The 71,476-nt window shown below is 45.5% G+C and overlaps 1 protein-coding gene and 1 long non-coding RNA gene across 2 annotated transcripts; both read left to right on the plus strand.

Annotated features, from left to right (window-relative positions):
• The first annotated feature begins 11,093 nt into the window (after positions 1-11,093).
• LOC115350337 lies at positions 11,094-17,667 on the plus strand. Its single transcript, XR_003926396.2, has 3 exons — positions 11,094-11,244; positions 13,112-13,208; positions 13,545-17,667. It is a non-coding gene; the product is annotated as an uncharacterized LOC115350337 (long non-coding RNA).
• A 2,861-nt stretch (positions 17,668-20,528) lies between these two features.
• On the plus strand, positions 20,529-59,214 carry PKDCC (protein kinase domain containing, cytoplasmic). Its single transcript, XM_030035539.2, has 7 exons — positions 20,529-21,436; positions 36,841-36,963; positions 40,059-40,330; positions 43,958-44,037; positions 44,904-45,011; positions 54,993-55,166; positions 58,071-59,214. The coding sequence occupies exons 1-7, from the start codon at positions 20,765-20,767 to the stop codon at positions 58,154-58,156; spliced, it is 1,515 nt and encodes a 504-aa protein (XP_029891399.1). The 5' UTR covers positions 20,529-20,764; the 3' UTR covers positions 58,157-59,214.
• Positions 59,215-71,476: the final 12,262 nt, after the last annotated feature.

Below are 71,476 nucleotides of genomic sequence, written 5' to 3' on the forward strand. Positions count from 1 at the left end.
TCATGGAAACTTGTTTCTCCAGCTATGTTCAGACGGCTTTCTTGAGCTGTCAGCCCTAAAATGGGAAAGTGAGACAATTCAGCTTAGCTGCATGTGTTGTCTAACACTGTTTGACAATTTCAGAAACTAACAGTACAAATGACTTGGGTTTCCAAAACCCAATAGTGGGCCACTCACCAAATGTATTCTCCCTCACTCGGACTATGAGAAAGGGGAATTTATATGGCTGCTTTTAATATTTTCTTCAGGGGTGTAAACCTGTAGAAACTGGATTAGTATGTTGACTCCCTCAATTAACTTTAATCTAATATCCTGCCTATTTAAATTAGTGTAAACATCAGTGTATAGGGTTAAGGGAAAGAGTTGAACTGAAAAAGATTTATTTAAGGATTAGTGTAGTAGCTAAATTAGAATTAAATCCAGGAAGTAAACATCCCAGCAATGCAAGTTGTGGGAAACAAGAGACCGCAGCAAAGATCAGCGGTTTGAAACAATAATGTGCCACCACGGGAAGAGAAAGGAAGAAGGGGAGAAACAAGTAAATCAAGCATTACTGTACAAATAAGACTTTAAGCCTATTACTGCCACACAGGTTGTGGGGAAACTCCCAACTCAATGCAGTGGAAAGAAACTTTTATCCCTTTCATCATTCTCCTTGATTTGCTCGATTGAATCCCGTTGCAGATTGAAATACCAGCAGCAATTAGAATAAAAGGATAAATTTGTAGAAGAATCCCCGAAGGTACAGAAATTATCAAATTTGCTGGCATCAGATTTGCTACAACATCTCGTGAGGGTTTGTTAGAGCCTTTGGATGAGAAAACAAGCAAAAAAAGCGGCTTCACTCACTGTTAGGCAGCACTAGGAACCAAATTTGTCCGGGACGTGAATGCATGAATGTTTTCTCAGACTTAGCAGAGATTTTACCTCTGTTCTGTCCAGCAATACCACGGCAGTTCATACCAGCTGTGGCTGGGCCCCTGCTCCCAGTGCCACCCGTGAGCCAGAATGCAGCCGGCCAGGACTTACTTGCTCAGCAGTACTGCGCTGGCGCAGAAACCCTGGTGCGGAGCCCAGCTCCGCGTGCGCCTTGCCCTGTCCCCGGGCGCGCCGACAGCTTCAGCACAACTGCAGGCTGGCTCCCCGGGTCTGAGAACCCGCCACTCCACTTCTGTCTGTCTCCTGTACGAATAGGAAGGGTGAAAACCTGAGCACGCTCCTCCTAAATGAAGCATCTCGGACTCCAGGAGTCTTCTGTGTGCCGAAAGGAGATGACTATGCTCTCAGACTGCGGAAAGCTGCCTTTCAGATTTCAAACAAAAGTACTAAGCCTGGCTCTCGGTATTCACTTAGTATTACCCTGGATAGAAACATGCCATCTACTGAATTAGCACCTTCAGACCTGAACTTTTGTTGGCAATTTGCCTTCCAGATATCAATTTGAACAAATCCTACTGAATCGGTGACAAAAATCTGTCAAAAATTCAGCCTGGGGTAAAATGGCTGAAGGCTGCTCCGGCTGACTAATTTATAAATTAGATAAGGGCTTGTTCATTCAATAAATACAGTTTTAACTGGTTTTCTTCCCATATATCCAACAGCCTTGGCAAACATCCGATGTCCTCTTTTACTGTCAATCCTTATCGGCAGAAAAATTAGCCCCTCGCTGCTGTGCTGCCAAAGAGAGCGCGGGGCCCTGCCTTAAACGAGGCTTTGCCCACCCGGAGCCGGTGTCCAGTGAAAGGCCCGTGAGAAGCCGGACGAGGAGGAAGGCCCGGAGCTGCGGGCACCCGGCCGGCGGGGCAGAGCCGGGAGCACGCGTGGGGTAACCTCTTCCAGCAGAACACACAGATTGCTTCCCAGCCATGCATATAGCTCATTTTTTCAATCGTTTTGGCAGTTTCTTTGCGCTTTATGCCCCCCAAAGACTGAAATGACCCAGCCAGCTTATTCCAAAATGTCTGAATTTCAGCTCCTACGAGCTATTGTCTTGTAAAGGCAGGCAGCTTAGTATTTCATCTTTCTGACTAAAGCAGCTTTTAACAAGCTCATTCTTGGCAGAAGGTTTTGGGCTTAACCACGACTGAAATAACGTCGTGTGTCTTAACAGTGTGCTTTGCATGAACTGCCACCCCGCTTGGCAGGACTTGCAAAGAAACAGTGGTCTGGGGGTGACTTGGACCCTTGTAATGTGTCCTCTGAGGGGTCAGCGGGAAGAGTGCAGTGTCACTCCATGCGACATCTCCTTGCTGGACAGGGGAGATAGTTTACAGGGCTGTTACTTCAGAGGACAAAAAAGTCAATCCACAAATTTGTTACGCTTGTTCTAATCCTCTTCTCTGCCTGCACACTGAGCACCCAGTCAGGCAAACCTTCCGCAGTCTGTTCTGGGTGGATGTGGATGGCAAATACGAATGCAACAACTCACTGTTTCTTATTCGCCTAAAAAAATGCACAGCCGCATCAGCAGTATTAAACATGCAGCAACAAGATCTCTGGGTAAAAGCTCAACCAAAGAATTTGCTAATAAACCTCCCCTGTCCCTGTAATTCAAGCTTTCCCCCTGCCTGACACCTGTTCCAGCCGAGCTGCTTGGCTTTAGAGCTTCATGATATTTTTAATAACGTTGCTTGTCTGGGCGCTCAGCCGAGGGGTGCTGCTGTGGCCCTGGGGCACCCCGCCGCAGTTGGGGTGATGGAAGGGCTGTGTTGGGGGCAGAGGGTTCAGCACCCGCCCTCGGGGCTGGGAAACCCTCCCGCACCCCCTGCTCTGCAAAGGCCGCGCTGCCCCAGCCTGGTGCTCTGAGACGCTGGCTGCCCTCGCATCCCGCCATGCACGCGACAGAAGGCAGTCAGGCATATGTCTGTCCCTAATCGCCATCTGCTTTAAGGCTTTGTTGCTTTTTTTCTCGGTGCATGGTACCTCACCTTGGGAGTAGCGCCCCTGGGCCAGCAATCGATATCTTCTTCAAGCTAAGCAGATTCGTATTTCTCTGACAACATAGGAGAACTTGGGTCTTTTATGAGAGTCCTTTTATCAGATGCTGGGGAAAAGAGGTCTTACTATAACCATGAAGTGGGCCCGGTCTGTGTAGAAAGGGCAAAATCTGTCCATAGATCAACTTAGTGAAGTACCACAGCATACAAATAATTTATCTCTGCTTAATTCTATTACCTTGGACTCCTAAAGAGTTACGATAGGCCGCTTAGTTTCAAATGGGGTATAAAGAGAGAGTAGAGAGTACTATTTCAAGGCTAAGTCCCATATACCTGTCTCTGAAAATCAGATCTGAAGAGGTCTCAGCTGGAGTCTTAACCCTGAGATGTCCACTGGGCACATTGGGCCAGTCTGGACCCATTTGTTGGTGTCCTGATGGGCCCCTCAAGAACACACATATTGGGAGTTTATATTACTTAGACTAACACAGTTTCCTGCCCCTACCAGTGTCTGCCGTCTCACCAGCTTTACAGTAGCCTGGCAAGGGGAGTTTTGCTTTACAGCAACAGAAACCTTAAGCTAAGCTGGCAGCACCGACCCTGGTTGGTATTTGCTGGTATTGGTTCTCCGCATGGCCGCAGCCAACACTTGTGCTGGCCGGAGGGAGATGGTTTAGCAGCAGAGAGGTGGGATGGCTAGGGCAGGAGAAGGCAGTGCTGTCTCTGTGGCTGGGCTCGCCTGTGCTTATTTACAGTGCCTGTGAAAGTATGGCCTTGATGCAGGACCCACGCAACTCAGGGGGCTTTTTCCATTGACATCAACAGATTTTCAGAGCAGGTCTTTGGACAGGATCAGTAGGTGAAAAGCCAATTTACTTGTGATGTCTTACTGCCCATTGCATCAATCCTGCATATAAAAAAACCGATCACATCTGAGTGGTGGTTTCCTCCCCTTGTTTAAATAAATTCAACTGCTCGGCTTCTGATTTCCCCACCCGAGCTCCACATCGGCTGGCTCTGCTTGTGAAAAAGTCAGCAAGCACATTTCAGCGAGCGTGGGGTATTAACGTAGGAAGCCAACGCTGGGTCGGTTCTCCTTATTCCTCTTACTGGCTATAGAGTTTCACAGCCTGGGATATTAGTAAATATTTATGTTTAATTACTTTCACTTAAGAAAAACAACCACAGCCAAGAAAACTACAGAGCAATTTAATGGGTTTTAACTTGCCACACTAAACCGCCTTCTTAAACATAATGAATTACATGAAGTCATCCAGTTTCAGACTCTCTTAAAGAGGTAATTTGATTCAAATAAGGTTGCATATTACTAGCTTCAGTGTCTGAAAACATTTATAGTGCCAGTAACTGTTCCATTGCCCTGGGTTATTCTGCAGCCTGAAAGACAATAACAGGCTAAGCTTAGAAAAGTGTGCTGTGGTTTGGTGCAACTGATAGATGAAATTGCTAGGTTCATCGCCTCAAGCGAGAAGTGCTGGGTGAGTGTGTTGGAGTCTCCTTTTATGTAAGTCAGTCTGGGTTAAAACAAAAACAGGAAAGTAAATAAGGCATCAACTGCTCAGCAGCATTGTTTTTGAATCCTTTCCACAAGAAAACAGCCTACAAAAGAACTTTGTGGGCTTCTTCCCTCTGGGTCCTAGCTACAGTGCTGCCTTTCTTACATACGGTGATTAGGTTCAGGAATATCATGTCCTTCGGTCCATTGTTGCAATATAATATAAAGACACTTCTGTTCTCTGGCACCGCTGTAGAGCTCATATTCAGGGAGAAAATAAGGGGAACGTTGGGATACCTGCACAACTCTTTTTTCCCTGGCAGGTAACTAACAGAAGGAACTAAAGAAAAATACCTGTACTCTTCCATCCAGAGATCCCCAACTGCTGAACTGTGTGTATGACTAGGAACATCTATCAGGATATTTTTTTCCTCATGAGACAAACTGTTATCATTGGTTTGAGTTTGGTAATTAAGAGCCAGAAAGTCTTGCCACATAGGCTGTAAAACTTTGTGATGCTTTCAATGTCCTTTAAATGGCTGTCCTTTAAAGTAATTGCATACTCTAAAGCTCCTTATGGGGCTTAAGGGCTTTATTTGCCTAGGACAATTGCACACCTTGTGAAAAAAAAAGCTATAATCCAAATCCCGAGCTTGGTTCTGTCAATTTTCCAGATGTTGATTGCTAAACTTGTGAAGGCTGTTAGATGTTGATTGCCGAGTATGCAGCCTGCATGTATGTCTACTAACATGTTAGAAGATGCATAGGGAGAGCCCCTATGTTTCTGCAAAGTTTGATACACAACTCGCATTTCGCAGCTTCGGTCATCTATTATGAGGACATGTAATGAATGCAAAACTGAGGAAAGATTACTATATTAGAAAGTGCAGCAAGTGTCATAAATAGTCCACGCATTAACACAATGCCATCATACTTTAACTGTACACCATGACTAGCTATGAAGATAATACTTTGCCAACTTTTGAATAGGACTGGGAGCACAGACAGCGTTCAGTGGAACTAGCTTTGATTTCAGAGCTTATGGGATCCCAGTGAAATTACAGTACAAGGTTATTTGACACTATGTCTTCCAGTCATCTCCTGGTTCAGATACCTTTTCCTATCGATTAAATTCTTACCTGAGAACACATTCATTCCCTTCGATTCATACTCCAGCCTTGAAAGAATTCCATGCATTTCAAGTTGACTGATGGAAGAGTGAACCACTGATCAGTATTTGTACAGGTAACAATATCAGTTTTGGAATAATTTAAAATCTTTGAAGATCGCTTCACAGAATGGCAAAGAGTTTCTTTTCAATAACAGACTTGTGGGACAGGGACTGACTCCTTCCTGGAGTCACACAGCATCTGGCTGAATGGAACCATAAGCTTGCAGGCTCTGCAGACTACGTGACTGTATTAATTTGGTCCGATTGCAAGCTCCTCACTTCCATTCACATCCAGCTAGCTCTGACTGCTAATTAATTATGTGCTTTAAAGTTTTACTCTCATAATACAAAAGTCACCCCTGGGAGAACATTGCTGAACATGCTTGATGAATGTATGATCTCTTCTTCAAAATAAGCCACGTATAAAGTTGCTTAGGTGTTCTTACAGAAGACTTCTGATAGGATTAAAAGAGAACATACAGCAATGGAAAAAAAATATTCTTCGTTAGAAGGGATTACATTTAAACCTTTCAAGACAACTGATTTTTTTTTTCCTTTTAACTCAGACTTGAGTCAGCTGTTGAATGAAGCTCAGAGATTATTTCTTGTCAGGACCTATCAAAAAAACCTGAGATCACTAAGGCATTTGGGCCTGTTGAGCATGAAATTTTCATTGCTCTCTATGTTGCATTTTTACTATGTCTGAAAAACTGTATTCACTTCTAAGGGTACTTAGCCATCTTCTAGGAGAACTAATTTCATTTAAGATCATGGTCAGTAATCAGCCTGGAAATGAAACCATTAATTTTAATGCAGTAAGTGCACATACACATTAAATTTTATTGCTTTGTCTGAATTTAAAAGGACAAAAGTAGGGCAATTTCAGGGTAGTGTAAAGTTGCAGGTGCCTGTACTTTACTGTTCACCTCTTAAGAAAGAAGAGCTCAGTGTTTCAAACTTAGTCCCACATGTCACTGAAATAAACTGGAAAGGTTTCAGGAAGATTTGGATCAAGCTTTTGGACTATAGCTTTTATGCATGAGGATCTTCTCACCTAAAGATACATCATCTGTAAAGTGCACAACAGACTTGACAGCGTACTACCATTACAATCAGTAATGACACAGATTTCACGAGTCCTGAAACTTGCTACCCGAGCTTGATAAATGTAAAGATCTATTGTGCCAACCATAAATGCATTAAAGAAAGCTTAATAATAAGAGCGTAACCAAAGCCAAGAATATTTCCATTTTTTCAAAGGCTTCCAAACATTTTATATGCCATAAGATCATATGCAGAGTCAAAGCATTGCATTTCAAGTTAAAGTCAGACATTCAACTGTAACTCTGAATGTATGGGTTGGATTCAAACACAATATTTTCACATTACTTGAGTTTAGACTTTCTTTGTGTTTTTATGTTCCTGTTCAAAAGAAAGGAAATCCCTGATACCAAGACAAGTAATCTGTGTTCTGAGCCAATAAATCCTTGGGGAATTTGAAGCAGGTAGATTGTAAGAGGCCCGTTTAGGAGTCTGAAAAGCAATGGGTGACATTAGATGGATCTTAATGAGAGTTGCAGGTGCTCAGCTTTTAGGACGAGGTCATTTCCCGTGTGTTGGCACAATGACAAAGATGGAAGATTGAATGGTTCTTCTAATTCACAACTCAGTAAAATATACTCCTTAACTGGAAACGGCTGAAAAGATACCTTTGGAATGCTCTCAGTGACCTAACACGTCCTAAACACTGCAGCCAAGTCTCAGCATTGTTAAAATAATAGATGCAAATAAGAACCTGCTAGCCAGTAATCAACAACAGCTCCTTTCCCAACCCTTATCTTTTGGTTACATGTTTAATAGAGATGTTCTGTGGCTTTGTTGCCATCCTGACTTCAGGGAAAAAAAAAAAAAGAACAAACCAAAAGCCAGCAGTGCAAATGCATGCCTTTGTATTTAATTTTAACAAGAAAAATTGTGCAGGTGGAGACTGGAGAGGCTGAGATGTCTGTCTCAGCCTTCTGAGAAAGCACAGCTTTGGCAACATGTCCAGCTGTGGGCCAGGCCTAAAACACCATCTAAAAGCACCTAAACTTCCTTGTTTGTCTCTTGACCTCTGTTTGTAGTGTCACAGCTAAATGATTCAATACAAATTCCCTTGAATAAACATGCAAATAAGACCAAGTATTTATATTTCAAATGGATTGTCATTAAGGTTTCAAGCTGTCAATAGGACCAGCACAGGAAAATGTTATTATTAGACCTGAAAATCTTCGAGGGAATGTGTGAGAAGAAAGGCTAATATCAGGGGACCAGTAATCTGTTCCTGCCGGCTTTTAATTCCACTTCGCAAACATGAATGATTTTGAGTGTTGAATGAAGAAGCAAGCTACGGAACCTGCACCGTGCATTTAAACTACAGCTGGCTGGAATACTATATGCCTGAAGGCAACATTTTTAAGTTCAAAGGTAAACATTTGGTGTTTTATAGAGAAAATTAGTTGTACAGCATATTTGATTTAGTATACCGCTACCTAGTCCAACTTGTAATTGAAATGTATTAAAAAAAATAACCCTGCTTCCACTGACAGTATGCAGTTTCCTAGAGAGCCGCATGCTTGCTAGTAAACATCAGTCCTCTGGGCCAGGTCTAGAAGACAGAGGTCAGAACTTCTATAACTTAACATTTTTCAAGGCACCCTAAAGACTTCCTCTTACCTCCCCATGTAAATTGTTTACAGCCTGCTCCAAAAAGGAGCTCCCCTGCAGGACCTTGACCATGCCTGTAAACTGATAAAAAAACCTCTCCCTGGAAACTTCCCCTGGTGAACCTTGCCATAATATTTTATTGTCTTCAATCCTAAGTGTATACACAGGGATCCTTTCTGGTAAAAACGCAGGCAATAAATAACACTGAGCAAGGAGAGGTCTATACATTGAATCTTATTAAGGAGTGATGGTGGCATTTTGTAGTTGTTCTTGCTGTTGGATTAAAGGGGAAAAGGGAGCTTCCTAATGCTGCTCCAAATGCCAGCACGCACTGACCTGCAAAGCTGTCACATAGCATTTGCATGCGATTTTGGACATTTTAGTATGCCCTGCTTAGATTTTATTTCTTGTAATTGTGGGGCTTTTTTTGTTTAAGTAAACTTTTTAAAAGTGAGGAAAACCTATGCTGCACAATGAGGTATTGAGAACCATGTGTTCCATGGTACAGAAAGATATGTTATGATTCTTATCTTTGTGAGACTGTGAAAAAATAGTTCTTTGTCCTCAAACTCATTAAAAAGTTATTTAATAAAGAACTTGAAACCATTATCAATATTTACAAAAGAAATGCTTGAGAGCTGAGTTATGTGTTTTGAAATTCACAGAAGGCTCAGTGCATTGAAGCAACAATATACGTGATAGGAAGTATAGCTGACATTTTCCAAATATAAAAACCAGATGATGGAAGGTTTAATTTCTATGAATTGGAGCAGTAGCTGAGAGCCTACTAATCTCTCAGGAATATTTTCAGCCCATTGGGGTGCTCAAAGAATATAAAATTCTCAGCATTTCTGGAAAAGCAGTTGAGATCAGTGTGATTTTGCTAGATTGAAAGGTGGCTCCAGTCTCTCACCTAGATTTGAGGACTAAAACAATTTTTAAGGTTTTTTGGTTTTGTTTTTTTTTTTCTGAATAACACCATATTGGTTTTTTTTTTAATTCTCAGGATAAACAGAGCCAAATTATCAAGGAATATTTTATGAATAATAAAGGACTATACACAATTATACAGTTTTTCTACTTGCAAAACAGTGCTGCTGACTTTATTGGCTGGTATCTATTACGCTTTAGAGAAAGGTGGGAATAAAAAGCCCCCTGCAAAGTGTAACCACATTTGACTGAGGAGATATCCATCCTCAAAATGCTGTGAGAAAAACACTTCCATAGAGAGATGTAGTCATTACCTGCTTCTCTAAGCACCTGGAAGCTTCAGAACCTGAAAAATCCTCAGAAATCCTTTCGACCCTTGACCCAGGGGTGCCCAAAGCCAGTTGGCAGGTCATTCTCCGCCAGCCAAGGCTGCGGGGTGCTCCCCTTCCCACAGGGCATGTGCCGAGCCGTGCAGGTGTGAGCACCCGGGGAGGGCCTGACTCTGCAGCCATCCTCGGGGCTCAGCCGGCCTCGCAGAGCACCGCTGGGCATCTCCCCTGGGTCTGTGAGTCAGTGCCTTTACTTTCCTAAAGCCAACGTCAGCAGAGTGGCCTTTAAATCCACCTTTTGTGTTGTTAGAGTTGAACGTGCCCTTAACTGCTGGAAATGTGTGTGCTGTGCGTCTCTGTTTCTTCCATTCATCATTTAACCAGGGACTGACTCTCAATTCTTTTATGCAGCAGCTGATAAAAAACACCCCAGTACAGAATAATTTCCGTAATAGTTTTTAACACACGGCCCATCATGAGTAGTCATGGTGGAAGGAATCCCATCATGTACTCTCCTGCTAGAGTACTCCAGTAAGAGGTGAGGGACAAGGAATGAGCTCTGGTCAGGCAGTACAGGGATTCAGGTATGTAGGTCTCCTGGATTGCAGGACAATCCTAACCACCAGGTTACACGATGAGGTAGCAGTACGGAGCCTCAGTCTCTGCTTTTTCATGGGAGCTAGGGGTGTTTCAGGGTCCGAATCCCAAGTGCAGAGGCATCACCTTTCAGCCTTAAGCCAGGCACCTAACTCTATATTGCACTCCGTACTTGCTGATGAGCTTAAGCGGCTCTTTTCTCAGCCTGACGGTTGTCCTGAGTCCCATTTGCAGTTAGTTCTCCCTCTTTGGATGCCCAGGCTCTTCTGGTGCATAACATGAACATAAAAATCCTATGTTGGCACCATAACGTTGGCTGTTGTAAAGCTGACATGCCTATTGTACATCTATAGCCCCAGGAACCTTGGTCTAGTCTTATTCATACCAATATCACTCAAAATAAGAGGTCAGTGCTGAAGCAGGTTAGGATCGGAATCAGGACCAAAAATACTAAGCACCATGTTAGGCAGTAATAACTACAGCCTAGGGTGTGAGCCCTGCACAAGCGCAGCGATGCCCTATTGCCAATGTACCTACTATTACTGCAGGCATATTTACGTCTGAAAAATTCTCATCCAGGGTCCAACCACACATACAAATACTCAATGAGCAAAAGTAGTTATGTGAGATGTTCTTACACATAACATGTGAAAATCTTGAACTGCTTCTGAGTGCAGATCCTGAAGTGCTTTTAAACACTTGTGGGTTTGGTTTTTTTATGTGATGCAGTTGGGTTTTTATACGTGATACAGTGTTGATGCTGTGCTTTTTCACCATGAGTGTACTTCACTGCTTGTACTGTCAGTGCTATATATTTCCTATACCATAGCAACAGTTGATTTAAAAATATTCAGGCAAAAGACAAAAAAAATCATGATTTATTTTTCATTTTTAATTACACTCCAAGGACTTTAAATCTATGCTTTAGCAGGCTTGAAAATGGTCTAACTGGAATGACGAGATGGCAACAGGACCACAGAATAGATTCAGTGACCAGTACCATGGCCAAAGGTGTGAGCCTGACCACCGAGTGCATTAGTTTTCCCAGAAGTTTCCAACTTGGTGAGTATTCAATCGATATGCTAAGGCTGAGCTTTAAGCACTAGTTGGATGAGGTCTAATCCATACATCTGGAAACAGCCTGTGTATCACAGAGAATACGTGCAGAGGGGGCTGCTCTTATATTTGTGTCCCATGTGTTTGCTTTTATTTGATTTTGTATTTGGGTGGGAAAGGGAAAGAGGAAATTCTCTGACATTTTCACATGCCTTTTTTTTTAAGTGACTCTGAGAAACAATTCAAACATCTTGTCTATTCAAATGAGAGGCTGTAAAGTGACCTGACATCTTTCTTGGACTCAGTCTTGGGTTCTCTCATAGGAAGAACAGCATTCCCATCTCTAAGAACCACTACTGCAATTATCCTGCCAGCACCCTTGGAGGTAGATACCAAAGGCACAGGGATAAATTACAGATCCAGGTCTTCCTCTTTGCCATGGCTGTGAACTGGTAGATAGCAAGTAATCGTCTTCTGAGTACAAAACACTCTGCTCCTGATCTTTTCCATTGCTCTATGCTGCTGGAGCAACTAAGATTCAGACAACCTCCTTCTGTACCTCTCCAGTCTGGCCCTTGTATTTCTGTCCTGATTTTAATCCAAAATTGTTTAAGCCCTCTAAAAAAACTACTACTGCTGCAAAGGATTTTATGGCCTGGCAAAATATCCACATCAGTATCTTCTACAATTGCATATGAAAGCTCACAGTTCCTAAAGCTGTTCAAGACTATAGGGACAGAGGAATTAAAATAAAAACATTGGTGGTGATTAGTTACATCTGGATTAACAAAATGCCAGCCTTTGCTAATTGTTCTGGGAGTCAGGAGGAAAGGAATCAGCATTGTCCTGCTGGAAGTGGCTCAGTCACTGCAGCCCTCAAAAGCCTGGAGGAGGAGGAGAAGAAGAAGGAGAAGGAGAAGGAGAAGGAGAAGGAGGAGAAGGAGGAGGGGCAGGGCAGGGCAGGGCAGGGCAGGGCAGAGTAGAGCAGAGAAACTGCCATTTTCTCTGCTGGCAGGAGGAAGAAGCAGAAGGGATGCCCGGAGGGGCTTGCTGCATAGAGGGAAAAGGGGGTGTGCTGGAAGAAGCAGGCTCAGTGGTGAAGATGGGAAAGAGAGGAAGACCACAAGCGAAGCCTGGAGAGATGATTACTAAACACAGCGGAGGCAGCAGTACCTCCCACCGCACCTGGGCAGGGCAGCGAGGCACGCAGAGGGCAGCCACTTCCAGGGAGATGCCAGGGCTCTGCCTTGGCAGTTTGAAGTCAAATACTTGTTTTAGGCTTTCTTGCTTTAATGCTGCAGCTGCCCAGAGCCACGGGTTGCCTCAGACTCCGGCCTACCCTGTTTCCTCAGAACAAGCTCCCAAAGCTTTTCTTTGGATGGTGCTTACGGAGAAAAGTGATGGTGCTGATGGTAAAACGTACCAATTTTAAACCATCAATCCCAAATCATTCAGTGACCTTCACGTTTGCATGACTGCGCACTATGCTCATGTAGTATCATACTTATTGCAAATGTTACCTTGATGTTGCCTGAACATTTTGCTTCCCATAATAACTCTGTGAACCACAGCCAGAGAGAATTGCACCTCAGGCTCAGCAGCAAACACAGCACGCACCCCTGGCCTGCAAAATCACTCCTTTCCAACCTGATCCTTGGCAGAACCCCTGGTTACACGTGCTGAGCAGTTAGATCAGTGCTGCTCAAGCTGTTCCTTCACTTCTGAGCAGGTCCTTATTTGATGTCAATTCATAAAACTCCACAAATAAAGCCTATTCACACCTGGAGCCCATCCCGCTGCATTAAAGTATTAGGTTATTGTTTATTAGGCAGAATGCATATTATGTGCATGTGTGTATGGTTTTTCATTTCAGATTATGAAGAGAAAAAAAAAAAAGAAGTAAAAGTAAGAATCCAAGAGTGCCCACAAGCCTCGAAGAGCTTGGATTGAACTACAAACGCAGGGACAAGGTGAGGTGGATATGATTCACTGAGAGGGACGAGCCCTGGGTTGTCTCCTGGGTGCTGCATGATCGGAGGTAAGTGCATGTGGACTTCCCACCTGGGGTGTGACTCCTTCCAGTTCCCTTTGGGAACAGAGCCCTGTGTGGTCAGCACTGACACCCCACCTACTACTCTGGGGTCCCGATGCTGGGAACATGGGGGATTTCTAATGTAATATAAATCATCAGATGAAAGAGGGGATTTAAAAACAATTTCTTTTGTGGGTGGTACTTCAAAATACTTTACAAGTCATATCAAGAGGATTTTTAAAAACCTTTCTTTATGAGTTACTTTCTTTTCCAGGATAGTATCCTTGGAAATGACCCACTGGTTAAAAAGAAGACAATAATAAATCCCTGCGAAAAACAGCCATTTGAATTGCCATGAACGTCATTACTTTCAAAAGCCAGAGCAGCCTGCACTGTGTTTGGGTGGCACTGTGGAGAAGACAGAACAGTTGGAACAGAGGACTGGCAGCAATGAGATTACACAAAGATAGCACTGAACGTCATCCAGACTGCTGGTAAGTACATTTGTCCGTGTACCAGGCCCAAATAAAGAGCTTGCAATGTGAATTCAGGCCTGCGCAAGGTCATGATGCTACAGTTCACATCAACATGGTCCAGCAAGACACAGCCACACCGTAAGAGTGAAATAGTGGGAAGAAAAAGCCACAGAGTAAATAACTCACCTAAACAACTCACCCAGAAGCTCAGTGGCATAAGTTCAGGCAGCTGCCTGTGTCTTTACCCCGTTACGCACTAGATGATGTGACTGCTATTTTCATATAGGTATTTGCACCCCAGCTGTGCTGGCAGGTTTTGTTTTTCCAGGTGCCAGGCAGCACCCAGGAGCTTACATTCTTAGACTAAGCAGACTTGAGGCTTGCTGCCGTGTCACGCTCGTCAGACCAAACACGTAATTTTTGAAATGCCTGTGAGAGGTGACCTAGAGCATTTGGCATGTCCTCAGGGAAGGATCAGCCATGGGAACTCACATCAGCTTTTTTAAACAATTACTGGAGGAGCTCACAGGGATATTATTCACAGGCTGGTAGAGGGGCCTGCCACGTGGGAGCTCACTCTTTCCTCCTGGCATAATGAACTTGGGGAGCTGGGCAGCAACTGGGAGGAGTGAAAAAGTACTTGAGATGCTTGGAAACATCTGCCTGTCCTCAGCTTACCTACCCTCACCTTTGTAGAGATGTGGGAGGGACAGGTCCACGTGCCAGGAGGAGCGGGAGCGCTGCTGTGGGTTTTGAAGGCAATTTCCAAGCTGCCCTCATACTTCTGTGCATGGTCCTGCCATTTTATTAAATTCTTCTGAAGTTGCTCCTGACCTAAGCTAAGTACTTTTCTATTGACATCAACTTTTGCCACTTCACTACTCACCCCCAGGTTATTAATAAAGCATTAAACAATATTGGTCTGAGTCCTGCTCTCTAGGGCACCTCATTATTAATCTCTTTCCCTGCTAGAATTGGCCATTTATTCCATACCCATTTATAACCAGATTTTAATCCATGACAGGACTTTACCTCTCACTTTGTGGTTACCAAGTTTCCTTAACAGTTTCTTGTATGGGTGTTTATCAAAAGGCTTTTGAATGTCCAAATAAATTATATCCTCTGGTTGTTCTTTACCCACTATTTTATTAACTCTCAAAAGTGTAAAAGGTCTGACTGGCAAGATTTATTCTTATAGCGGCTATGTTACTTTTTTCCTTCTCTTGAGACTTGATATTTCCCTGCAGATTGTAAAATATTTAGAGCAGTGACCCTCTGAATCTTGTGGCTTGAAGCAGCACCAGATATGTTGTCAATGTTTAATTAAAACCAAAAGCAAATGTAATATACTGCTGACTTTCTCAACTACTTCCTTGTAATGACGTTAAGCTAATAATGCAAAATTTCCATGAGCTTGCTTGTCTGTGTAAATATTTACAGGGTCTTTATCGCTGCAGTACCAGATTTCCACATGCATTAATGGAGTTATCCTTGTAACACCTCTCTGATACGGGGAAGCTTTAATCCCAACTGCCTGAAGAATCAGGGCACACTGACATCTGGCACATAAAAACCCAAACTGCTGTGCTTTGAGAATACGGGTTAGGAGATAAAACATCTTCTCCCACTTACAGATGCTGTATTCACAAAAAATACAAGAATCATCACAATTCACAAATGTAATCAAAAAGGCACTGTGCCCCAGTGTCTCTTCCCAAGCTCTCTAAACCCCAAAGTTCATTATTCCCTTTGGAAAAATGCAGAGCACCGCAGGTAGAGTCCAAGCTTTTCCTTTTTTTGCAGACCGTCTGTGCTTGCAGGTTTTTGCTGGCTCTGCTAGTGACCATTTATTTTGGACTGACACCACACATCCAGTGTTTCATTATGCATTTTTGCTCCAGCCAGAACTAATACAATTGGCTGCATCTCAGCTTGCTTCAAATATACGAGGGAGTGGGTTTCCTGAGAGAAAAGGAAGAAACAACATCAAAAAAAGATATCTTGTTTAAAGTAAAAAGCACTACAAAGATTTTGCCATGGAAGAAAACTTTAAAAAGGCTATGAGATATATGCGTCCAAGGGCCCACCACTGGTCCCACATCTCTGAGGAAAGAGAGGCTTTCCATCCTGCCCTGAAAGCTGACAAGACCTTGGCAAAGCAGGGAATGACGGAGAGGTTGGACATGGAGGAGCCCTCAGCGAAAAGGCATGCAGGACATGGACTTGCATTTTCAAGGGACTTCTGGCCTCGTGGCTGAGGCTGGGCTTTCCAAGAAAAGCTCTCCTTCCACATAAGCAGCCAGAACAGGTGGCCAGGAATTCAACAGGTTATGAAGTCCTTTCAAAAGAAAATTAACTCTTAAGTGTCAAAGGGGAGCGATGTGAGCGCAGAACACTTCTGGAAGAACAAACCTCCCCAGCAGAAGCTCTGAAGGATACCAACTCAACATTTTTCCCGTTGTGGTTTTTAAGTGAGGTTGTGAAGCTACCCGCACTTGAAAATGTGGGACTTCTTTCTTGGGGCCTGGAGTCAAAATCCCTTGAGACCAACAGTGGGGCTCACTTGAAGATGCCTGCTTGTGGGTGTAAAACCAGGGATAACTGAGCTTAGCCTGGCAAATTTCATTGACTCCATAGACCAGCGATGCCCATGCAGCTGGGCTGGGAGCACAGAGGAGGACAGGAGCATGGGCACTGGCAGTTGCTCCTGTCCGGGTCTGGATGCAGACTCAACCAAACCTCCCCTTCCCGTCACCCATTCCTGAAACGCAAGCTTTGCCTCCAGGACGGCCACGGCTCCTGCAGCAACAAAATTATTTCCCCAGGGAGCAGTCAATATATTGCCACGATCTTAATCTTATTTAGCATGGTAGCATGGTTTTAATTTTTCCGTGTTTGATCCCTCAGCTTTAGGAATATTGATAGAAATAGGGACTGTGAAGATCAAATAAAGAGCAGCCTGTTGCACATGAAAAAATACCCTTCAGTCCGCCCTCTCTCCGCGGTGATTCAGCTTTTCCAACTGCGCTGCCGAGATAAAAGGCTCGCATGTGAGCAGAACCGTTAGCAAGGTCTGTAATGCTTTCAGCGCACCGTCTTGCAAAAGAGCCTTGGCTGCGGGAGCAGATACCGTCTGCTCCTAAATCTCCTTCGGCGGCGGGGGAGGCCGGGGGTGCGGGGGAGGGGGATGCAGAAAAAGGCTTCTGCTGCGTTTTCACGCCGGCACGGGCTGTTTGCTGTTCGCCCCAGCTCGCCGTTGACTTTAGAGACTGTAGCTCTGTTTATGCCCCTGTGTCGGTTTTCCCGGCAGCGCGGTTTAGGGCGGCGGGCGGCCCCTCCTCGCCCAGCCGGGCCGCGCCGGGCCGCCCGCCCGCCCGCCTCGCCCCGGCACCGCCGCTCTAATCAGTGGCAGGCCCCGGGCGCGGGGTAATTAGAAACATGGAAGGGGCTTTCTGTCTTTTGAAATCTGTCTCTCAACATCAAAGTGCTCCGCGCAAGTCGTCCTCCAGAGGTCGGCTCCCATATCTAAATGAGTGATGTATTTCATGCTATCTGTCGGGAGGGACATAATGAAGAAAACCGGCTTTGAGATGGGGCGTGATGTGAAAAACAGGTGGCCCGCTTTAACGGGTTGTGGAGCATCTGTTTTGCAGTCCGGTTGTGTTCCCGTAAACTGCGCGAACACGGCGGACCGGCGGCGGGCGCGCAACCTCCGCGGGCGCGCAGCCTCCGCGGCGCCAGGCGCTGCCCGGCCCGACGCGGCGCGTTTCTGGGGAGAGGCAAAGGGGAAGGCAGAAGGGTGGCTCTTCCCCCCGGCCCCTCGGGCCGCTCTCCTTAAATCACTCCCTCCTCACGGTGACAAGTGAAGCCCGCCCCGCCCCCCCATTGCTCCGCAGACCCTCTCCTCGTCCAGCAAGAACAGCGGGCACTGCCTCCACCTCGCGGAGATGTGCACCCCCCCCCCCAAAAGCTTGCAGGGGTGCAGGTGCCATGCGAGGTACCTGGCAAAGCAAGCTTCCCCCTCTCTCCGCGCTGGCCCTGCCGGGGGCCCTCAGCCGCTCCCCCGGGGCTGCCTGCAACCCCCGGGGCACCCTCCGCTTTCGTGGCGGGCACGGCGCCTCGGAGAAGTCGGCTCCCCCCCCCTCCAAGAGGTTGTTGGCCTCGGGTCGCCCCCGGTTTGGCCTGTAAGAAATATTCCGCTGAGATCACACTGCTTGCTGGTAACGCTTCCAGGGCCTCCTCCTTTCTCGGCTTGCACAACCGCCCCGACTTTACTCTGACTCTATCCGTGCAGGAATAGAAAGCGTTGGCTAGCATCGGCCAAGCCATAAATCCAGCCGAGCGTGCACGTTTCAAATGCTCTCGGGCAAATCGCCGTGATTTCCCCGGGGGACGCGCAGGACGGCGGGCTGCGCGCCTGCTGCGCTTGGCTCGGGAAGCGCGGGCTGGCGAAGCCCTCCGCGGTGACTTGACCTGCAACGTGCGATTTGAGATGACCGGCTGCAAAATATTGCACCTCGGGAGGCCTCTGCCCTACCGGGAGGGGGGGGGGGGGGGGAAGGAGGGGCTGCGCACCGGCGGAGGTCGGTCCATTCAGCTCTCCCAAACCTACGGCGGGAAGGCAATCCGAGCCTCCTGCCGCCTGCGGGGGTGGTGGTGGGGGGATCCCACTCAAAACAGGGAGGCCTGCAGGTGTCCCGACATCTTTGGAAACGCATTTCATATCGTTGTGAACCCGCTTACTTTGCAAAAATTTATCCCGGCCTGCAACCCGTCCTCCGCTACACCCGTGAAATCCCACTGACCGCAGCAGGAACAGGGGCTGGCTCGGGAAAGCTGCAGCGAAGCTGTCCTGGCATGGCTGAAAGGTAAAAAACCCGCTGCTCCCGCTGGATAACAACAGAAACGATTAGGTGAAAAAAAAGCGAACCAAAACCCACCCCAAACCCCTAACAGCCTCCCTCCCCCAAGAGAAACCCTTGTGGGATACGGCAAGCATAAACTCCCGGCTCTTCAACACCCGCAGCGTGCTTCTCCCCCCCGCGGGGACCCCCGCAGCCGCGGGGAGGGCAGGTGGCACCGCCCCGGTGGGCGGAGCGAGTACGGCGGGGGCTGGACGGCACGCCGCCACCGGGAGCCCGCTGCCCCGCCGGGGACCCCGCTGCCCCGCCGGGCACAGCCCTCCCCCACCCCTCCGTGTTATTTTTATTTTAATTGGCGATCGCGCGCCCCCCCCCCCGTTATTCATCTGTGGTGGTTAGTGCCGGGCTCCGGGAGTCCCGCGGGGAAGGGGCGCCCGGTCCGCCGTGCTGCGGGCGGGCTGCTGCCCGCGCCTCCGCCCGCCCCGTGTGCGGGGCCGCGGGCGGGCCGTGCCGCCGGTGCCTGCGGAGGGCTCTCTGGAGGCAGCGAGAGAAAGAGGAGGCTGCTGGGAGAGCCGGTCGATCTCCCACATCCCCTCCAGAGGCTGCCTCCGCCCGCCTCCTCCCGGTCTCGCGGCTCCCTCCGGTCCCCGAGCGCTTCCCGGCGGGTCCGGGCGCCGGCAGCGGGCGGGCGGGCGGCCGGGGGCCGGGGCCGGGGGCCGAGCCTCCCCCGGCTCCGCTCTCTGTCGGCGCTGGAGGAAAAGCTGGCGATCACAGCACGCTGGCTCCTGGGAGCCGTCGCCAATTTCTTTTTCATTTTTTTCTTTTTTATCTTTTTTTCTTTTCTTTTTCTCTCTTTTTTTCTTTTCTCTCTCTCTTTTTTTTTTTCTTCCTTTGGTACGTCCGATGTGTATTACCTAAATGGCTCGTCCCTTTCCCTTATTGGAAATGATTTCCCGCTTCCATTGTGGTGAACTTTGCCTCGCCTGACTCTTTACGGCTTTTCTCTTGTTGATGGTCTTTCCTTTGTGGAAGTTTCGCGGGCTGATTGTATTTGTTAATTAGTTGTTAACAGCGTCGTAATGTGGGCTTGATGGATAACCATGTCATTAGCACTCACCCCTGCAATTCACATTTCCAACAGGGCAGGGGCTACCCCATGCCGAGACCGTGATTTGTGGCTGGAGGCTCGTGTGGGTGACAGGCACCCCGAGCCCCTCTCGCCGCTCCCCTGCCCCCCACCTAGGCGCCCGCCTTGTTCTGTGGCTGGAGGGGGAGCGATCAAGACCCCGACGATGCGGCTTTCACCCCGGATCGTGAACCCGCAGCTCTTGGCTGCAGCCGCCTCGTTTCGCTTTATTTTGGAGGCGAGAAAAGAGGTGGGGAAAAGGCATCGGACCCCCCCGCCTTTGTGCGGCTCTGTGGGTACGCGGGTGCTTGTGTCCCTCGCGTGTGTCCCCCCCCGCGGCTGCCGGGGACGAGGGCATCCCGCGCAAACCGCCGCCGGCACGACTTTCACCGCGCCGCGCGGACACGCGTGGGAAGGACCACCGCCGCGCAGCTCCCGCCTCGCCCGGCGGCAGCGCCCGCGGCCCGCCCCGCCCGGCAGCCCCCGGCGGCGGCGGCACCCCCAGCGCCGGGGCCGCGGCGCCCGTCGGGGGGTGGGCCCGCCCGCGCCGTCCCGCCCCGCCCCGCGCCTTCCCCGCCGGGGGGCTCTGCCGAGCCTGGGAGATGTAGTCCCGGCTCCCGGCCTCGCCGGCGGGGCTTCCGCGGGGAACTACGTTTCCCAGGCCCCCCTGCTGCTCGGCCGGGCCGCGGGAAGGGCCGGGCTGTCAATCAGTGCGCGTCGGCGGGGGTAGCGACCCGGGGATCCCCCCCCCCCCCCCGCCCTCCTCCGCGTCCCGCTAATAATAAGTGCTTCAGAGGCTTAAAAGCAGGGAGGCAAGTGTCATGCGGGCGCGCCGTAAGGGGCTGAGCTCCGGCTGAGCGCCCGGGTCCGCTCTGCCGCCGGCACAGCTCGGAGGAAAAAAAAAAAAGGGGGGGGGGGAAGAGGGGGAAAAAAAAAAAAAAAAAAAAAAAAAAAGCCTCGGAGCTGGTTCCCGGGGAAGGGGCAGAGGAGAGAAGCCCGAAAGGCTGGACAAGCCGGCAGCGAAGTGGCGATGAGGCGCAGGAAGACGGCGGTGGCGGCCGGCTGCTGCCTCGCCTTCCTCCTGGGCACCCTGCTCAACGTCCTCTTCATCCCCGGCTCCGAGCACCCGCCGCCGCCGCCCCGCGACGGGGCGCCCCCCTCCCCGCCCGGCGCCCCCCTCTACCCGCCGGAGGAGGAGGGCGGCGGCGGCGGCGGCCGGGCCGCCCTGGCGCGGCAGATCCGCGAGCGCTACGAGGAGGTGCTGCGCTACCGGCAGCACCGGGCGGCGGCGGCGGCGGCGGCGGGGCGGCGGCCGCTGCGGCCGCGGGAGCGGCGCCTGATGGACCTGGCGCCGCCGCGCACCTCGGCCGAGCAGCCGGGACCGCGGGGCCGAGCGGCGGCGGGGCCGCGGGCCGGCGCCTCGGCCGAGCTCTCGCTGGAGCCGCCGCTGCTGGGCTGCCGCGACATCCGCAATGTCAGCGGAGTGCAGTACTTGGGCTCGGGGTACACCAAGGCGGTCTACAAGGCGGTCCTCAACCGCACGCTGGCCGTGGCGCTGAAGGCGGTGGATTTCGGCGGGCACGACATCGCCCACTGCGTGCGGCAGTTCTCCGCCCTGGGGGACTGCTACCGCCTGGCCGCCTACAAGATCGTCAAGGAGATGATCCTGCTGCAGCGGCTGCGCCACGCCAACGTCCTGCAGGTACGCGGGTCCTGCGCGGGCGGCCGCGGAGCCCCGCCGAGGCGGGCGGGTTGCGCCGGGTTTCCGCCGTTTTCTCGGCCCCGCCGCGGGCAACCTGTCCGTGCTACCGCCGCCGGCCGGGGCGTGAGCGGGAAGCGGGCCGGGGCCGTGCCGCGAAGCCCCCGAGAGTTCACCGCCTCCGCGGGGAGCCGCGGCCCCGTCGAGAGGCGCGGTGAGGGCCGGCGGTTGCCGAGGCAGAGGTCCCTGCGGGCGCGGCGGCTCCTCGCCTGCCCTCCCCGTCGCGGGTCCGGGGGAAGGCAGGAGGCGCGTCGATGGGCGCTTTCCGCCGGCAGCCCCGCACCATCAGCGGTGCTCGCCACCCGCCGACAAGCCATTCGCCCCGGCGGGGCGCGCCGGGCCCGGGGGCCGGGCCCGGGGCAAGGTGCGGGACGCGGGGCATCGCCCCTGCCGCCTGGAGCAGGGCTAATCTGGCCGGCATCCGCCCGCCACGGCCGGCCTTGCGGCTTGCTTTCTGATCGCTCTTCCTCGTCCGCAAAATTAATACCCAGGTGAGGAAGGGGGCGAGGGCGAGAGCTGAGGAAGGACTCGGCGATTCAAAAGCACTCCCCAAACGTGGGAAATAAAGGCCGTCTAGAATGCAAGCGCCGCTTGCTCCGGGCACCCCTGGAGAGCAGGAGGCAGAGGGGGGCACCCCGGCAGCGTCCGCGGTGGCTCTCGGCGGGCGCTGCCCCTTCCGCGGCGCCGCGCTGGGTACGCGCAGCCCCGGCACAGGGAGCAGCCCACGGAGTAACAACTGGGAGAGGCCGAGTGTTAGTCTTGTTAGTCAGTGCGCCGACACCGCGGCACTTGCCAGAAGGGCTGCATAGTAGGACTGTTACACATCAGCATGAATCTCAACGGGTCCATTTGGATGTAAATGCTGGTATGGAAATTCCTATTGCGTTTCGCATAGCGTGAGCGTTGCAGTAGAATAAAAAATGAACGTTAGACCAGACGGTCTCACAGTAGGTGTTTTTTGAACTGGATCGAGTAAAGGAGTTTTGTGTTTCTTCTTCAGCAGCAGCAGCAGGAGTACCAGCTCCCCCATGAGAACTTCAGATCCCAGCGATCAAAGCTCTCGAGTTTCATATACTGTTCAAAGAAAGGGTGGTCATGGTTTATCCACAAGAAAATAGATATTAACCTTCCTTCCTTCCTTCCTTCCTATTTCCATATTCTTTCCTCTGTGGTGCCAGCTCTAACTATAATACATGAGGAGAACAACATCTGGCAAACTACAAAAAGCTGTGCTCCTAGTAAGGATGTTAGTTGCTCCTCTGTTGCTGTGATGAATTCTTCTTGGGAAACCCGTGCTTGGGTGCAGCCATCGTTACTGATTGAGTTGACAGCAGGAAATACACCCTACAGTTGTAAACGCTATGGGGATTTTTTCTTCCCCCAAGATTGTTTTTCTTGCTCAGTGGAAGCGAGTTGGCCAGGTTGAGCTTGAAGCGTGTGGTTTTTAAAGTCGCGGATCATTTTAGTAGGCGCTAGTGGCTCTTCCCCGTGTTACTCGTGTGTAGTTTTCTGCTCTGGAAAGATTAATTTGGCGTTGATTTGGATCAGTCCTCCTCACAAAATGGAAGGGGGCTGCGTTGTCTGTGAAGGGTCCCGAGCAGCAGCCGCCGCCGCGGTGTTTCCGCGTGTGCGGGCAGGGGGGACCCCCGGCAGCGGGCTGGCAGCTGTCTGCAGCACCGCTCCCTCTGCAGCGGAGCTCGGGGGAGCCGCAGTCATTCACTCCTCCGTTTCGTGAGGTCGGGTGGACTCCGGAGGGGGAAGCGAAGGCGAGATGTGGGGTGTCCCTCGGCGCGGAGGGCCGGGGCTGGAGCTGCCGGAGGACGAGCAGGCGCTTCCACAAGCGCCGGGAGGAGAAACACGCCCAGCCTCCGTGCTGGGAAAATGCTCTCATGGGCAAAAATCCCGCGTGTTAATTAGGGCTTCATATTTACATGCCACCCAATTTAAAAATAGATTACACTTAAATCAGAAACATGTTTTCAGTTTCGTTCCGATTTTGTCATCGCGTTTTCCTTTGTCTGCCCTCCGGCTCCATCAACCCCTGACAGAGCTGCCTGGCTGGGATCAGAAGAGCCCTGAGCCCCCGTACGTCGCCCACATTTTTGTTTAACGTATTTCATTCTAGAGAGGCATGGGGCGAGGTTACTGCGGCGTGAGCGATGGCTAAACCTTTGATAAGACATTACCTTGAAGGGAGACTATAAAAATCGCCCTGACAGGCTTTATCTAGGCACAGTCGGGGCAGCTGTGTGGGCCAGGAATAGGTCTCTGGTGGCACGCCGGAGTCGTAAAACCGGTGCAGAAAACGGGCACCAGCGAGCAACGGGAAATTTATTAATTATGTCTCTGTTAACATCTCAAAGGGGACAGAATCTACCGACCTCAGGTCTGATTTTTAGCTTGTTTTCAGCGGCAGCCGGCCCAGGGCTTAGAAATCACTGTCCAGGGTTTGCTGCCGAGGCGGAGGAAATCGGTTCAAAAGCCAGCATCTCCTCCCCTCTTCTGGCTTTTGACAGGCGCTTCAGCTTTCATTGGAGCAGTAGGACCCATACTGCCTACAGATGCCAAAGGCGCAACACATCTGCTGGGCCAGCCAAGGCCGGGAGCTTTTCTGCCTTTGCTCCTTACCTCTTTTTTGCTCCTTACCCCCCCCCCGCCCCGGCAGCTCCCGGCATACCCAAATACGAGCCGGCTGCTATAAATAGCTCGAAGGACATGCCACCCTCCTGTGCTGCGGGCGGGCAGGGCTGGCGGGCAGCCTGCAGCAGCCCCGGCTCGGGACAGCGAGGGGGAAGCCGGGAGGGGTTGGGGCACGGAGGCGGGCGATGCTTTTCCCTCCCGGCCTCTGCGGGAGCCAGCACCCGCCCCCGCTGCCACCTGCGAGCGCCGTCCCGGCCGGAGCCGGCGGGATCCCCGCAGCTCCCCGCCCCGCCCGGGGCTGGAGACGAACCGGGGCTGCTTGGGGCAAGCCGGAGGTCTTCCCCCGCCTCCCCACGCCGTGGGCTGGGGGGAGGAGAAGCGGGGGAAGCGGCCCCGGCACCCGGGGAACCATCCACGCACGCCGTAGGGCCGCCGCGGGCAGGGGAGCGGCGCGGCGGCGGCGGCAGCCGCCCTCCCCCGGGCTGCCTTGTCCTCCTCCGCGCCCCGCCGCTCCCGAGCATCCCCGGCCCCGGTCAGGGGCTATTCGGGGTGAATGCGTTCGTGAGTTTCTTCTGCTGGAAATGAAGTTTCGTGGAGGTTCAGTCCTAGGAAAGGGGGTTTTCCTGTAAATCTCTGGCAGCTGACAGCCTGAAGTGTAGTTTGTAAGATAACAGGCTTGTTCTTTACTGTCTCAGCAGTTCCCATTCTGGCCTGTCTCTTGTCAAAATCAGCTTTTTTTTTTTTTTTTTTCCCCCCGCCGTCCTTTTAAAAGGCTTGATTATTGTACAATGTATGATAGAGGGGAAAAGAGCTCTTTCCAGAAAGTACCCCTGCCTTCAGACAACATGTTGACATGTCCACCGTGCCCTCCGCCTGGGGAAGGAGCCAGATGTGTCAGCTCCGGCAGATGTGGCGAATCAAGTCTATCAAAAGAAACGTGGAAAACCGGCAAGAGGGAGAGAGGTTTCGCATTAGCCAACGCTGAGGCGAAGGCAGCTTGCCTTCCTATTTTTTATTTACGTGCTCTGCCCATCACTAAAAGCGCCTGTATGCCGCCGAAGTGCCATCACCCCCCTTGCCCCCGCAGTCTGGGGCAGCCCCCGGCCCGCTGCCGCTTGCCGGGGCTGCCCGAGGCTCCCTGGCGAGGCAGCCGCTGGGAAGGGCAGGTGCAGGCTGCGCTGGAAATATATTTTCTTTGGAGTGGGGAAGAGAGGGGTAGTTCATTAAAGTTGATTTTATAATGAAGGGCACTGGGGAAGAGGGGGAACTGGGTCAGTGATTTATTGTAACAGAGGATTTAGCGGCCCGCTAATTGCTTTGCAGTCGCTCTGTGTCAAATGCGGTGCCTGATCTCTTCCTTTCCCTCCGTGCTGCGGTTTCTTTTCTTGCAAAGTTCAAATGCTGCTGTCTGAATCCTGGCTTTCTGTGCGTTTTAGTGGGGAAGATGATTTAGTATGCTTTAATTCCTCCCTGCCCGTATTTGAGGAAGAAAAGAAAATCAAACCATTTGCAGTTAGTTTCAAACAATGAGCGCGATTGTAAAGACACAAAGGCAATGTTTGATTTACTGTAATAATGTAATTATAGCCCTGGAGTATCAGAATTAAGGGTGTTGCCATTCATGGGCATAAGTGGCTCTTTAGAGGAATTCTTTTCTTTCTTTGCGTTACTGAAGCCGAAGAGAAGGGAGGGAAGGTTTGAAACTGCAGACGGTTGGAAGAGTGCAAGCTTATTTCTGTGACAGCTATTTATCAGCACTGGTAGTGTGAGTTCACAATGATTCATTTAAGAAGAAGCTACCGCTTTCTTAAAAACAAACACAAAAGCTCAAGGAAAACGGTTGGCTTTATCTGAAGCCAATGGAAGACACCAGCTGCTAACAGAACCGGTGGTTTGCTGACTGCCCAGACAAGGCGTTTCATGTGGCTTATTTAGCTTTAGCGTAAAGTTAAGACACGCAGATGAAATACTGGGATGGCATCCACACTAAAAAAGTCACCATCCAAGTTATGATGTCAAAGCAGTCTCTATATGAATTGGTTCTGTTAGGACTAGTACATTTTTTTATTAATTTGTTTTAAATGGTCAGGATTACAGTGGGAATATTTATCACTTAGAAAATTCACTGAATAAAATAGTACTGAAAATAATACATCATTTGCTGTCGACAAGTTCGGTAGACTTAAGATGTGCTAGCCGGTCATGATATTTTTAAATACCTATTTTTAGATAAGATTTTCTTTTCTTTACATGTGATAATTAACAGACATCTTACCCTGATGGTTTCCCTGTACATATGCATAGCCAGCAGGATAGGGCAGTTTTAATTTTAATGTGAGAATTAAAATAGTAAAGCTTTGTATACAGTTTGCGTATTCCAAGTGGAAGTAGACAGTCTTTCCAAGTCTGAAGAAAGTCAATATACAATTAATTTCCAGTGCAAATACATTTGTGTAGGGAGAGCATGGACTGTTGAAGGTCTGGTCCTTCCCCATCCTGCTTGCATGAATCCACAGTTGTTTTCACAGAAAGGAGGGGGGAAGGGGAGATCAAGCCGTGGTGGAAACAGCTACTCAGGGACCTCTTCCCTGTTGCCAGTGGGTGGGCATTGACTCCCCTTTGTGGTGTCAATGGTGCAGGATTCCCAGCAACAAGACTTGATTTGCAGTTGGCTAGAGCTTGACCATGACAACTTTGGGAACTGTTGGCCTGAGAAAAGTGCTGTGATTGCTGATACCAGGTGGTGGGTGACTATGTGGAGAATTTGTCATTCTGAATTTTGGATGGGGCAGCAGAGGTTCACAGCTCTTGGGAGCAGACTTTTCAAAACCAAGCACCTAATGAGAATTAACCTTCCAAGCTGGGGCTGGGGCTGGCTGGGGTCTGACTACATGCTCCACATGCAGTCATTGGTAGGGGATTGCTGCGAGTAGGAGAGTCCTTTTAGACTGGGATTTTTTTGTAAAGCTTTTCTGAAGTAGCTCATTTGAGCTGCTCTTGGGACAGGTTGTCTAAAGATGAATGAGGCCACCACACACGGTGCAAGACCAGGCTGACACCATCTGTTTAACTGGCATTAGGATCAGAGGAACTTCAGGTCCCGAGCAGATGAGTCTGCCAAATCCTGTTGAGGTAGCAGGAGAGGTTTGCACCGCTTGCTGGGCACCTCCTTCCTCTGGAAAAGCTGCCACCACCGCTGTCTGGCGAGCAGAGATGAAGCTGCGCCTTTGTCCCGGACACTCCACTGCTTGACCTGCCTGTAGACACACCTTGCAGGAGATGAGGTGTCTGAGTCACTGGGGCATCCTTCAAAGTTGTTAGTGGTGGTCTATATAGGGTGTCAGCACTGGACACTTACGTGGGTGGAGAGAAAAAAGCAGGCAGTGCCACCTACTGATGGCTCGGTGGAGACAGCTCGCTGCTGCTAACAGATGTCCCCACAGCCCCAAGGAGCTTGGGGTGGAGTGGAGAAGGGCAGAGAGAGCAGACGGATGCGGTTTGGCGAGGAAAGAAGAATTACACAAAGTGCTTCTTTATTGCGAGACTGCTTCCCAAAAGGCCCAGATGTTATCCTGCACTTTTAAGAGTGAAGAAAGGATCTGTTAACAAGAACTCCAGAGCTGCTGGAAGCGCAGAGCTGGTACAATTGCAAACCAACTCTAACTGTTCGTGTTACTGGAAGGGAAGCTGTATGTCTTGATGCTGAAGTCACCAAATAATGTTTTTTTTCCCATTGAATTGCATGGGATGGCAGAGTCAGTTCAACTTGCAAAGCTCTTGGCAGGAGCAGCTTTCCATAAGGCACGTGCCATCACGTAAGTTAAAAGGGCTACATCGTCCATCCTTTTGAAAGCAGCATTCATAAAACTAATCCCAATCATTTGTTGAATGATTTCTATGATTGCTTCTCAGTTTTATGTGCCATGTAAATCATTCCAGAAGACTCTGGTTTGAATTTCTGCCTCCTTTATGGGAGCTGACGACTTGCAACCTCATCCAGTTTCCTTCAGGGGAGCCCAGCACTGTTTCTTCTGTGCGGCGGCTTGGGGAGATCACCAGTCACCATGGGATGCTGTGGGTATGATCAAGTTCTCTCTTGCTGCTTTCCTTTTTTCATGGGAGCCACAATGAGTGAACAAGGCCGCTCCACCACATCCATATCCTGGCCTGGAAATTAGTTATGACCAGGGCAGAATTGCAAGTGAAAGCGCATGGTTTTTAGAGCTTCTCCTTTCACTCCCCACCCCATCCAAGCGTCGGGTAGCTAGGTAAACCTCTTCTCCCTGGTATCCATTGATAGGGTGCGTTGGAATGGTTCAAAGCTGCACCAGGGGAGGTTCACACTTGACTTTAGGAAGCATTTCTTTACCAGGGTGGTGGTCAAACACTGGAACAGGCTTCCTAGAGAGCTGGTCAGTGCCCCAAGCCCATCAGTGTTTAAGAGGCATTTGGACAATGCCCTTAATAACATGCTTTAACTTTTGGTCAGCCCTGAAGCGGTCAGGAAGTTGTACTAGATGATTGTTGTAGTTCCCTTCCAACTGAAATACTCTCTTCTATCCTTGCAACGGATCGTTGTGGCCCTTTTGTACATGCTCTCTCTTCCAATTGCAGCCATATTTCGGGAAGGGCAGGTAGGGCTGTGGTGGTTGGCCAAGGAGGCGGGAGATGACCCGTGGGAGAGCACTCCAGGGCTAGCAGAGCTCTGATCCTCTGGCCCTCTGCTCGCCGCACGGACACAGAGAGCGTTGGTGGACTTGGGCATGAGCTGGGGCCATACTTGGAAGTCTTGCAGTCCTGATTTATTAAGTGTCTGTGTCAGATATACAAGCTGGGGTTTTTGGAGGTCTCTTTCGTGGATTTTTGCACCAACACAGTCATCTGATGGTTCAGGTAGATGCCTTGTGGCATCTAACTCCGATTGCAATTTTTCATGTCTGTGATAGCCATGAAAATCTTGATAAGAACTAGTTCTCACAGGCACTGTGCTAATAGTAATATTGACTCTAGACTAATTTTAAAGGAGTTGTTATTTTTTGTCACACTCAGCTGAACCACTCAGTTTAGGTAGTAGACACCAAACATGGATATTTTATATTGTTCTAGGCCAAATTTGGAACAATATGATTTGGAAAATGTTACTTCTTTCTTGGACTATGTAGCTGCAGATAGACTCCAAGCTTATTTTAAAGCTCACTATGATGAAGTACACAGTGATATGACTCAGATACCTTAGAAAGAAGAATTATACAGGCATGTCTAATGAATCCAAGTCAAGCTTTTCTGGACGTGGAATGCACAGAGGTTATTTGATAGTTTTCTAGTGCACAATCGTGTCAATGAAGGGTTAAACTTTAGGTGCAGTGGAACTGAATGCAGTGGCTGTGGATGGAGGTCGGGGGAGCTTCTGCTCTGGCTATTTGCAAGATAATGAACTCCCCCTCCAGTTGTATGAGTGGATCTATTTGTCTTCACTGGAAGGCTTTACAAGAGTAGGCTACTTGTGTGACTAAATATTTGCAGGGTTGGGCCTTGAGCTTGTGCAGTGCAATGCAAATTCAAAGCACTGTGAATGTTTTTAGAAGAATTTTCCACTTCGGAGTATAAGGAAAGCAGGGATAGTAAAAGGGAGTTAACATTACTAAATCATAAGATTATAGCCAGCATAATATGTGTCAGAACAGCAGGTATATATGGGTATGTATACACACACATGCATATAAAATATATGGAGATATCTGTGGATCTCTGTGGGTGTACCGACAGAGGTGGTTAGACATACATACACGTGTGTTTCTAAATAATACATTCCAATTTTTCTATTAATGAACTTCCATGTTTAGTAACAGTGCCAGGTACAAGATTCTGGTACCTTCTAGCTCTTCTGGAGTTTAACGCTAATCGTAATAATGTATTTATAAATAAAAGCCTAGGCAGAGCTCTGAATTTAGAGTTTAATATTTGAATTACCCACTGCTTGCTCTCGGTTCCAGTATCCAGCAGCAGAGGAAATCCTGCCTCACAGCTGTCAGCATACAGTTTTGGTCCTGCTCTTAAAAGTTTCTGCGTGGTCCTGGGGACGCCCTGTATGAAAGTCTGTTCCCAGTGAAGATCAGTACTTGGCAGGCCTTGATTGCTAGATTTCAGTGAGGAAAATCAATTCACTTCTCGTGCACCGCCTCTATATATCCTGTAGCAGGAAGGTTGACACTGGATTGACCTTTATTAAGTTTAGGCCTTTCAGGGTACTCACCCTTTTTCCAGGGTTGGAAACCTGCATGTTGCAGGTTTCCAGATGTTTTTGGGCTTAGTAGGTGTGGCAATATAAAACAATATTTTACTATATTTTAATGCATATTTTAAAAATATATAAAACATTAAAATATAGATGCAGATATAATGTGTATATATTATACATAGAAACACTCATATACATATATATGCCATATATATACAAATATATACATGTATATGTGCTTGTGTGTATATATGTGTATATTTATATATGTATATACTATCAGTGATGAAAGGAAATATTTAAAACCTGAGGGATGAATAGATCTTAGAGTGACATAAACATCTCAAATCATGGATTGGTAAATCACAGCTCTATCAGACAGTGCTGGGAGTTCCTGCTCTTGCAGGGACTGTCCCAGTGCTCCAGGAATGAAAGGTGAATCCAAGGATTGGTTGCGTAAAAAATATTACATTCACTTTGATGATAGCAATAAAGTAGCAAGAGCTTCTAAAATGTGCTGTGCTGGTTTTGACATGTAGCAGCTCACACAAATGCCTCATCAAATGGCTACCAATGTCAGTAGGAGCTTTTTATTTCCAGAGGGCACCAAGTCAGTACAAAATATAATCTCGACACAACCAGTTTTGATTAGGTAACCCTGTGTCCTTGTATTTTTTAAAAGAAAGTCTGTGGCCAGTGTTGACTACTGTTGCTCTTCATAAAAATGAGATTTTTTTAATTGCACTTTTGTACTGTGGGCAGCAGTTAGGCCTTACTGTAGTAAGTTTGGGCAAGTCCAAATTAAAAGAGATAAGAATTAGGTTTCTAGAAATTACTTCTAGTGTAATGCAATTGAGCCTGTCACTTATATTACAGCTGGTAATAGTGTTCTCAAAGTTCCTGTTCTTGGAGTCACAGAAATCTCATGTTCATTAAAGAAAAAAGGGGGAAATTTCCAGCTTTTTGGTTGTAGAGAAAATCTAAAGATTGTGAACATTGAGGGCTAAAAGCTGTCAAGGCAAAGAAAAAGATTCACATTGTGTTGTAATTTTTAGGGAAATTGCATGATCTATACAGGGGGGTTTTGCCCTCCAGTAGCCGGGGCAGCGGGTCTGCAGCAGCCGGGCAGCGGGGCAGAGCCAGTGGAGCTCCGGCTGGGAAAGGTGGCTGGTCCTACTGTTCCCCACTGAGCAACCTCTATAAATGAAGTGTAACACTTTGGCGAGGTTCTGGCTTGACATTTATTTTTCTGAAAATGTGGCTAGGGTGCCTACGCTAATGCAAGAGGGCTCGTTGTTTGCACAGACTTACCCTGCTGATGACAGCTTAATAAGCTCCTTTATTTTGTGTTTTTATTCAGTAAGCTTGTCGGCTTTTGTGTAGGGGCTGACCTCTGCTTTCGCCCTCCTCCCCCCCCCCCAGCTCCTCTGAAAGGGGCACCTCTGTCCCCATAATTTGTAGTAAAAAGAGTTGTAAAGGGAGGTGAACTGGCCGGCTGTAGGGACATGGGCTTCTACAAAGCAATATAACTTCCGCAGGGGCTGACCCTGTATGCCCAACATGCCTAAAAACTGTGGCAGTCAGTGGGGATTTTGGGTGCATAAAGACTAATGCAGGACGCAGCCTTTATGACTGAGAAAATGCAAACAGCGAGGGAAGGGTTCGGTAAACAGGGCTACTCAAAATGAATTACGGCACACGATGTGAGAACAAGTCAACATTTCATATCTGGCCTACGTTTTTCTAAACAGACAGAAAGGCATCCCAATATTGTGACTGTTTGCTATTAGATTCTACACAAAAATATACTAGGGTGGCATTTAAATGCAGCGACTCGAGATAGCAAAAAGATGTGGGATTGTATTTCTTTCCATTCATTTAATTGGAACCATGCTGAAAAGGCGTATGAAAACCATCACTCTTGAATATGTCTAAAGTGTAGCTTTGCGACGCTGAGAATGATGTCCAACCTAATAGAATTTCAGATAGAGGAGATATTTTGGCTCATCTTTTGCTTCCAGCTATATTCAGTTTCCCCATGTGGTTATTTTTCTTGTTATTGTATGCATCCAGCTATCTGTTTCTTACTTCACCGTCCAGGAATACAAACCATTTTGTCTCATTTCAGACCTTAAAATGGATTGGACAAAAACAAAAGGAAGGGGAAAAAGAAAAAGTATTTTGGGTAGTACCTCTGTATTTGTTTCTGTGTCTTAATAAGTTGGCTTCTTGAACGGAAGGCCTAAGAATTACTGTCTTGGAATATTTTTCATCTATATATATTCTGTATTTTGTAACATCTGTATGCTGGCTGGTGGTTCATCAGGAGGGGATGAATGTAACCATTTTAGATGCTTAACTGGCTGTTGGGACTTGCCCAGTTTGTAATCATCGTAATTGCACATACAAATATGGCCATGTAATTACATGTGCATTTTTGCATTTAGTTTCAGGAGTTCATTTAGAAAAGTATAAATGTGGCCCAATAAATCCTTTATATCTCAGACTTCTGTGCTTTTATAACTCTATATAATTATGTAATAACATTGCATCTGGAGAGGTTTCACTTAAGTAAAAACAAAAAAGAGCTCAGGTTAGATTATATATTTTTTTGAGTTAGACCTACACTAACTTGCACCGTACTGTGTTTTTCAGCTTGTGAGATTGATTAAGTTCAGCAGTACTTATGCAAGAAAATTTTGTTATGAGAATAAAGAGCAATTTAATATGAAACCAAAACTGGATCGGGTCATTTAAGCTTCCACAATGACTGAAGTGATTAAATGGGTATTAATATAGTAAAATATAAACCTAATATTCAGCTACTTGGGCAGTGAAGACTTTTGTCAAGGTACAAATTGGATACTAAAATGAAAGAATTACTTAGGAGCAAAGTTTCAGCTCTCTGAGAACAAGTCTAAATCATTATTGTTACTATTGGCATTCATGGATTGCAATAAAATAGACACAAATAGATGCTGTAATTAATTTCTACTTATGTGTTCATATGCACATAAATAGACTAATTTATCAATATTTTGTGTGTACAGATATGTATGTATTATGTTTTTGTAATCAAAGGTATGTATAATTGTCATTCGTCTTCCGTATTTCTATTCCTGGAATGGTTTTCACAAACACTGAGAATGTCTAATGAAGACTGATATCTTTTTTGTATGCAGTCTTACTGTGAACCAACCATTATTGCTAGACTGTCCTTTCCCAGTCTGGCTTGCTTGCTCATTTCCCTTATGGCTTTTTCCCCAACGGACAGTGCTACTGTGCTAAAGACAAGAGCTGAACTCTGCAGATGATACAAAAACAGATGTTAGATTTTGACACTCAGAAGTGAGGGTTTTCAAACCTACCGAGCTTCATCCTGCCTTCTTAGTCTGCCCCCACCCAAGAGAGACGTGAAATACCTAGTAAGAAGTGCCAAATCCAGCTTGTCTCTGAGAAGAGATATATATTGTATTCAATATTTTCATTTAATTTCATTTTTTCTTGGTTCAGAAGGCTTGAACAGAATTTTGCTGATGCAATCCTCTAAGACAGTTTGCAGCACACGAAGATTTAACTCCCGTCAATAAGCTGCACAAAAATGGTGTCACAGATGATAAGGAACAAACCCAAGTCTGGTCTGAATGGCTCTAGATTAAGAAATGATTCCTGTTGCAATCTTTGTCATGGTTGTGGCAGTAAAGAGAAAGGTCCCTTTTCCTATTTCAAATGTTCATATCGGCATCTATCACAAATTCTCTGTTGTGCATCGATGCCAAAATCTTTTCGGCATGTTTTAAAATAAAATCTTCTAGCTCTTTTTCTGTTTAGGTTAACATCCATGCTTAAGCAGCCGTTTTGAAATACAGCACCATTTTTACACCAAAAAGAAAAACATTTACTTCTTTTACATTTTTCGGCACCCATTTTTCCTTTAAATGTAGACAGCTACAGTCAGAGCTAGCAGAACGGTTCATAACAAATTCCGTATTTGCTGACTTTAGCCTGGTCTTTGCTTTTCTGGCTGGGAGGGTCACAAGCCGTAAGTGTGCTTGATACTCAAATCTGCTTGCAGTGGTTGTGTTCAGCCTCACCCCGCTCCCTCCAGCAATGGCACTCTAGGCAGGCTCTCTGCTTTCCGGGGGAATTAGGGTTGGACCTCGTTCCTGTCTGCATGAGCCTGCCTTCTTCTGCAGGGCCATGTCTGAGTCCCCTCAGCTCAGAGGAGACCTCCATCATCTTCCCTGAGCTTTTTAAAACTAAAAGAGGTTTGAAAAGTTAATTCAGGGCAAGGCAGTAGAGAAATAGCAGAAGGACATTTTTTAACGCTGCATTTTCACACAGACCCTTTTACTGTATGGTTTATTTGACTGGGGGCAGAGATTACCTTTAATTTTATTTCATGTGCATGCTGTTCGGGCTGGAAACTTGCAATCAGATCCTTATCAGGCTCATTTAACTGCCTCTCTGCCAGGGCTTGGCAGGGAGTTTGTAAAAGCCTGTCCCCCAGCCATGTCAGATGTTGTCCCACTCCATATAAAGCAAGACATCTCTTCTCCACAGTCTTTAAATATTCTTCTTGTGCAATTATTTATGCAAGTGAAAATTAATCATTCAAATGTCCTTGGAAAGCAAATACAAGAAAGAGCTGGAGCATAGCTCAAATTGCCATTTAAATGCTTTTAAATTGATGAAGCTACTGGCAGGCAATATTTTGGAGTATTTGCCCTTCTTTAATGATACTGCACACAAAAGTCCATCAAGTATAAAGAGAAGCAATTTCTGGCTGGGAAAAGATAAATTTTGGCATTTCAATTGCTTTTCAAGCTACCATGTCATTGAAATACACATTGCCACTCAATGCACAAAATGTAGTCCTATGGGAACTGTCATTAAAAGCTACTTTGTGATGTCTTTTAAGCAGAAAATCAGTCTTATTTAGCCAGATACTGCATAGGCTAAACTAATTTTCCTCAGATAGAATTCTGTTTCTGTATTCATTGATATTTTAAATTATGATATTTTTTTCTTAAACATTTGTGGTGGGTTGACTCTGGCTGGATGCCAGGTGCCCACCAAAGCCACCGTGTCACTCCCTTTCTCAATTGGACAGGGGAGAGAAAACATAATGAAAGGCTCATGGGTCAAGATAAGGACAGGGAGAGATCACTCACCAATTACCGTCATGGGCAAAACAGACTCGACTTGGGGAAATTAATTTAGTTTATTACCAGTCAAATCAGAGTAGGGTAATGAGAAATAAACTCAAATCTTAAAACACTTTCCCCCCACTACTCTCTTCTTCCCTGGCACAACTCCACTCCCGGTGTTCTCTACCTCCTCCCTCCCAGCGGTGCAGGGGGACGGGGAATGGGGGTTGGGGTCAGTTCATCACACGTTGTCTCTGCCGCTCCTTCCTCCTCAGGGGGAGGACTCCTCACACTCTTCCCCTGCTCCAGCGTGGGGTCCCTCCCGTGAGAGACAGTCCTCCGTGAACTTCCCCAACATGAGCCCTTCCCACGGGCTGCAGTTCTTCACAAACTGCTCCAGCGTGGGTCCCTTCCACGGGGTGCAGTCCTTCAGGAGCACACTGCTCCAGCGTGGGTCCCCCACGGGGTCACAGGTCCTGCCAGAAAACCTGCTCCAGCGTGGGCTCCTCTGTCCACGGATTCACAGGTCTTGCCAGGAGCCCTCTCCAGCGCGGGCTTTCCCCAGGGTCACAGCTTCCTTCGGGCATCCACCTGCTCTGGCGTGGGGTCCTCCACGGGCTGCAGGTGGATATCTGCTCCACCGTGGACCTCCGTGGGCTGCAGGGGGACAGCCTGCCTCACCATGGTCTTCCCCACGGGCTGCAGAGGAATCTGTTCCGGTGGCTGGAGCACCTCCTCCCCCTCCTTCTTCACTGACCTTGGGGTCTGCAGGGTTGTTTCTCTCACGTATTCCCACTCCTCTCTCCTGGCTGCAATTGCTCAGGTGTTTGGTTTTCCCCCCCTTCTTAAATCTGTTCTCCCAGAGGCACTACCACCGTCGCTGATGGGCTTGGCCGTGGCCAGCGGCGGGTCCGACTTGGAGCTGCCTGGCATTGGCTCTGTCGGTCATGGGGGAAGCTTCTAGCGGCTTCTCACAGAAGCCACCCCTGTAACCACCTTGCTACCAAAACCTTGCCACGCAAACCCGATACAACATTCACTGAAATAAGAGCCTGTACAGAGGGGTATGCAGGGGGCACTTCACTGGCCTTGTGCTGTATGATGCCCACAGGAGACTCTGCTAGCTAATTTGGGACTTTCAAGAGAGTGTTCCTCAAATGGGAGGACACAAAAGCTATGGGGGGGTGACTTCAAGCCAAGACAATGTGTGGAGCTCAGAGCCTTGTAAGAAACTCTTACTTTGCACCTCATCCATAGAGAAACGTAAAAGCATGCTGAGATACGTTACACTGATATTGCCCGGTTGTGATTTTTTTCAGCTCTATGGCTATTGCTACCAAGATAGCAATGACATCCCAGACACACTGACGACCATCACTGAACTAGGCTCGCCTTTAGAGATGATTCAGCTTTTACAGACTTCCTGGGAAGACAGATTTCGAGTGAGTAACAACTGTTTTAAAAGGACTTTTAAGAGAGCGATGAATACAAAATAACATCAGGGATGAAGCAGGGGTTATGTACTATGCAGTGCAATTCACATTTATTAACCATTTGCTTTGCATATGATTACATCCTGGTTTAGAAACAACTTTTAGCACTCCCTTTCTGCAGTGTTTAAGATATCATGCTATTTTGTCTGTTGATGTTTTCTAATTGTAGCTGGTTATATGATTTTTACATGATATCTTCAAATATTGCTTACTTGTTAAAGCTCGAGGCCCAGGATTCTTGGTGTTGAGCGTTGTGCTCTGTAACTGGGATTTAAACAATAGAAGGATGTTCTATTTCTCTCCTGATCCTTATCATAGGTTGGTTTTAGAATTGTTTTCTACTGCTTCCTGCTCTGTTTGTCTTTTACTGGGGGAATATTGAAATAAACATACACAGATCTCAAAGCCAGGTTGTCCACCACGTTGGCAGTTTACCAGGAGCATGAAGGTCACACTTAATTTGTCCAAAATGAAGCCAGACTGCAGCAATGCTTTGATCAAGACAGCGCTGTCTCGCTCCGTGTATATTGGGATGTGCTGTCGGCTGAGGTTAACTCCTTAAGACGTTGCAAGGCAGCAGCAGTCTTCATCTAAACCACTTTGGATTACACGGCTACATCTGTACCAGAAAACTAAAAGTGTGCCTGGCTGATCTTGGAGGCGAACCAGCAAGGTGCAGCCCACGTCTGTATTATCGCATTCTTGCACTCTGAAGGCCGGGTGGCTGCACGCAGGATGCTGGTCAGAAATGGTCCCTGGGCCGTGCTGCCTTCTGGGTCACGTCTGGGGACTGTGCGGGAGAACAGCCTTGGTCCTGTCAAACCCAGGCCAGAGACCGTGCTAGCAAGTGTGCATGTGGGATTAAGTTTCTGTGCCCAGGAATGTTCCCTGGCAGAGTTTATTTTACTAATACAGATGGAGCAAGTGTGTTCCCTCCGCTAAGCTTCAGCTCCCTTTTCCTGAAAGAAGTACGGTCTTAATAAGCAGTAGAGGTACTCGTCACGGCTCCTGAAGTACAGGACCTGTCTTCGGCTCGTCTCATCCAGGGAATGCAAATAACGGACTGTGACGGCAACTACGTACAAAGTAAATGACCAAGAGATATGTTAGATTATGGGTAATAAACAGGGAAGTTTCCTTCCAGCGTGGATTTTCTGAGTGAGCAATTGCAAAGGGAGATGAAGGAGAATTAGATGAAGGTGCTGAGCTGATTCACAGAGGTGGAATTATAGATGAAATATTCCTATGACTGCTCTAATGAAGTCTTAGATAACATCAGGCTCATTAGCTTGTCTAGGACGCAACTAAGGCAGAGAAGAAGGAGGAAGTAAAATCACGTCTTCTTGATACGTGAGACTTGTTTGTGGTCCAGTCCCGAAAATGGCTGCGTAATTATTTGACCTTATTCCTACGGATAATAATTTCCTTCTGTTGAAGGACTCGGCAGTTAGCTTCTCCCAAGATCAGCACCTCTGCGCTCAGCAGAGGTGTGTGGTACTGAGCAAAGCCTTCATCTGTGTGCTTAAAGCTTGTTGTACGGGGGCGTTTGCAGTCCCAGCCTGGCAGCAGGTACACAGGGCAGCAGCCCGTCGGGGCTGGTCACAGAGGTTCCCAGTGCAGGAGCAGGGGCTTTCTGGCATTTGAAAAAAGGCAATAATTTCAGATGACAACCTGTGTTTTTATTCAAGCTAAATTCTGGGTTCATTGGCAATTGAAGATATGTGTATTATAGGTTAGTTAGGGCTGGATGTGCCTTTTATATACAGCATGTTGCAGGATGGCACATACATGAATCCTGTGTCCTTCCAGAGGAAGGAAAGGGTGGTCAAGTCCAGCGTCCCGTAACCAGGCCTGTGTTCATCTACACCTACAGGCATCTCCATGTGAGCTGTGGTATACTGTAAGTAGGTTAAAAATGTTCTAGTCTTGTCAAGCAGGGAAATGATTATAGGAGTATTAAGGTAGTCCTAATGTCCCACAGGAGAAGGGTCTGTGTGGGATAACTTCAGACATGCTCAGCTTTCTTATGAAGGGTGCATTTAGGTGCTCCCCTGAGTATACCATTTATGCCCCGAGACTGAATTTGGATTTGACTACTTCAATGCACGTGGCCTTAACAGTGAATTTTAACAGAAAACAAAGATTATGTATAAACAATAAAAAGCTTGCTAGACTGAATGAGACCTGTTATAAATTTAATATGTAGAATAAAAATTCCAGTATTTAACTGTGTTCATATTAATACTACATTTACATTAATATATTACATACTGGACTCTAAAGGAATGCGGGAATTGAAACCAGTCCTTTGGTAAGGAGGCTGAGTTCAACGTTCGTTGAGTTTGCTGTCTACTAATAGTTACTCAGACTTTTAACCTGCAACTGAAAAGTGCAGCATCAGCCTCAAAGTGGCACATGAGGGTCCACCAAGGTAGACCTGCCAAGGTAGGTGGACATACTCACCTTGAGGCACAACAAAGAGTTACGGAGGAGCTGTGGAGTTCCTCCTTCTGGGAATTTGCTTCCTTTTCCCCTGGAAAAAGGCAAACATGAGAGGAACCAGTGGAAAAAAAATTATAAAAGCAGTCAAAAGGCAGGATCAGTATGGAGGCAATACAGACACCGTCTGGAGTTGGAGCTCCAGGTGTGGGTGCAGAGTTGTCCGGCCAAAACTTCCAGACCTGGAGTTTGTAAAAGAGCAGAATCAGGCTGCGTGGTCAAGGCCTGTGCGTAATGTGTTATTAAAAGTTAATGCTTTTATTTCTTTTAAAAGTAAGAATAGCAACAATAAGCCCTGCTTCAAGAAAAGTGTGGGAAGGCACTGGTAAAGAAGCTTATTTTTGTTTCAAGTCTCCAAGGGTTTTACAATCAACTATGTTAATCCTATGAAAAATACCTTAGTTGCAAGTTTCAGTTTTGAGAATAAGTTAAAACACTTATATTAAATCATATATTTATGGATATATCTTCAGCTAAAGTGGTTTCATTTATATACTTTGTACTGAGAAAGTAACGCAAGGTACCTACGTTTTTTTGCATTTCAGATATGTCTCAGCTTAGTTCGGCTTCTGCATTACTTGGCTCACTCTCCTCTTGGCTCTGTGACGTTACTGGATTTTCGCCCTCGGCAGTTTGTGATCGTGGATGGGGAACTGAAGGTGACAGATTTGGATGATGCCAGCATTGAGGAGAGCTCTTGCACCAGTAACAGCGACTGCTTCATGGAATTCCCTGCGAGGAACTTCACGCTGCCCTGTTCGGTTGAGGGACGGTGTCAGAGTATGAACGAAAAGAGGAATCTCTACAACGCCTACAGGTGCGTGATCGGATAAGGTAAAAGAGAATTGAAAGCAGGCAAAAAGTGTCCGGCATCCTTTATAGTTATTCACATCAACAAGTACGTATTGTCTCAGAACCGTTACCCAAGAGTAAGTGAAGCCATGAATAATTGTTTCATTTGCGAAAATGCATAGCATTTATAACTTTGGAATTGTTTTGCATACTTTGAGTGTGATTCACCACTCGGTCTAATTTTACATTGGCTTAATCCCACTGAATTCTTCACACAAGTAGAGATTTTCACAGGAGTGAAACAGAGGTGCCTGTGGAGTTGGGGGCCCGTTAGCTCTGTGGTGAGGTGATTCAGGCAGCTCTTCTTTGGTGTGAGTTAAGACGGGTCATGACACGTTTTTCACCACCAGCTGAGCAAAGAGCTGTCTTCAGATGCAGAGAGACGCTGGGCTCTCATCCTGCGCTCTGGCTCGATGCTCTCTGCCTCACCAGAGCCTGCCACGGTAGGGTTATAACAGGCACCGGTGCAGCCGCGGGGCCACCGAGACCCTCAGTTGCTGACGAACTGGGGCATAATCCCAAACCTTTGAAAGCAAGGGGTGCTCCCTTTTGCCCCTCTCCTCTCTGCCCGCAGCCCCCTTCTCTGCACAGGCAGACGCTGAGGGACTCGCTCCCGGTGCTGCTTCCGCTCCGCGGCAGCGCCGTGCCCGCAATGGGGGACGCGTAGGTCCCGTCTGTCTTCCAAATTTGATTTTAAGGGCTTCTCTGAATTTACAGCGGAGTCCTTCTGGGCGATGGCTTTGTGTTTGTGGTCTTGGCTCTCCCCCGTCGGCGATCGCTTCCCTTGGAGGGCTGTGCGGGATGCCGGGGGAGCCGTGTCGCTGCTTTCTGGGGAGCCCGTAGCTGATGCTCAGTGCCATGCTCCTGCCGCCGCTCCGGCTGATGGATGCTGCTGGGGCAGGCAGCCGCCTTGTCCGATCCAGATAGGAGGATGGAGGATCTCAAAGCAATGCCATAATGGTGTGCTTATTTCTTAGACTTCCCTTTCAAGTATCGTGCCGTTCACTGCCTGCCAGACCACAGCGAGGAGAGTCTGCTCCAAAGAGAGTCTTCTGCTTTGGTCCCAGGGTGCTCACCAGCATGTGTGTTGCATTAGCTGACCACACTGAAATGGGCTGCACCACATGACAGCCCTCTGCAGTTGTGCAGCGCAGTTTTTTTAGTGTGTCCTCCAAAATTTTCCATTTCCATTTGCTTGGCTTAAAGATCTTGCTTAGCTTGCTAGCTTTTGGTTAAGACCATTTTACTGGTCTGGCTAAGAAACCTTTAATAGGCACCCATCCATCTCAGTTGTAAGTGGGGATATGTCTGCGGTGTGGTGGGCTTGCGGCAGGTTGCTGGTCTCGTTGAAGGAAGTGGTCTTTTTCTATTACAGTTCTTACTATTGCCTTTGAACCGCACACCAGTCTGTAGCACACGCACAGTGCCCCAGTGCTTTCAGCCCCTGCTTTTGCTTAATTCGATAGAGACAGTGAGGTTTTGTTCAACAGCAGATTCATGCTATAGTAGGCTGCGACCACCCGTGCTAGGGCTTTAGCAACAAACTCTGTACACTTGTCTTGGAAAGCTAAATCCTCACTTCCTTAGGTGTAGGCTACTAAATTTCGTATTTTCACGGACGCACTCTGTTGCTGTAGGGTTAGAGATTGCCCTCAGTAAAGGGTTGCTGGTGCTGTTAGGTAGAAGTCAAAAGCAGCAATATGTCAAACAATGCACAAACCCCTTGTAATTTTAAAATATAGCAGGCACTAGCCTTGAAAGTGTAATTAGCCTATCTAGCTGGTTTCTTTATGAGGTAAATAATTAAAGGAGAGAACATTTTGGAAAAAACTCTACTATGCAAGGACTGGCCCATCGTGACTTTCAGATGGTTACCTTCTGTCACAAATGTGTCTCTATGGGTTTTCCTCCAAATGTTTGGAGGAACAATTTTCAAAGCACTGGACAGTTTTAAAAGTAAGGATAATGAATTAATATTTTGAACTACTAACCAATGGCTGAGATTAATTCTCCGTCATTGATGGTTCTTAAGATCAGATAGTTCTCAAAAAGAAAAAAGACAGGAAAAAAAAAAGGCTGTAGGAACAAATGCAAAAGGATCTGACAATCTGCGTTACGCAGATCACAAAGGATGCCACTGGCCCTGCGATCGATGAATAATAAATGTTCCTGCAATTAAGTTGTGCAGGCACCAGTGTCTCTACACGTCAGAATTTCACATGCGGGTGTTTGCATTAGAACAAGTTGTATATTTCTATAGCCACAGAAAAACAAGAACCTCCGTGACTCACATTCATCCAGCATTTAGCAAAATAAAAGACAGGCACTGAATTTTTGCAATTCACATTCAGTCGGACTCTGCTTTATGGATAATCTCTAAGCAAAAAAAGTGAGGTAAAATTTACCAGACAAATTATTCATTACAAATGTTATACTGCCTCTTCGATTTCTGTATGTATTTATACTGGCTGTTTCATACTCATCGCTAAGAATACCTACCTGGGGATAATCCTGCTTGGGAAATTCATAAATACTATTTTTGTAAAGGATGGAAAAGGGAGTTACGATCTCAAAGAAATATTCATTGTGTAAGTAGAATATGTCAGCTTAATAATACCTGAGTCTATGATCAATTTTTGCTATCAGTAACTTAATTTTTTAATTTGTGCTTATGTGAGACGTCTGCTAGTCTCCCTCCTGAGCATGAGTCCCTGGAGGTTTCTGACCATGTGGTCTCTGTATATGAAAAAGCATTGTACTTTGCTTTGCAGGTCAGAGGTAAAGCAGGGCAATTTCCCAATTGTGCCCTTTTCTGCTCATTTATGTCTGGTAGTTCTGTTTATATTGTCAGATCCTGAACTGTCCCTCTCCATCTTAGGTTGCTATGACACTGAGTTTGCAATAGGTAGTAATATTGGCAGAGTAATAGAATTTAAAGAACAATGTGAAAATTAAGTGTATTTTGAGTGATGGTAAAGGCATACTGTTTTTTCTTTTGTAATTAAAAATGTTAAAATGGAGAATATACATCCATCAATGATATCTACATGAATTCATCTTGAATTTAGATAAATTATGAGAACAGAGAAGACATTCTGAATTGCAGTGGCTTTAAAACAATAGAAGGCGGCTTTCTCCTGGCAATTCATTTGAAAGTCTAAGAAAACTGTAGAAAAGAAAATAATATTCAGTTATTTGAAATGAGCAGAAATTCGATTTATGCACTTTCAAAGTTTGAAAAAAACCCCAAGACTTCTGGGGTTGATGGCATCCTTTTACTTTGTTAAAGTACAGACAGCTTTGCCAATAGTCACAATCCAGGGGGCTTCACAGCAAATTTCTGTATTAATGGAACATTTACACAGAGTTACAAGGCAGCCTTGTGTATAACAGCGTGGTCTAGGTATGCCAGACAGCTGTGTGAATAGTCTTAGCTCTATATTTATTTGACTATAGAATATGATTATATTTCCTGAATAGGTCAGTGGCTTATAAGCAATAGGAATTTTATTCCTTATGTTGTTCAGTAGTTACCAGACATTTGTAAACTCTTATTTAAAATTTTTCAATATGGGTTACTTTTCCATTGCAGGTTTTTTTTTACATATCTTCTTCCACACAGTGCTCCATCCTCACTGAGACCATTACTGGATAAGATAGTCAATGCAACAGGTAATTGGAATAAACATATTAATGCCAAATATTTCCTTTTTTAATGTGACTATCATGTTTGGGATGGGGCAGATGCTGCTTTTATGTTCACTGCAATAGAACCAGATTGTTCTTCTATCCAGGGTAAAATTTCCTCCATACAGAGAAGGCAAGAATGGCCCCGTATACCAGAGAAACCCATTTTGAGATTTTATCTAGGCTTCACAGAGGAATTTACTTCCTCCTGACACTTCAGCACTGGGGTGGGCTGCGTGAGGACGCAGTTACTTGCGGGATCTGGAGGAACCCCTGTCTCTGGCAAGGGGAATTTTAATGATAAAAACAGGATACTTCCCCATTGCCAATGGTACCAGTGGTGCTTTTACAGCTCAGAAGCCAGAGGCAAGTGACATTACCATAGATCTTTACTCATTACCAAGGTAGTGCCTTTGGGACAAGAGTAGTTGCGTGTGCCTGTAAATCTGATTTGAGGGTTTTCGGTGCATTGTTCTAGGGGCTTTGTACCTTGTACTGTGTGCATTCACCGGGGAAGTTAACGATGCTGGGCTATAGCTAATTAACAAGCAAAGCCTTTGGAGTTCCCTGGATTGGCTAAAGTTCGTCCCTTGTGGGAAGCTCACTGCAGTGTTTTCTGCCCACAGGCCTGGGGTTCCCAGCTGGACGAGCCAGCCTTTGACATGCCTGGCTCATGTCAGGTATGAAACCCAATTTTTAGTAACCCAGGGATTTCATGTCCACATCACAAGGCCGCCATAGAGCAGGGCACTGCTGAGCTCTGATGCTTAGGGCTTTCCTCGAATGTGACCGCATTTTGTCCTATGCAGGTTGCTCCTCATCTAACTCATTCTTTTTCTGTGCTTTTAAAGGAGAACTTCACTGGGGAATAGATGAGACAGCCGCTCAGCTAGAGAGAGTTTTGAATCTGTATAAGAGTGGAGAGTACCTACAGAACACGACCCGGATGCCAAAAGCTGGTAAAGTGGTCTTTCTCAAAAGTTAAAATCAGAGACTTTGCCTTTATTTTGAGGTTTGAAAGGGCAAATGTGCAGAAATGGAGCTCGATGGCCCTTGAAAACATACACATGATAATCTGTTGTCTGCTTTTTGCTTCCTGGGTGCCTTCTGAAGCCCTTCTCACTAATGACGTAGCTGGACATCCATAGGTGTGAGCAGGCTGTAATGGGGATAAGGAAATCCGATGGAGCATTGCTCTCCATAGCAGGTTTGTGGAAAATGTGTTTCATCACATCCACACACTTCTCTGCTGTTGGAGTATCAGAACCTGCCCAAACATGAGTCAGGGGCAATCTAATCAAGATGCCGTAACCCTCCATGGATTTCCTGGGACTTACAGGAATTTCTTGCAATGTAAGCACTTCTAGATTGGAAGAATAAACTTTTTGCTTGCTTTGCAAGAGAAGAATAACGTGTCCCTCAGCTTCGGCTAGCAATAGAATAAAAAAGAAAAGAAAAGGACAGGATGAAAACGAAGCTGCATAATAGTATCTTTTTCATAAAATCTCTGCAGCACCACAAGTAGGTAGAGTGCTATTCAAGCTGCTGTGATACGACGGGTTGCATATTCTTCCCGGAAGGATAGCTTGTGGAATTATACATGTCAAAGAAGATTATGTATGATGGAAATGACTTTAAGTCTAACAATTGAAAAAGCCGTTTTGCAAATTATTTTTGTGTATGTACAATACTCATGTCAAACTGTCAACATAATTGACTGCAAGTTGATAAGAAAATTATGGCTTTGCTGCAAAAGCTCAGTAAAGAGGGAAAGATGGGTTCTAAATGAAGATGAATGTTGGCACAGGGGGTTTGAAAAGTTCAGTGAAGCATTTGCTCTGTGAAAGACACAGGAGCCAAATTCATTCCTGTCGTAGCGCTGTTAACCTTAAAGGGCCATGACACCAGGGATGAATTTGACCCACTTATCAGAATAATTCAATATTTATTTTGTTGTAAAATTGGCAGGAAAATTGTTGCAGGTGTTCATTTAACTTTCTAATTTTCAGCTTTTCATCACAATCTGTGCTGAGTGATGCCTGTCAACACAACAAAATTATTTTCAGCAGTACAATCAATAGTACAAACACGTCCTTTGTTGAAGAAGTGCCAGGAGGGCTGAAGTTTTCCTGTGATGCTGGTTGATTCCAGATTTAACTGCCGTATCAGGACAAGATGGAGTTTTGCATTTTAGAGGGCTGTCATGTTTATAAAGAATCTCAGGGAGAGAAGCTTAGGACAGCGGTGGTAAATGTAACTGTGCAGGTTTCTACTAATATGGAGCAGAGCTCCGTGTATATTTGGCTACTGTAATAATTACACATTTTTGTGTTAGTTTAATTCCATAGAGTCCTGGATAATATAACGCAGAATCTGCTACCCGTATTCATGGTTAGTAACACCCTTCTGTGCAAGGAGCCCTTTTTATTTGTAGGACACTGCTCATAGACTTAGGCAGTCTACAACATAAGCGAAGATGTTGAAAATCCGTAGATGCTTTGTGTAACATATTTGGCCGGTCTACATTAAAGACCATGAGTGTAATGTTGAATTCCTTGATAGGAAAATGTTCTCAACCAATGGCAAGCCTGAGAAATCAGATATCTTAGTGGAAATTACACTTAGATGAGATGTGTTTTCAGACTTAGCTGCCATGCCCTTAAGATGTGCAGGCCTGTTTCTTGTTTGTTCTAAGGCTACTTTAACCAAACAGAAAAGGGGTTGTAATTTATTTCTATTTTAAGGCTCCCTTTCCTTGCCAGGAAAGTATGAAGAAGTCATATTGTGAGGGTGAAAATACACCTACCTACCCATTCATATCACTTTTATTCTGAACATATTCCTTCCTCAACTGGTATTTGACTGGTAATACCATGCTACAATTAGTTTTTAATATTGTCAGTCCAGAGATTACGGAATTAGAAGTTATTAATTAGAAATTATCCAGAGATTATGGAATGAGAAATTCTCCTGTGGTACAGTGAAGTTGTAGGAGAGGGTGTCAGTGGTGCTGGAAGAGACAGGTGTCCAAGTTATCAACCTCTTCCGCTAGCAGGATGTGCCCAGCTGAGCTGGCCTCCTGACCACTGAAACCGGGGCTGAACAACTGAGCAGATCGAATAATTTGTGTAACTCCTAGTGGGTGGTGGATGGAAAGATGAGTGCGAAAAGGGACAAGTGTGGTGCTTTCCCAGGCTGTCAGCTGAGGTCCTGCTTTGGCCCTGTTTGGGGTCTAGGAGGACACTGTGTTACTCTGTGGAAGCAAAGAAAAAATATGTTTAAGGTTGTGGGATTTTTAAAAACATTTTCTGCCTTGCTCTACAGCATAATGAAAGTTCAAGGAGAGTGTTTTCCAACCCAGTGGTAGGTTAAGATAAAACTAGAGATGATGGTTTGGTTCTCAGGCCAGATTGGAGTTAATCAGAGCCCTGCATTCGTACACTGGTATGCCAAGATCAGGCAGGTGCAAGTTCACATCGATTTTGCTCCAGATGATGGAAATCTCACAAGGTGACTTGGCTCCCAGGATTTTTGCTCTCTCAAACAGTAGAAGTGTCAAGAATCAACAACGCCAGTCTCCTCTGGCATCTAAAGGGTTGTGACAAAATAAGGCCTTTCTGGTGTGTCATCTATTTTGAAATCCTAAAAGCAGAACTAGTGGAGAATTCAGATCCAAGAATTGCAAGATTTTGTTTTGTTTCCTTTTTTGGGAAAAGAAATCACAGAAGGTTCAGGTAACAGTCTTCAGAATATGTCTTAGGTCTAAAAGCTTTGAATTACCCATTGTCTTGGATAGAGCATTGTAAATTTGTACTAGGAAAGAAGAGATCATGATCTTCGGCAAGTGATCTAAGGCCGTAACTAAAACATAAACTTTGAGGAAACAGTGTGTTATCTGTCTGAACCTATGTTTTCGAAAGGCAGACCTCCTCCTATGAACACCGTGAAGTGAGAAAGGTGATATTGATAATCAGTAGGGAAGTGACGTGAAGAAAGTTCTTGTCAACCCTAGTGTCCCCATAAATGAAGTTTAACAAGATGACATAGTCATATTACAGAAGATCTTGGATATTAAGCTTTCACTGTGCTTCAGTTGTAAAAGATTTTATAGTGCTGTAAATTATATTATGCTCTGGACTTTGCTTTAGTATCTTAGAAACAGAGTGGAGGCGTGGGAGACATTTGATAGCCATGTATGTGTTCTGTAATCGTAAATCACACTACTGTTAATGTTGATATAGGAACATTACAGTGTTTAAAACAACACTATGAACAAATAGTTTTATATTCCATTGACTGTTGGTCTCTCTTGCTGGAAACCAGAAGAATGCGAATTAAAACAGGAACCATGTATTTCTTCGGACATATGTTATCTAAAAATGATTAAGTCGTTCCATTAATTATCCATATTAAGAAGGCTATAAAAAAATCTACTGATGTTCATCAGTAAAGTCCTGCCCCAGTATCAACATTTTTATTACTTCAATCAAGTGACTGATTTGTACCAACTGGGTGTCTGGCCCTTGAGGTAAGCCTCAGCCCTTCAGTTAACTCAGAATTTACTCAGAAATGTGTGAAATCAGCTAACACTAGTAAATCGAATAACTTTGTTATTCATTAAAGCTAATAGATGACCCATTATTAGGCCTGAGGGTGTGCAAGCCCACAGAAAGGCATAATTAGCCGCTGTTGTTAGTTGAAAGTATATTCTCAATGCTAAAAAAGCTGGAAGGCTGGACATAAAGCAAAGACACTTTGTGTTTTCCTTTGTCTTAAGACAATTTGGCAGGATTATGCTGTATGTAAACATTTACAGTACAACAGTGTTTTGAAAAAAATATTCTGCAGGGTCGCTATAGCAACCTGCTTAGGAAATTGTAAATCCACCCAAGAATTACTGAAATCGGGGAGGGGGGCGGGTGGTGTTTGTGCACATGTGTATATGTGAAAGAGAAATTTTGCAAGGTTGCTGGAATATTGTTTGAGGCAGTTTGTATATTCTACGGCAGGCCACAATGCTAAGGCTAAAAGTATGCTGCCGAAGGCACTTGAAGGCTCAGCCGGGAGCGTACTGCAGCCCAGTCCTTGCAGCTCAGATTCCTGCTTTCTCTGGCACTTGTGCGTTTGGTGTTTCTTTGCCAGGGATGTCAAGGTTGCTTTGTGGCCAGCTGAGGGGGAAACATGCACAGGGCTGCAAGCACGGGCAGAAAGTCTCCCTCTCCACCCTGCCTTGCGCAGAGGGCTTTCGCGTCAGCAGCCGGGCAATCCCAGCCCACGGAGGAATACAAGAGCAGGTTGCTTTGCAGCCATACGGCACCGGAGATGCGGTGGGGCTGTATAGTGACCGGTTGGTTGTTGCTCATGCGTATCTCCACCGTCGTGCAAACCATATGCCCTATTCACTGAGCAACGTGTTCTGCTGTCGCTAAACTTCTCCGGGTCCAACTTGGCAGCATACAGCAAAACGCTTTCTGCTGATGGGTTCGGTCCTCAGCTCCTTTGAAGAACACTAAAGAAGTCACCGAGTGTCTTTTACAAATCCTGTAGGCATCTGTCTTTAAGCTTAGATACCCCTCCACGTGAGCCTATACACCTCTGGGCTCGTCCATCACCAGCATCATTGTTTTTGTGAGCGAGTGGGCCAGATGCAGCTTACAAGCACCTGTGGCACTAGTTTGGGCTGGTTGCTTTCAGTAAATCGGTGTGCACCGCAGAGGTGGCCGTGGGTGCAGAGCAGCTCCACAGCCCGGTGAGCGGCCCTGGGACGTGGGGCACGAGGCAGGAAAACCACTGCAGCTGTGTCATGCTAATGGGAATAAAATGTAAGGGAACATGTTGTTCTTCTTATTTATTTGTGTTTCGGTGACAAGCTGCATACCGATTTAAATATGGCTCTACTGTAAGCACAATGGAAGCATATAAAAAGAGGCAAGCCTTACTTCGCTTCCAGCCTGCACGCGGGAAACAGCCAAAGGATGGAAATACTCACCAGAGAAGCAGGGCTATCTCCCGGTCTGACGGCAAACCCGTGTCCTGCCAGGCCTGTCTGTCCTTCCAAACAGTTGGGATTCATCAGAAATGATTGAAAGCAGAGACAGGCAGGATACGCCTAGCATGTCATTTTCTCAGACATACCAAAAAATAGTTTTCCGTAGCACAACTGTGCGTACGGCTTTGCGAGGCTTGTTGTTAGAAGCATGTTTAAATGTGAGGTATTGAAGCATGAGGAAAATTTCAGCATAAAATGAAGCGTACTAAAAACATAAGTGTATTATTGTCTATTTAGGATCTGATTCTGTTCTCCACAGGCTCCCTGGGAGTCGGTGGGGACTGTTTGTAGAGCAAAACGCTGCTCAATACCACTTTTTGCTGAGATTGGCAAGATCAGGCTCTTTCTGCTTACTTGTAAGCAAAGCAATTAAAAGCAAATCTAGAGTCGACTGCCAGTGTTCCTCTTGAGAGTGGAGGAAAAGAGGAGGGAGGAAAAGGAACAACATGGTTTCTCTCTCAAGGATGAACGTTACTGCATCTGTGTCATTGACCCATGGTGTATTGGCAGGTGATAACTAGAAAAGAGAACTGGGCAAATTTCCAACGAGTAGCTGTAGTTGGTAGTAAAAATGCAATCTGGCTGCTGTGGCTGAAATAAACGGTCATTAGGACTGATTAAAGTCAGATTTAGGGTGATTCAAACAAGCTAAAAGGGGGAAACCACAGGCGGTTTCACATAGTTTATTATATACTTGTGGAGTTATTTATATGATTCAGTCTAGTACAGTGAAAATGAGTGTGTTTATAGATTGTAGTCGGCTTTGGGACAACGCAGGTGACTTTTGATGGAAAAAATTTAGAATAAGATTTTAAAGCATTGACTTTCTTTTATAGCTGTTGCACTGGTCAGTGATTCTGCAGATTGCTTTTAAAGATGCCTCTCACCTGTCATGAGAAGGTGCTTGGTTTGAATATCACTGTGGCTGTCATGGGGACTGGCTAGCGCTGTAACAAACTTTCTGAGATTTTGGTGTGATCAAAACAGCGTGTTTTGATTGACCAGAGCAAACTTGTAAAAATATTTAAAAACTATTAAAAATATGACAAAACAAAACTTTTGAGGATGTCCCAGATTCAGCATAGCAAGATATGTTGAAGTTTCACAATGTTTACAGGGCAGGAAAAATGTTTCCTAGTCGGATTTATTTGTATAACTGTGAGCAAGGAATCAGCTCCCATATGTTAAGCTGGAGTAAATCTGTTGTAAGTGACATCAAGATCAGGCTTACTGCATTGCATTTATTTGCTTCAATCCTCACAAAACCAGTAGATGGAGAAAAGGATTCTTTTTCAGTTGTGATACTGGTAGGAACATCTTGCATTTCTCTGACCTGTTCTTTGCCATTACCTTGATAGACTTTATGTACTCTGTGTCAAGCTATGTGTATGTATGCAAAAGTGTAAATTTATGGCTGCATTTGTAGTATTAGGCAAGTATTTATTGGTTTTAAACACCATTAGTCTGGAAATCGACCAGAACTTTGACCTTTTTATGATGTGATTTACTGCCATGAGCCTTCAAATTCCACGGACTCCATTTAAGCAAGTTTCAGGTCTTGGCAGGACAAAAACCTGAGCTGGAGCTGTCTTTAAACCAGTGGAGTATTGCTTAATTGAGGAAGTAACCGCACTGTAGTGATCAAGATGATCATTTAAAGGTGTAGGGGAAGCCCAGCTCTCCTGTGGGCTGGGGCTAATGTCATTGCCAGAGCACATCTCAGTGGAGGGGCATCCTTCAGGAGCGTCCTTCTAGTTCACGTGAGGAGGGCATTTCTTCACAACTCGTACAAATAAGGGCTAAGGGGTCAGCTCCCTAATTTGTTGCTGTGTAAATAAGAGATTCCAGGGATATTTGCCTTTGCCATGCAAACGGAGAAGGCAGGTACCTTGCTCTGCTCGAGATAAAGTGAGTTTTGGAGAGAAGTGCGGTTTCCTCAGACCAGCGCTTGGTTGGTGTTGCAATGACTTTCTGATCAGTTCTGACTGTAATAGTTGGAAGAGGAGATCCCGTGTTGGCTTCCCAGAGCGGCGGGAGTGCCGGGCTGGTTTGGGAGCGTGAGCCAGGGTGCGGGGCCATCGCACGTCCCGCTCTCTGCTCCTTGTGGCTGCCTTCCCATCGGGATGCTCCTGGGGGAAGGTGCTCCCAGGCAGCCAGCTGCCCCTGCTGCCTTCCTGCCTTTCCCCCTCGCTGCATCCCACTCCCCTCCCCGCTGGCAGTGTAGGCAGCAGGCTCAGATCCCCAAACTGCAGGCATTCAGTGGTCTGTGCCAGTTCGGGGGAGCTGCCAGAAGCTGCCTTTGTGGAGGCTGTGTGACTCTGTGCTTTCACTTAGACTCTGGTGGCTGTATTTTCACCTGTCGGGTGCTCGATGATCTCCCAGCCAAGGAAAATGCTCTTTGCATGTGGGTCACACTGCTGTGTACCTGTTACGCTGCCCTGTTCCCATGAGCCATGCAGATGGTGGTGGCTTCCCTCGTGTAGGAACTGGCAGGGAGCAGCAAGGAGAGTAGGAACAGCCACAGGGCTCTGCTGCATGGTGAGACCACCCTAGGTACCGGCATGGGGGTTTGCATCCTCTCTTGCACCTGCAAGCCAGGAGCTTGCCATCACCATCACAGTTATTGCTGGCCCAACTCTGTCGATTAATGTGTCCAAGCTGCCCAAATGATTTACCAGGCTCGGTCACCTTGAAAAAGTCAATGGAATGAGAGAACTTTATCTCCTACCTCTGACAGAGCCTCAGGTCATGTAAATCACTGCTGCTCTTTTGAAATCTGTTTACGTTCAGTTGAGAGCCTAACCCCTGACAGCTGTACCGGGAACAGTGTTGAGAAGAAAGAAAGTGCTATAGGCATATTAAGAGGCATATCTGTGCGCAGAAGAGTTTAAAAATTTAATGATAATTCAAAATAAGCATCTTCCAGATGGGCTTCTGCCTTGCATGGAGAAAAATACATGATGTGACATGGGGCTGCTCTGGTTAGTGCCCTGATGGCGTGCCGAGGGATGCTGCAGTTCTCTCCCAGCCCCGGTGTGGAGCTCGGCGGGCTCTGAGAACACCCTCGGGAAGGGCTGATGCATGCTCCCTGCTGATGCAGAGAATCAGGCAGATGTGTCATCTTCTGCTGCAGCAAGTGCCTTCATTCTGTGAATGTCCTCTGTGGCGTGAGGTTTGGCGCAGTGCAGTGTTAGGTGGCACTTCTGTAGCCGTGCAAAGAAAAGTTGTGAATAGTCACATTTTATATCCAGTCAACATGGCATGCATGCTGATACAGATAGTTGTATATGGTGCTGACAATAATTAATTGATTTTTTTGCATTTCATTTGCACATATCATTTTACTGACCTTGGCTGTGAGGTACAAATCAATACTCAGCAGTGACCATACAGAGATAAGAGAATATTATTCAGTTACATTCAATTATTGTTACACTGTACACTTGATACAGAAATTTAAAAAAAAGGGACTTTACCTATCCAGCTAGTAGCAGTTCGATTTATGCTGTGACTTTTCTTCAGAATAAATACATATGTATTTTTTATGGAGACATGACCATTTGTAATGTAAAATTGCATTTTTATTTGGGCTTTTCTTTCTTCATCTGCGTGAGTCTGCTTTTTCTAAATGAATGAAAACTTTTTTGCCTTTGATTTAAGTGGGACATTATCAGCTCTGATTTTGCTTGTTGTTTGGGAATGTTTCTTATGATACTTTTACTGAGCCAGGCTTAAAATAGAATGCATTTACTGCATTTGTTTCCCACTATTTCAGACTGTGTGGTGTGAACGAGCACTTGTGGAAGTATACTTCTTCTCCTAGTTGAAATACTGGCAGTTTAGAGTAGTAGACACACTCGCCTTTGACTCGGTGGTGTTCATACTATGTGCTGTCTGAAATATTAACAGGCTGAATCTGCAATGTCAGGCAGAAAATGCCTGAACCAAAGTGACTTAAGAATAGGCTGTGAGTCAGGGCCGGCAGCTCTGGTTTCCATGGTAGATACAATTAGAAGAAATGTAGAATGTTATTTATTTTTTTGAATAGGATGTAGCGGGGGGAGACAGGAGTGAACCATCAATTTGTGCGTCTGGACGCTAAACAGAAATGTTTATAAATGATTAGTTGAATTTGCTGATGCATTCATTAGAGGAACCCCCGTCAGCGGCTGGGAAAGTGAGAGGAGCTGTGAACAGAGAACAAGAGGCAGCTCATAAAGGCTAGTGAGACTGAACGGCAGCCAAGGGAGAGGAGTAATCGGCAGGGCAGTGCGGAGGCGCTGGGCGAGGACCACGCTGACATGCTCCCGCTACTTTTTTTTTTCCTTCTCTTCGGAGGCCCATCAAGAAACTCCCCTTTTGTGCTAATCTGAGCAAGCAAAAAAAGTTTGCTTAATTAAAAGCCTGTCTTTTCTTCCTCCTCTAAAGGAGCTGGAGGAAAATAGCATGCTCTTCTGAGGGAGAGGGAGGGCTGGGAACGCCTGGTCGGGTCTCACCCTGACAATCCTGCTCACTGTTAAGAAGTAGGACAGTGAGTCAGTTCATTCAAGTGGATGCTGTTTATTCAATGGGACATTCTTCCTGTAAAACTCCTCATAAAACCAAAGCCTCGCCTGTGCAGTGAGGAAGGGGAAAGGGTTTTGTGCACAGACTGTTTATTTACACACGCTTTCTGGAGAAAAAGGTGAGCAGAAGAAAGGAGGAAAGGAAAAGGAAAGTAAGGTGCAGAGCTATAAACACATTTGGGAGTAAACCGGGGCTGGTACAGTCTAGCCCGTCACCTTTTCCATCATATATCCTGCTCCTAAGCTGTTATAATAAACCTTGCCTATTAAAAACAAGCAGTTTGCTGGAGCTTTGAAAATGATTGCTTTGCTTTGGTTATTTGCAGAGTACAGACGGGTGCCTGAAGCTTTTATTCCTGATGAGAACTACAGATGCTGGCCATCTTACCATCATAAGGGCTGCCTCCTCTCTGTGTTTGACGTCAACGAAGCCATTGAGATCTGTGACAGCTACTCCCAGTGCAAAGCTTTCGTCCTAACTAACCAGACAACTTGGACAGGTAGGTTGCGGATGCTGCAGAGCAGAAGCAGCAGCTGAGTCACGTATTCTGGCTGCTTTAAGTGTTTTAATACAGTTTAGGGAGCATGCTGTGCTGGGCTGTGGGAGCCACCAGCAGCAGCTAGAAGTGGGATAGCTTCTGAAGCTCCAGCTGAGGCAGTTTCGGTTTTGGTGGGGCTTCTCTTTGCCAGCTGTCGGGGGAGCAGAAACCTGCAGACAGACTCAGGGGAGCTGGCACCAGAGTGCAACAGCACATGGACCATAGGTCTCCAAACCGCGAGGTCTGAAATTTTATTTTAAAACACTGCAGCAGAAACCACAACAAAAGCCTGTGACCTCTTTCCACAGTTAAATGTGCAGGACATGGTCCAACATCTGGATTTAAATAAATCTTTCCAATCCCTATGGCTGTTACAGTTTGACACAAAACCAAACAGGTTCTTCCGTGTGCCTAGCTGGGACTTCCCGGCTGGTGTCAGAGATGCCCTGCCGCTGGTGGGAGCATCGTGCTTCTGGCAGTAGGGCTTTGGCTAAAGAACAGTGAGAAGGGAGGGTTTAAAACCAGGCAGAAGTAGAAGTAGCAGGAGTAGAACTTCCAGGGGAAAATCCCATTTGCTACCGCAACTCATTTTCTTGTCTAACAGAATACACTTGTTGAAAAGAGAAATACATTTTCCAAAAGGTCTGTGGGCCTGGCAATCCCAGTGTGGTTCCCCCGAAGGCAGGCAGTCGGTGCCGATTGACATCAAGTGTAGAATTGGCCCTGGCGTGCTGCTTCTGCACCATACTTGCGCCTGTTTCAAGCAACTCGCTCCAGAGCAATCTGAGGAACAAAAACATTTCAAGTCTCTGCTAAAAATCTCCGGTAGCTGCAGCTCCAGAGCGGCTGCGGGGTTCAAAGAGCTGAATGCTGCAGGCGGCTCCCAGCCCCGCGCCCCTTCCCTGTGTGCCCAGGAGAGCCGCACGTCCCCGCGGCTGGCCCCGTTCCCCTGGGCACACTGCACCCCTTGAAGGGTCAAGAAGGCAGACGCGGTTGTGCCTGTGAGGTGCGGTGGACCATACCCGTGTTCTTTCATAACCTACCGCCGAGACAAAGCCCCCACCGAAGTCAGGGTGTTTTTCTTCCGCGAAGGCTGGTTGTGGACAGGAGGCCTGTCCCGTCCCGTGACCGCTCTGTGTCGTCTCCACGTGCGCGGGGCTGTTTCCCTGCCTGCGACTGCCTTTTTCTGCTAGGGCCAGGTCAGCTCCCCTGCTCCTGTCTTTGAGAGGAAGGGTGGCTGGTGCTGGCCACACCTTGGGAAAGCTGATTGAAGTCCTTGCTCTGCCACAGACTTTTGTGTGGCAAGTTATTTAGGCTCGGAGGCTCAGCTTTCTGTCTGTACATCTGCAATCTCATATCTTAACCTTAAGTCAAAATCTACCCTGGTGCAGTTGGGTGCTTTAGTTGTGTTTAGCTGAGCAACATAAATACACACCACAGCCAGGCCTATATACGTGCCTAGCGGGTCCCCAGCTCCAAAAGCCTCACTAGCAAATAGAAACTTTAGATAGTTCATACGTTTCAGAGTATCTTAGGTAGTGTACTGCTATGGCTTTCTGCATTTTTTGTGCTTCTGGGAGGTACAAACAGAGACTTCCATGGAACCTAGAAAAAACTAATTTATATTAACCTTGCCTGTGGCTAACCAGTGACTACTAGGTCATCATATCAGACTGTCTCTAGTCAGACTATTGAAGTTAATTAATATACTAAAAAAGTAATTATTATGGCACAGGAAAATTCATAGGAAGTTTGGAGCAGCTCCTGTCTCAGGTTACAATATTAAAAGCAAATGAGACACAGTAGCAATATTTCTAGTCCTATTTAGCATTCCCTTTACCTTGGTGTTCCTGAGGCATGAGCACTTGAGTCCCTGAAACCTGCAGCATGGAAATTTGCTCAGTAGTTGAGGCATCCCATTTGCCATGTGCTACTTTTTAAGAAACTAGGGTTATGGGAGCCCCCTAGAGAGGCAGCTGGGAGTAAATAGCATTTGGTTTTCTGAAATTTAGAGAGAGGGAAGGCAGAGGCTGAACAGATGTGGCAAGTATCTCTGTGGTCCCTGCTGCAAGGAAAGGCAATGACAGTGCGGGTCCGTGGGACGGCAGGTACTCATCAAGAGGCAGGGCTGTGAGCAAGATGCCAGGTCATTAAGCATGGGGAGACACAAGAACTGTGCTGCGGCTCCCACAAACACCAGTGAGTGAAACCTCACCAAACGCAGCCCCCACTGGCCTCGGATGTATATCTGGCAGGTGCCTTACACTAACCCAGGCGGTTATCACTTGCTGGTGCTTTTTGCTTGAGGAGTAGAAACCTTGTTCCAGCTTGTTTAAAACCCAGAGCTACAAAGTGATCAGCAAGAGCTATTTCAGAGAAAGTCGTGTTTAACATACATTGCACTGACCAGTTTTGCAAAGATTCAAGCACGCAATGATGATTCTGCTCCTATACAGTCAAATCAACATCCTTCATTTAAGCCCTGAACTCAAGCCTTTTTTGATCAGTGGGAGAGTCTTTAAATACTTTTTTAAAGGTCATGTGAAATTTGTATTAAAATCTTCAGACCTTTCCTTCATTTACCATATTAGCTGCGGACAGCTCTATCTTAACCATAATTAGATAAGAGTAAACATAGTGAAACCAGGGGAGATTTGGTGTCATTTTAGATGAAAGCATTTCAGGTTTATACCAGTTGAAGTTAAGAGAGAGTTCAGTCTTCGGTTTCCTGAAGAATGCATAGGTTGAAGAAGAATATGAAATGTCAGTATTTTAAGACAGGCAACCTTTTGTTCATCACTTCTAATTTTTTTTTTTCCCTTCCCCGCTTCCTCCTCCCGCCTCCCCTTTTCCTATTCGGTGCAGGTCGGCAGCTTGTCTTCTTCAAGATGGCCTCAAATCATATCATGCCTGATCCTGACAAGATAACATACGTGAAGGTGACCGACTGACTCCTAAAGTGGCTCACTCTGATGTGTGAGTGACAAGAGCTGTTTGTGTATAAATATAGGCAGCTGTTAGGTAGAAGGCGGCTGTGGCCGGAGAGATAATTGCACTATTACTCATTCTAATCTATAGAGTGCTAAACAAAACTTTAAAGAAATAACCTGCATGCCCAGGATGAATGTGCAATAAAACAACATTTTGAAAATGTGATTTTTTTTTAAAAAACAAAGCAAAATACAAGATACGATACACTGTTAGGTTATAATTTTGGTTATAAATCAGCTGGCAGCTCTGGCTTTTCTAACCAAGGTTAGCAAAACGTTTCTGACCTGTATGTGTGTGTACAGGGATGAAAGTTGATCATTTCCGTGCAAAGTCTGTATCCTCTGCGCTGATATTTATTTGGGCACGTACAATCACAACACAGTAACTGAAGCATATCAGTTTGTAAGCTGAACAGCAAACGTTACTGAAGACAATCAGCATTTGTGTTAAAGCTATCAAATATGCAATGCTGGCATATTTGTCAAAAGGAAGGAATTGGTTATGTTTAGAATTGCAAGACTGTAGCTAATTTTCATTTTTGCTTCCAATGTTATCATAAAGTTTCATTTTTAATTTAAAAGAGCCATTTCGTAGGTCTAGCGAATCACATAAACATATGAATAGTCCCACTGAAAGGGTAGGGACTTAACCAAGTGCCCAGTGCTTTGCTGAATAAGGATAGGCCTAAGCATATGCTTACAATTAAGCCTGTGCTTAAGACTTTTGTTGAATTAAGTTTGAATTGTTCAGGAAGCCACATCTTTGACAAACTAGCAAAGCAATCCAGCTGGTGGAACAGTACTAGTTTAATGACTATCTTGCAGTTATTCGTATTTTTTATCATCAAATCCTTGGTTTTCTAAGGCACTGCTTGCTAATTCTTAGAGTGAAAGAAGTAAATGACCTTAATAATGTCAAATGAATGCTAGCCTTAATTCTATATAAAATGCGTTTTACAGGCATGGTGTGTCTAGAGAATTTGCTTTCAGTGAAAGCAATAAAGTAAGTGCTGAAGTGACCAATGTCATACTGTTTTGTAGTTTGTACAGTCAGGAAAATAAATGTGCTTTTGTTTCTCAAATTGTTTATTTTTGTAAAAAAAAAAAAAGAAAAATAAAAGATAAATACAATTTCTTTCATACTCGATTTTTTTGTGTTGCAAATAAATGCCTAAATCCAGTGAAGACTTAGACATAATGTATTGTATGTAAACTTAAGCCTGGGCTATTTTTTCCAGGAAGGAACTGAGGTTGTTCCAGTGGCTCCCAGTGAAGGGTGTATTTCCAGGGTACATGGTGGCTTTGTCTACGTGGTTGCCTGTCACGAAGCGAGTGACTGTCAGAAGACAACACTTTAGCAGCCTTTCCTGCCCTGTGGCTTGAGTCACACTGGTACCAGCCTTTTAACATTTGGAAGGGTTGAGGATGAGAGCAGAACCTGAAGGAGTTGTTCCTTGGGCTAAATGGTGTTTTTTCTTTACCAAGGAAGGTCAGGGAAGGAGAGTAGGAGAGCCAGGGCAGCCGGGCAGCAGTGTGACCATGCAGGAGAGGTGGTCCGACAGTGACACCATCGGCAGTGGGTCTCGTCTCACCGTGGTTTCTCTGAGGTCACTGATACCCTAACGACTTCTGGCAAGTGACTGAAATGACATGCTGTAACGGCTGTAACTCACAAATTATCAAACTCCCAGCTGTAATAGCTCAGCTGATTGTGTCGCTGTGCTCTTAGGAACCCATCAATCATGCTCTGGTAATAAACAAATACTACAGATTCTTTTAAAATTGCTACATAAATCATGCCAACACATACTGCCCAGTTCATTGAAGTGATATGGGTTGTTGGCACTGAGGCGCTGGTGTGTATTTTGAAAGTCTTTAACCTTCTATGATTGCCTTCCCATTAAGCAGTGCACGCCATTCCAAAAATACTCAGTGCTTAAAAACAATGTGAATGGTTAAATTCTTTAGTTGCATTCCTAGGTAAAAAATATCAACATTTAACAGAAAAAAAAAAGATATCCGGGGTAATTCTTTAATATTGTAGTCAGGTAACTTAGGATAATTTCATTCCATCACTTTCCACGCACCAGAAAAAAATGCCACTTAAGTCAGGAATTGTTTAACCCTGGAATTAAACAAACTTGCCAAACCAATTTACATCAGCTTTTGCAAACAGAAATCAAGTAAGCAAGAAAGAAACATAGCCGTGAGCCAAGAAGCTGGATTCTAAATTTCAGCAGTAATCAACTTTATACAGGCAGTTTTATAACTCTTTGAGAGTAAGGCTTTCCAGTGGAAATGCTGATTAAAATCTTAATAAGAGAGGCGTGATACTACAATAAGTGAATTTAATAGCTGTAATAAGCACTGGTAAAAGTCTGAATTTATGGGGAGAAAGTGTCTTTGGCAGCAGTGGGTCTGATTCAGCAAAGTGCCTGACTGGCGCTTGTGGCATGGAAACCCCTGAGAAGCCACAGAGGAGGAGGAGGAGGAAGCAAGGCACAAAGTGAGCTGGCAGGTCTGGGCCAGTCAGCCTGGTTGCTGCTCCACGTTTTCTGTGGAAAAGGCATTTCTATCTGTTTTTCCCCCTAACATTTTGGCTGCTTTTTACATTTCCTGGCTTTGTCAAGCCACAAGGTAGAAATATGAAAGAAGACACCCACAGGGCTTTAAAGGACTGATGTCTGTGTGCGTGCATGCACGTGTGTGTATGTGTATATGTATTTATGTATGTGTCACGCTGAACACGGAGAGCTTATTTCCTCAGTGAAAAACCAATTGGCTGTGCACAAAATGAAGTGCTAAACAGGATGTTGAGTTCATCTGGAGAAGTGAGAGCCACGTGAAGCAGTGGGTGCTGCAGCTCTGCGAGGGGCTGTGCTGAGCGTTCGGTCCAGTCCAGCGCCACATTGCCCTGGTGGGGCTGTGACTCAGAGCACCTCCAGGAGCTGCCCACCGTCTCCGTGGTGGTTTGCTGAAGGGGTGACACTAGTGAAGGGGTGACACTAGCCCCACCACTGGGAGCAGACTCCAGGCAGCGAAGCACTCACTGCCAGCATCACCTCTGGGCTGACATCCTCAGGGTCGTAGTGGAGACACGCCGAGAGCTTTGGTCTTTGCTTAGACCAAAATAAAAATGTGTTCTTCTATTTTTCCGTATCTTGTCTGAGCCTACTGTTTTGTCTCTGGTCATTTTTCAAAGGCCTCTCCCCAGCTTCAATGCATCTTTTTAAGTGGAAAGCTGAGGTCTCGTGTTCAGCTCCAGAAACAGGTTGTTACAACTCGCATCACACCTAAGAGAAACCTGTGGTGAAATTAGTGATATCACCATGAGCAATCATCACCCTGAGAGAAAGCCTGAAAACAAGTGGGCCCTGTTGCCAGCTGAGGTGCTCAGCTAAGTTTGTACAGAGAGTGAAGGATGTTGGATGGGCAGTGAGACACTGGTGAAGACTGAGAAAAATGTTCTTCTGACATGAGATAAAGGAGTTTAGTGTAAGTACAACTATTTCTAACGTGCTTTGCACCTGCCTCTCCCTGCTTCACTGAGGCATTTTGCTTAGTACTTCTGCCAGCCATGACCACCAAGTTTCCCGTAAGATTTGTGAGAAGGATGGCAGAGTGGGGTGCAGGGAGGACAGCAGCTTGGAGTGAAAGCAGGTCTTCCTATTGCCAGTTACTGTATGTAGTGTGATAACTGCTGGGGACCACTGTCATGGAGCAGGACCTGCCCATGGTAGATGCACACTGAAGACCTTGTCCCTGCCTCCAAAATCCACCTTATCAACTTGTACCACAGCTTACGATAAGTCAATGCAGCCTTGTGTCCATACCAGGTGAGCAAAGGAGTAGACTTAGTGACTAATCAGTCAGTCACAGAGAAGCATCCTGAAAAACATAGCTACCCACGTGGGCTCCTTCTGCTACTATGGTTATGGAGAGCAGAGCCCCAGCAGCTCCCCGTGGGACTGCCCTGCACGGCTGCTCTCCCACGGCCTGCTGTAACAGACACCTGGGGACATGCAGGAGGCATGCGTTACAAGGAAAATTGGAGAGAGGCAAAATATATTCTGTTACTCCACTTCTACTGGTGCTGACCCTATTAATGTTTATAAGGCCCCACGCCTTCATGCACAGTTGCTATTTAAAGCAAAAAAGACACACTTGTTGATAATAATTCAGATTAAGCAAATGATTTAGAGGACTTGTAATTCAAAGCATATGGAAGATGATAGTGAAGATCCAGAGATCATGTTATGTCGCCTGTCAGGAAGAAATATATGAATACAAGGATATTCAAACTTTAGTAGGAAGAGTCTTATCTTGTATTCTTTAGCAGTAAATTCTGTGAAGACTAACTAAAACCTACTACAGGGTGGGGCAGGGGGGGAAGGAAAAATGGAGTGGCAAGACTGTTCACAAGTTTTTCCAGGAAAACATATCCCTAACCTTTTGGTCAAGATGTGAAACACTGTTGAAAGAAGTCAAACAGATTCGCGTTGAAAAGGCTCAACTGAAGTTTTCATCAGTCAACTGCAGAAAGAAGAAAATGGGGCTCAAAGAAGAAGAGGAAGATTTGTGAAAAGCAGGCAGTATATAAAGACTTTACAATCACACTCTGCTTAATGTTTCTTGAGATGTGATCATTTGATCCTTCTTTTTTTAAGAAAAGATGTCTTTTTCTCTCTCTGAGTTTTAAGCAGGAGTGAGACACATTGGGCTGGTTCAGGCTGACTGCCTCTGAGAGCTCCCAGGCCACGTAGGGTCCATATCCTTTCTTTGGCACAGACATGGACCTTGGCATCTTAACTCTAACAAGTAAGCTTCTTGCAAGTAAGTACAAGTGATTTTTTAAAAGTTGACATGGATGCTTTTAAGAGCTGTATTTTAAAAATGTGAAGGAAACTAACTGGTTTATATCCTCCCTTTGTAGTTGCATGCAGTCAACAATTGCCTGTGTGTAATAGGTGCCCCACTTCCCCATGCAAACTGAGGGGAAATATAATTCAGTAGGAGCCACCCTCATTATGAAACTGTCTTTGATGTCAAGCCAGAGGGCAAACAACACATTTATTAGAAATTGCGGCTTTTAAACAAAAAATCCCTGCTAACCACAGTTTTTCAGCAAATGACTGTGAGGCTGAGAAGGAAGACTAAACTTGGCTTCTTGGAATGATAAAGCCGGAATCTGATCTTGGCTTGATTTTACCAGTGTAATTCAGTTAATCCTTGATTTATGTTCACAGAAAACAGAATCAGACTGTTAGATTTTAAAGTATCTATGGAGTAGGAACTTAATAAAACCTGCCTCTTGGACCTAAATGTCTGGACCATGTAAGTGAGGAAAAATACACTGATTTTCCCATATATACACACACACACATGTGTGTGAGCACGTGTGTAGGTTCCTGTGAGACTTAAACAATGACACCATGAAGAGTTACCTTACTTTAAGATGGAAGCTTCAGCAAGACACAGCAAATTAAAGACATACTATTTAATAAATGATTTCAGGAAGGGAATAAGAGTTCTACACATTTACACTCTCTGTTTAACAGGTATAATGCCATTCTTATTTATCGTCTTTCTGCTAACTTCAAGTACGGCCTAAGAACAATTTCCAGTTTTCAATATTACAAGTACCTGGCATGTATGAAGATAATGGTACAAATTGGTATTTATGAATTGCAGCTTTCTATAAATACACTAGAAGGAATGCAGAGCAGCCAGTCAGACAAATAGGTGACCAGGGGCACAGTAGCACTTTTAGAAGTGGGTGTACTTAATGTTTTATACAAGACATTGGCTTTGTGCGAGTTCATGACCTATTAAAAACCCTATATGACTTACTAGCAGGTATTGCCTCATTCTTCGACACAAGCTGTTGGTCAGCACGAATGCTACTATTTCTATGTGTTTTACCATCCTGTCCTTTAGTCCTAAGAGTAACAAACCTAAAGTCTGTTTGAAGAATGGAAACACTTCAATTAAATGTCAGGTTTTAATCTGTATATGGCTCTGATTTCTGATTCATTATAGAATTTTGATAAAAGACAGCTCTTAGCAGAGCGAATATTACAGAGGCAAAAAATAATGCTCATTTTGTCGAATAGGCAATGAATTTGTGAACAGACTCTGTACAGTCTACCTGGAGAATTGAAAAGTTTAATGACTAAGACTGTGGGTCAAGGTGGCAGATATGAAAAGAAATCACCATTTTGCTGCCTTATGTTACAACATACGTTCCATGACCTATAATTATTCTGACATACAGTCCATTTCTTAAAGACCAAGTTCCCAGAATCATGTGTTCATATGGGAACAAACTCCTCTTTGCTTCTTTTTACCAACTACTAAAGAGTATGAATAAGAGAGAACTCTATAAGTGTAATAATAATCTTGCAATTCAGAAACCACCATAGCTGTGGTGCAACTGATTCTGTGTGGCTTATTTGCAGTAACAATCAATGGACAAGAGTAGGTGACTAAAATTAGCAGTAATTCCAAAGTGGATGTTGATGGTGAAAAAAATATCACAGGATGGCAAACATATCTCATTCTGAAAGTAATAGGAAAGGGACATGAGAACTATATAGTAAAAAAGGTGTAAGAAAAACAGAGATACCATTTATATAATAATATTTGTATAATTTACTGTGGGGGAAAAACAAATATGCAGCACCAAAAATTCCACCCTAAATCTCAGGAACAGATTAACTCTTACCTCTCTGAAGTCACCAGCCCATGTACTATCAGTTCTCAGTTTCTTCGGTACCCTCTGCAATTTATTTCTGTCTGAATTTCAGTCTTCCAGGTATAGCTCAGAGACGGTGGACTCCTTGTGTGTGACAAAGGAAATTGCAGCAATGCAGTGACAGCTCAGCCAGCCTTGGTTCTTGCTTCATATTGCAAGTCCCTCACCAAAGTTGCATGCCTTCAGCTTGCTTGGAATAAATTCCTTAACTACTAGTATTCCTAATAAAAATTACTGTGGACTACTAACAAAAGCTACCTTTTTCCCATGATGAGATAAAGCACCCTCCAATGCCATCTAGTGATGCTGATAGAATCTTATTAGAAAACCTAGATCTTGTGCATTCCAAGTAAATTTTATGCGTGTGCATACTATGTTTTATACTTATGTTTTCATAGCAAACCCAGAACAATTTTTCTTCAACTAATTTCAGCAGTTTTTACTAATTTACTCTGTTAATTTACTATACTATTAGTATATTGCCTTTTTTTTCCTTCCAAAATTGTTTGGCAATGTAAGAAGCTGCTGAATCTGCTCCAGCTGTCACCTTGGAAGGAAAGTTATTTGGTGCCATATTCCATGCTGATTGCCCTTAATTCAAACTCTACAACAGGACCATGTGAAGCTGGCTGTTCAGTACTTTCCAAGGGGCATGCAGCTCACTTTAAAGCAGAGCTCCACATGCAGCATCCTACGGAAAAATACTAATAATTAAGAAACTGCACATTATTTATTGTAGCAAAGCGTACATGAATGGCATCAAATTTCTTTTGCCATGTCCTCTTAGAGCTGTTGAGGCTGATAAGATTTCATACAGTCACAGAAAATCTGGGGAATGGAACATAGAGGGGATGAAGGAAGGAATGGCAAATTTGCTGTGTTTAATGTATTGGGCACCATCTGTATTTTATTCAAATAGGGTTATATATTTTGTGAAAATAAAAACCAGCCTCATGAGTCAGTGTGTGCAAGGCAGTCACTTGAATATATATAATGGGAAACATGTTTTAGGTTGGAAGTTGCAAAGGGAAATCAAATGTTTGAAGTGTCAAAGTTGGAAAAATATAAAATACGCCTGACACCATAGCTATTGAAGCCAAAATGAATAAATCATCATCTCAGGAAAGAAAACCCCACCAAGCTCTTGGCTATAACCTTCATTTTCCTACACTCAAATAAAATTACATACAACCTGATAATTTAACCAGACTTGTCAATAAGAACTGATGGCTTCAACAGACACTATCACTTCATGCTTCAGTGTAGACTTCAGAAGCATCTAGTGTGTTATCCAAGAAATAAATTTAATGTCAAACTTTTCTTTTTAAGTTGATAGACAGAAGAACCTGATGCAGTGGAGCTGATGTAAAATATGTCATATTGCAGAACACTAGAGTAAAATGAAATTAATGCCAGCTCAGTACTTTATTCCCCATGTACAGCTTTTCCTGAGCAGTTATGTAAGAAGTATTTTAGTATCTTTCTAAGTAGGGCAAGCATGACTTCCAAGAAGGAATTTGAGAGAAACTTTGAGGTTACAATAATAGGAGCCTGAGTTTACACTCCAGTTTCTGTTACAGTCTTGGTGTTGATTCTGGTCAAGAAAACTTAAAAAAGGCATTTTCTCTTCACATTAGGCTCAGTGTCAGAAACGTGATTTGCAAACATAATAGCACCTATCTGTGCCTGTCTGGGGAAAGTTATTGGGACATAGTGTTTTCTGGCTTTGTCTGCATCGAGGTTTTATTTATAACAAATGAAGTAGCCTGATGGAGAGATGAGGATACTGTCTTTTTAGCTGCAACTTGACATGCAATAATTTGGGAAAACTGAGGACATCTTACCATTTAGTGTTTAAGATGTGTACATACCTATTTATTCATTCATCAGAAGGGAATAGTCCCTGGAAACTACAAGTCAAAATAACGACTCGTTTTTATTTGCTGAAAATTACCTAGCTGGTCTTTTACTTTCTAAAAATAAGTTAGCTGGTCTAAAGCCTCTGCTGTGCATAGCATGACCTGAATGCACCGGTGAGGGAAAGAGTAACCGGGACTGGATTTGGCAACCCAAATCTCTCCTTCACTCTGGCCCTAGATACATGTTGCAAAAGGCTTTCCTTACATGTTTAGGCTCTGTACAGGTCTCAGAGGACCATCGTCCCCCTGGGGAGCTGTCATGAGTTCTTCACCTACTCTGTCCTCTCTAATCTTCTTTTTCCCAGCTGTGACACAGTGAGCTGTGCAGCTTCTCGGCCATGGTTTTACACTGTGAGAACGCCCCAGCTGCACCATGTGAATTACGTTTAGAGGTAAATTGGACTTCTCCTGAATGGTGCCAGGTAAGCAAACGTGCGGATGAGACAAACTCCGGCACCTTCCCCCACACTAAGCAGCAATTAGGTTTCGAAAGGTCCTGTTGGCTTTCAAAGGATCACGTGAAGATAGGTATCCAAAGCTGTGGTGACACTGAGAGTCTGTCACCCAGGCAACTTTCATCTCTCCAAAATGACCCTGATGGGTCTGACCAAAAAGCCAGTCACCCTGCCTGCGATGTCTGACAGTGGCCAGCAACTGACCAGAGGGAAACAGTAAGTACAGACATGACCTTTCTTCTGACACTCTCCTCCTCTCTGTCAAGCAGCAGTTCAGGATTTCCACAAGGTTAAATTATCAAACCAACTCCAGTCATTATCTACAAGAGTGTCATATCACTTGTCTTGGCAGCTGTGGCAGGACCAGTATCTCCTATTTTGAAAATAGACTCCTCAGCTTTGGCTTGATGCATATACAGCAGCAGGAAATCGTTATTCTGTGACAGAGTGCTTTTCTATTGACATGATATCTTAATTAAATCTACAAATGGAACATGTCTTTGGTGTTTTCAGTAATTTTTTCCTCTGTGAATTACTTTCAATATTTGTTTGCTCATCAGCCAGAAATGCAGTCCAAGGGAAGTTGGAAACAATGCTCAGCTTAGAATCTTGATATTAGCAGATACAGCCCACATAAGGCCATTAAAAACATCTATTTAGCAAAACCTCAGCCTCCATGAAGAAGGTAGAGCTTTTCACCATCCTTGAAGATTATACCTTGAAGATCACCACCTCTAGCAGTGGACGATATTGCTATGTGTAGATTGGAATTTTTTATTACTCACCCCTTGAACAGTTAGTTAGGAAAGTTTCTTAAAGCACTCTGCTGATGGTACTAAAAAAAGTGCAATACTGAAATCTTTTTGATGTATATTACTGTTATATAGATCTGGACTAAACAATAAGGTTCTGATTTTTCTGGACATAGTTTGTAAAAACAACAGTGCTATCTGATCCTGTAGTGCAGGATCTCCAATCTCAGTTACTGAGTTCTGGTCCACAATTACCTTGTTGAATGAATGGATTATATAGGTTGAACTAATTCAGGAACCATGGTGAGGTAACTGAACACTGAATTTGGGCTATTTACTTCATATGACTGTGTGGAAATAAAATATCTAATGTGTCTATTTTTTTACAACATTGCTGTTAAATTCACATTTTGGAATGCAAGTTTTAAAGCATGTCCAAAATGTCTCTTTTGAGGTCACCTGTTAATCAAATGTACTTGCTATCAGACATTTATATGCATAAAATTGTTTTTCAATCTCCAACCGCACTTAATGTGACAAACTTGAAAAGCTCAGCAATCAAAGGTATTAATTACTCTGCTTCATACACTGAATATCTTTTCTGTAAATGAACATAAGAGATCTGATCCTATTTTCAATCTGCATGAAGATTTTATGAACGATTCTTTATCTCCAAGTGTCTAAGTTTCAAAGATACAGTTACCCAGCTTTCTGGTAACTGTAGAAGACTACTAAGTACAAAATACAAATGGCTAAGGAATTAGACAAGCTGAGATTCCCTTACTCTTGAGAACAACTCTTGAGAACAACTTGTGTCCTATCTCCAAACCAGAAAAATGTTTGCGAAAAAATGCAGGAGTGCAGAGGAGAGAGGAGGAGACAGTGAAGCCTGACTATTTTCCCTAAACTGTTATGTTCACTCATGGGACTCAACTCAAAAAGCTTACTGCTGTCACGTGAGGTGCATGAGAGGCAAAGGAGGCTTAAAACATTTACATTATAGCTACTTTAACTTGTCTTTCTTACTCCTTTTGGTTTCTTGCTCTCTATCAAATTAACACTATCATTTATATATAGCAGTTGTATGTGAACGGATGGCTTAAGTCGGTTTTGTCATGAAAAGGTCAAATTCCCACTGCCAACCCATCCTTTCTGAACTGGACTGCAAAATGAGGGCTCCTCATGCAGCCTTTGCTCTCAGGCGAGTCGTAGCCCAATACAAACAAAGCCATTGACTTCAGCGTGCCTGCTTGTATGAATAAGGGCTGTAAGATACAGCCTGTACATTCCAAATTGCCTCTTTTTTGTGCCATTCACACCAGGGATTAATATCTGTGGGAGGCTTTTGTGAAGCCTTCACCCTCTTGCCCTTCCACCGTCCAGCAGTAGCTATGACTTCAAGGATGCAGCTAGATTTTTTTATCCGTACTGCCCTTTGTAAAACAGCCCTTTAGCTGAGATTGCAGAAACTGAAAATTTTCCTCTAGTCTGCAATTTAAAGTCCCAAATTGCCTTTCTTGGAATACTGTTGGAAGGGCTGAAAGCCAGTGCTTTTCAGCTCCCACTGCTGGTTGGTACTTCCCTGCCCTCTGTCAAAATTTCAAAATTAGAGAATGGCAGCGGCCATGGAATACAAGCTGTCCATTAACTTACCTAAGAAATGATGCATTGAATATTCATTGTTCCCTATTGCAAAATGTCATTTTTCCATGAGTACTGCTTGAAGCAGTACAGAGAATACATTTGCATAAACCATTTGTCAGAAACAGAAGCCTCTTTGTGAAGAACTATTAAGAAACCACATAATCTACTTTTCTGTTCTTATGCAAGTTACAGGGAGAACACAGGGCTCCTTTGTAAACAGAATCTAAATACAAGTGCTTGGTATGTTTTTTCTGCAATCAAGATTCCATAAATAATAAAATTGGAGTTCAAAACCAGAAGTACCTGAAATTGTTAAATGTAATGTTAATGATTTCCTGGCAGTATTTGAGATTTGGAAAGTTTAACACTATTAATATCCACACTATTTTGACCAAGCTGAGCTCCCCCTCCCCGGTTCTGCTAAATAAAGCTGTAATTAATCTGCAGTACAAATTTTGGTATCTCCAGTTCCTGGGGAAAAGCATTTTTATAATACATCAGGGGAAGTTGATTCTGTAAATTCAGTTGTGGGTTTTAATAGCCTTCATAATTCATTGCTGTCTCAATGATTTTCTGCTTTTATTGCCTGTCTGAGCCCTTTTGTCTAGATAGGTGGCCTTGAAGGTTGCTTTTTTTTTATGATACCACCTTTCCTCCTTAATGTTTCATTGTCCTTCTCCAGTAGCTGGTCTTGTGCACACTTAAAGAGGCCCTCCACCACCTCCATGATCACACAGATTGGGATAAGTAAGCCAGATAAGTCAAGGCAAACAAAGCCCAAGTGTGGCACACTGAACAGCCAAAGAGATTACTGCTCATGCGATTAACATCTTTTCATGCCCCTTCTCCCACCACAAGATGGTCTTGTTTCCTTTTCACTGGACAACACAGTTCAAGCATTTACTTGTTGCATTTTCCCGCAGTGAATTACTCAGGCGTTTCTATCATTCCCTGGGAGCCCTCCTGTGCCTGGCTGTGCTGCAGAGGGGAGGCACAGGGGCAGTGCGGCTCAGCGGGGAAGCACTGGCAAAAAAGCTCTGCACGTGTGTTGCTAGGCCGTCTTGGCAGAGAGCACGTTAATGTAATCGCTTTCTGGTTTATTAATGGATAACTGCTTGTTTGAAATGAAATATGAAACCTTTGCAGATAACATATGCCCTCAGCGCACAGTGACAGCCATTTGGATTAGCAGAATGCAGCCAGTTACCTGCAATTATTATCAACAAAAGTCATATGGACCAATTATATATCACCTTTAATCCCAGTGTATCAGTCTCCCGCCAGCATTCATTTACATTGGCCAGTCATGCTAGGTGCTGAGTGCCTCCTGATACCAGGCAAAGTCAAAGTGCCCCAGTGTTTCCCAGGGCAGTGCTGGACCTGGCTGGAAGCCCCACAACGCTATTTTGTGCGTGCCTGGTTTTCCAGCTGATATTACATTCCAGAATTCGAGTAGAAAATAAATAAATCGATGAAGTTTAAAAAAAGAAAGGGAAAAGTGTAGGAACCACCAAATGCAGGAGACCTACTTTAGATTAGCCACATTTAAAAGATTGCGTAATGATATTTTATAATTGCACAGTTCTGGATTCAGCACAGCACCTACACACAAAAGCCCAGTGAGACTACAGTTGCACTGCAGGCTAAGCCCAAGCTTAAGTAGACAGAAATATTCCTCACTACTCACCCCTTACAGTATATCCCAGGCTTGGGGCTCAAATCCTTGATCCAGCAACTTCTTAATTACACCAGATAGC

Source organism: Aquila chrysaetos, chromosome 13 (assembly GCF_900496995.4).
Source record: "Aquila chrysaetos chrysaetos chromosome 13, bAquChr1.4, whole genome shotgun sequence".
NCBI lineage: Eukaryota > Metazoa > Chordata > Aves > Accipitriformes > Accipitridae > Aquila > Aquila chrysaetos.

What these genes read in the sequence shown, in the direction of transcription:
- PKDCC (XM_030035539.2), top strand. Translation starts at nt 20,765, where the DNA reads ATGAGGCGCAGGAAGACGGCGGTGGCGGCCGGCTGCTGCCTCGCCTTC. An exon ending in GCCACGCCAACGTCCTGCAG is followed by an intron (nt 21,437 to 36,840) that starts GTACGCGGGTCC and finishes GATTTTTTTCAG; the next exon opens with CTCTATGGCTATTGCTACCA. An exon ending in TAACCAGACAACTTGGACAG is followed by an intron (nt 55,167 to 58,070) that starts GTAGGTTGCGGA and finishes TATTCGGTGCAG; the next exon opens with GTCGGCAGCTTGTCTTCTTC.